The sequence below is a fragment of the Ovis aries genome, chromosome 1, assembly GCF_016772045.2.
Source record: "Ovis aries strain OAR_USU_Benz2616 breed Rambouillet chromosome 1, ARS-UI_Ramb_v3.0, whole genome shotgun sequence".
NCBI lineage: Eukaryota > Metazoa > Chordata > Mammalia > Artiodactyla > Bovidae > Ovis > Ovis aries.
This window is the reverse complement of record NC_056054.1, coordinates 44,094,208-44,162,384: the sequence shown is the minus strand read 5'-3', so window position 1 is coordinate 44,162,384 and position 68,177 is coordinate 44,094,208. Positions and strand designations below refer to the sequence as shown.

Genomic DNA, 68,177 nt, shown 5'->3' with positions numbered 1-68,177 from the left:
GGTGTTTAACAGCAGGAATTTAATATACTCCTTGAGAGCAGGAGTTTTGATTTCATTGCTACTCTATCTTGAATGGTACAGAATAACCATGCCAAAATATGTTTCTTTGAGCTAAAGGCCAGTAGAACCAAAATGCTGAGGAAAAGCTCTAAACCAGGGCACAGGATCCTTTTTAAAGGAAACTTACATTGATAAGGGCTTCCCTGTAGATCAATCAGAAAAGAATCTGCCTGCAGTGCAGGAGACCCAGGTTCAATCCCTGGGTTGGGAAGATCACCTGGAGAAGGAAATGGCAGCCCACTCCAGTATCCTTGCCTGGAAAATCTCATGGACAGAGGAGGCTGATGGGCTGCAGTCCATGGGGTCGCAAGGAGTTGGGCACAACTGAGTAATACTTACTTACATTGATAAAGGAAATTTTTGAAAAGATGTCTTCTTTTCCTATATCAGAAAGAGGACTCAACTCATCAATGGGGAAGGCACCCCAAAAAAAAAAAAAAAAAAGGTTAACAAACCTTATTAAACAACTCTTGCTTACCATATATTTTTTGGCTATCTTTGCATAACTAGTCTCCTCAGAAGCCTTTTATCCCTTTACCTTGTCTAAGATGGTATAAAAAACTCAAATTCTGAACACATTTTGGGTTGCTCATCTTTAGGTGCTCTCATATGTACATGCACAATGCACATGCTGATAAACTTCTCTTGTTTTTCATTTGTTAATCTGCCTCTGCCTTATACTATTAATGGAATGCTATCTGGCTTAAAACTCAACATTCAGAAAACTAAGATCATGGCATCTAGTCCCATCACCTCAGGCAAATAGAAGGGGAAAAAGTAGAAGGAGTGACAGATTTTATCTTCTTGGGCTCCAAAATCACTGCAGACAGTAACTACAACCATGAAATTAAAAGACACTTACTCCTTGGAAGGAAAGCTATGACAAACCTAGACAGTGTATTAAAAAGCAAAGACAGTGTCTGTTGTCCTGGGACCCTGCTTCAAACAGGAGGGGCGGTCCTAAGATGGCAGAGGAATAGGACGGGAGACCACTTTCTCCCCCACAAATCCATCGAAAGAACATTTGAACGCTGAGCAACTTCCACAAAACAACTTCTGAATGCTGGCAGACATCAGGCACCCAGAAAGGCAGCCCATTGTCTTCGAAAGGAGATAGGACAAAATATAAAAGATAAAAAGAGAGACAAAAGCGGTAGGGATGGAGATCCGTCCCAGGAAGGGAGTCTTAAAAAAGAGAGGTGTTTCCAAACACCGGGAAACACTCTAGCCTTGGAGCCTCAGAGGGCAATATAATCTGGACAAAAAATAAATTATTAAAACCCACAGATTCCATGCCTAATGGCAACTCCCAGCAGAGAAGCAGCCCAGACACACATCCACCTCTAGCAAGCAGGGGCTGGACAGGGAGGCTCAGGCTGCATTGCTTAGGGTAAGGACCAGGCCTGAATGCCCCAAGGGCAATCTGAGGGAACTAACTAGAGATAGCAACCCAGACTGGGGGATAGCTATCCCACGAAAAGCCTTAACTTAAAACGCCACCAGGCCCACTCACAGAACAAAGGACTGAGCAGAGCTAGCTGGCCGCAGACCAGCCCATCCCCCACCAGAGACAGGCAGGCGAGGGCAGCCAGAGCTGGAAGGAGGCAATCGTGGCCCCAGAGAGGCATCCTATACCAAACTGCAGGCAAGCTTCATTGCTAACCAAGACTTCTTGGGATTCTGGACTGTTAACATCCACCAGAGGGTCGCAGCCAGAGATCAACTCCCCAGAAGAGACACACGGCACACCTGAGAAGGTGCACAGATTGTACACCCAGAAAACCGAGCAGCAGGGACGGGGGAGGTGATAAGTCGCAGCCCCCACGTGGGGGCGACTGCGCTCGCCAACCACCTGGTCACCTGAGCTGTTCAGACCTGGGAAGGGCACAAAATGCAGGCCCAACCAAGTCTGCACCTTTGTGGAGTACCCAAGAACCTGAACCTGAGTGACTTAGACCTGGGGATTGCATGCAACCCAGGCCCACCTCAAACAGTTCCTGGCAGAGCAACCTAGAGCCTGAACAGTGTAGACTGGGAAAGCACACGTGCCATGAGCGAGGACCAACCGTGTGTGGTCAAGACACTGCAAGCACTCCCCACACACACCAGTGATGTATGTTTGCAGTGTTCCTACCTCCCCACAGCACGACTGAACAAGTAAGCCTAAAAAAGTGAACCAGCACCCCCACCCTTGTGTCAGGGTGGAAATTAGACACTAAAGAGGCCAGCAAACAGAAGAAACTAAAACAAACAGAGGGAATGAACCCTTTGGAAGTGACAGGTACAATAGACTAAACCCTGCAGTTAGCACCGACTACATAGGAAGGGGCCTATAGATCTTGAGAAGTGTAAGCCAGATCAAGGAACTATCTGAAAATGAACTGACCCCACACGGTCCACAACAACAACAGAGAAAGTCCTAGATATACTTTTATATTTATAATTTTTTAAATTTTTTTTATTTTTAAGTTCTCTATTACTCCTTTAATTGTCATTTTTATAACCTACTATTACTTTGCAAAAAAAAAAGACCCTATTTTTAAAGCAAACTTCATATATATATATATATATATATATAATTCTATAATTTTTGTGACTTTGTTTTTTTCCTTAATATTGTATTTTTGAGACTCTAACTTTGCTTTTCGGTATTTGTTATCAATTTTGTACCTTTAAGAACCCAATCTTCAGTACCCATTTTTACTTGAAAGCAAGATTACTGGCTGGATTGCTCTCTCCCCCTTTGGAATCTCCTTTTTCTCCACCAGGTCGCCTCTATCTCCTCCCTCTCCCTTCTCTTCTCTACCCAACTCTGAATCTCTTTGTGTGTTCCAGGCTGTAGAGAACACTTAGGGAACTGATTACTGGCTAGATCAGTCTCTCTCCTTTTGATTCCCCCTTTTATCCTCCTGGCCACCTCTGTCTCCTTCCTTCCTCTTCTCTTCTCTGTGTAACTCTGTGAATATCTCTGAGGGATCCAGACTGTGGAGAGCACATAGGGAAGTGATTACTGGCTAGCTCGCTCTCTCCACTTTTGATTCCCCCTCTTCTCCTCCTGGTCACTTCTATCTCCCTCTTCCCTCTTCTCTTTCCCATGTAACTTTGTGAACCTCTCTGGGTGTCCCTTACTGTGGAGAATCTTTTCACCATTAGCCTAGATGTTTTATTATCAGAGCTGTATGGATGGAGAAGTCTTGAGGCTACTGTAAGAATAAGACTGAAAATAGAGGCAGGAGGCTTAAGTCCAAAACCTGAGAACACCAGAGAACTCCTGACTCCAGGGAACATTAATCAATAGGAGCTCATCAAAAACCTCCATACCTAGACTGAAACCAAGCACCACCCAAGGGCCAACAAGTTCTAGAGAAAGACATACCACACAAATTCTCCAGCAACACAGGAACATAGCCCTGAGCTTCAATATACAGACTGCGAAAAGTCACACCAAACCCACTGACATCTCAAAACTCATTACTGGACACTTCATTGCATTCCAGAGAGAAGAAATCCAGCTCCACCCACCAGAACACTGACAAAAGCTTCCCTAACCAGGAAACCTTGACAAGCCACCCGTCCAACCCCACCCACAGCAAGGAACCTCCACAATAAAGGGGAACCACAACTGCGAGAATATAGAAAGGCCACCCCAAACACAGCAACATAAACAAAATGAAAAGGCAGAGAAATACCCAGCAGGTAAAGGAACAGGATAAATGCCCACCAAACCAAACCAAAGAGGAAGAGATAGGGAATCTACCTGATAAAGAATTCCAATTATAGTGAAAATGATCCAAAATCTTAAAAACAAAATATAGTTACAGATAAATAGCCTGGAGACAAGGATCGAGAAGGTGCAAGAAAGGTTTAACAAGGACCTAGAAGAAATAAAAAAGTCAATATATAATGAGTAATGCAATAAATGACATCAAAAACACTCTGGAGGGAACCAACAGTAGAATACCTGAGGCAGAAGATAGGATAAGTGAGGTAGAAGATAAAGTGGTAGAAATAAATGAAACAGAGAGGAAAAAAGAAAAAGGAATTAAATTAGGACAACCTCAGAGACCTCTGAGACAATGTTAAATGCCACAATGTTCGAATCATAGGTGTCCCAGAAGAAGAAGACAAAAAGAAAGACCATAAGAAAATATTTGAGGAGATAATACTTGAAAACTTCTGTAAAATGGGGAAGGAAATAATCACCCAAGTCCAAGAAACCCAGAGAGTCCCAACAAAATAAACCCAAGGTGGAACACCCCAAGAAACATATTAATCAAATTAACAAAGATCAAACACAAAGAACAAATATTAAAAGCAGCAAGGGAAAAACAACAAATGACACACAAGGGGATTCCCATAAGGATAACAGTTGATCTTTCAATGGAAACTCTTCAGGCCAGGAGGGAATGGCAAGACATACTTAAAATGATGACAGAAAATAACCTACAGCCCAGATTACTGTACCCAGCAAGGATCTCATTCAAATATGAAGGAGAAATCAAAAGCTTTACAGACAAGCAAAAGCTGAGAGAATTCAGTACCACCAAACCAGCTCTCCAACAAATGCTAAAGGATCTTTTCTAGACAGGAAACACAGAAAGGGTGTATAAACTCAAACCCAAAACAATAAAGTAAATGGCAACGGGGTCATACTTTTCAATAATTACCTTAAATGTAAATGGGTTGAATGCCCCAACCAAAAGACAAAGACTGGCTGAATGGATATAAAAACAAGACCCCTATATATGTTGTCTACAAGAGACCCACCTCAAAACAAGGGACATGTACAGACTGAAAGTGAAGGGCTGGAAAAAATATTCCATGCAAATAGAGACCAAAAGAAAGCAAGAGTAGCAATACTCATATCAGATAAAATAGACTTTAAAACAAAGGCTATGAAAAGAGACAGAGAAGGACACTACATAATGATCAAAGGATCATTCCAAGAAGAAGATATAACAATGATAAATATATATGCACCCAATATAGGAGCACTGCAATATGTAAGATAGATGCTAACAAGTATGAAAGGGGAAATTAACAATAACACAATAATAGTAGAAGACTTTAATACCCCACTCACACCTATGGATAGATCAACTAAACAGAAAATTAACATGGAAACACAAATTTTAAATGATACAATAGACCAGTTAGATCTAATTGATATCTATAGGACATTTCACCCCAAAACAATGAACTTCGCCTTTTTCTCAAGTGCACACAGAACCTTCTCCAGGATAGATCACATCCTGGGCCATAAATCTAGTCTTGGTAAATTCAAAAAAAATTGAAATCATTCCAGTAAGATTAGATCTCAATTACAGGAGAAAAACTATGAAAAATTCCAACATATGGAGGTTGAACAACACACTGCTGAATAACGAACAAATCACAGAAAAATCAAAAAAGAAATTAAAATATGCATAGAAATGAATGAAAATGAAAACACAACTCAAAACCTATGGGACACTGTAAAAGCAGTGCTCAGGGGAAGGTTCATAGCAATACAGGCTTACATCAAGAAACAAGAAAAAAGTCAAATAACCTACCTCTACACCTAAAGCAACTAGAAAAGGAAGAAATGAAGAACCCTAGGGTTAGTAGAAGGAAAGAAATCTTAAAAATTAGGGCAGAAATACATGCAAAAGAAACAAAAGAGACCATAGCAAAAATCAACAAAGCCAAAAGCTGGTTCTTTGAAAGGATAAATAAAATTGACAAACTATTAGCCAGACTCATCAAGAAACAAAGGGAGAAAAATCAAATCAACAAAATTAGAAATGAAAATGGAGAGATTACAACAGACAACACAGAAGGATCATAAGAGACTACTATCAGCAACTATATGCCAGTAAAATGGACAACGTGGAAGAAATGGAAAAATTTAAAGTACAACTTTCCAAAACTGAACTAGGAAGAAATAGAAAATCTTAACAGGCCCATCACAAGCACAGAAATTGAAACTGTAATTAGAAATCTTCCAGCAAACAAAAGCCCAGGACCAGACAGCTTCACGGCTGAATTCTACAAAAATTTAGAGAAGAGCTAACACCTATCCTACTCAAGCTCTTCCAGAAAATTGCAGAAGAAGGTAAACTTCCAAACTCATTCTATGAGGCCATCATCACCCTAATACCAAAACCTGACAAAGATGCCACAAAAATAGAAAACTATAGGCCAATATCACGGATGAACATAAATGCAAAAATCCTTAACAAAATTCGAGCAAACAGAATCCAACAAAATATTTTAAAAATCACACATCATGACCAAGTGGGCTTTATCCCAGGGGTGCAAGAATTCTTCAAATTCTGCAAATACACCACATTAACAAACTGAAAAATAAAAACTATATGATTATCTCAATAGATGCAGAGAAAGCCTTTGACAAAATTCAACATCCATTTATGATAAAAACCCTCCAGAAAGCAGGAATAGAAGGGACATACCTCAACATAATAAAAGCTATATATGACAAACCCACAGCAAACATTATCCTCAATGGTGAAAAATTGAAAGCATTTCCCCATAGTCAGGAACAAGACAAGGGTGCCCACTCTCACCCGTACTATTCAACATAGTTTTGGAAGTTTTGGCCACAGCAATCAGAGCAGAAAAAGAAATAAAAGGAATCCAGATTGGAAATGAAGTAAAACTCTCACTGTTTACAGATGACATGATCCTCTACATAGAAACCCCTAAAGACTTCACCAGAAAATTACTAGAGATAATCAATGAATATAGTAAAGTTGCAGGATATAAAATTAATACACAGAAATCCCTTGCATTCCTATACATTAACAATGAGAGAACAGAAAGAGAAATAAAGGAAACAATTCCATTCACCATTGCAATGAAAAGAATAAAATACTTAGGAATATATCTACCTAAAGAAATAAAAGACCTATATATAAAAAACTATAAAACACTGATGAAAGAAATCAAAGAGGACACTAATAGATGGAGAAATACACGGTGTTCATGGCTTAGAAGAATCAATATAGTGAAAATGAGTATACTACCCAAAGCAATCTACAGATTCAATGCAATCCCTATCAAGCTACCAATGGTATTTTTCACAGAGCTAGAACAAATAATTTCACAATTTGTATGGAAATACAAAAAACCTTGAATAGCCAAAGCAATCTTGAGAAAGAAGAATGGAACTGAAGGAATCAACCTGCCTGACTTCAGGCTCTACTATAAAGCCACAGTCATCAAGACAGTATGGTACTGACACAAACACAGAAATATAGATCAATGGAACAAAATAGCACAGAGATAAATCCACACACCTATGGACACCTTATCTTTGACAAAGGAGGGAAGAATATACAATGGAGTAAAGACAATCTCTTTAACAAGTGGTGCTGGGAAAACTGGTCAACCACTTGTAAAAGAATGAAACTAGAACACTTTCTAACACCATACACAAAAATTAACTCAAAATGGATTAAAGATCTAAGTGTAAGACCAGAAACTATAAAACCCCTAGAGGATAACATAGGCAAAACACTCTCTGACATAAATCACAGCAGGATCCTCTATGACCCATCTCCCAGAATATGGGAAATAAATGCAAAAATAAACAAATGGGACCTAATTAAAATTAACTTCTGCACAACAAAGGAAACTATAAGCAAGGTGAAAAGACAGCCTTCAGAATGGGAGAAAATAATAACAAATGAAGCAACTGACAAGGAAATAATCTCAAAAATATACAAGCAACTCCTGCAGCTCAATTCCAGAAAAGTAAATGACCCAATCAAAAAAATGGACCAAAAAACTAAACAGACATTTCTCCAAAGAAGACATACAGATGGTTAACAAACACATGAAAAGATGCTCAACATCACTCATTATCAGAGAAATGCAAATCAAAACCACAATGATGTACCATTTCACACCAGTCAGAATGGCTGCTATCCAAAAGTCTACAAAAAATAAATGCTGGATAGGGTGTGGAGAAAAGGGAACCCTCTTACAGTGTTGGTGGGGATGCAAACTAGTACAGCCACTATGGAGAACTGTGTGGAGATTCCTTTAAAAACTCAAAATAAGACTGCCTTATGACCCAGCAATCCCACTGCTGGGCATACACACCAAGGAAACCAGAATTGAAAGACACACATGTACCCCAATGTTCATGGCAGCACTGTTTATAATAGCCAGGACATGGAAGCAACCTAGATGTCCATCAGCAGATGAATGGATAAGAAAGCAGTGGTACATATACACAATGGAGTATTACTCAGCCATTAAAAAGAATACATTTGAATCAGTTCTAATGAGGTGGATGAAACTGAAGACTATTATACAGAGTGAAGTAAGCCAGAAAGAAAAACACCAATACAGTATACTAACACATATATATGGAATTTAGGAAGATGGCAATGACGACCCTGTATGCAAGACAGGAAAAAAGACACAGATGTGTATAATGGACTTTTGGACTCAGAGGGAGAGGGAGAGGGTGGGATGATTTGGGAGAATAGGAATTCTAACATGTATACTATCATGTAAGAATTGAATCGCCAGTCCATGTCTGACGTAGGGTGCAGCATGCTTGGGGCTGGTGCATGGGGATGACCCAGAGAGATGTTGTGGGGAGGGAGGTGGGAGGGGGATCATGTTTGGGAACGCATGTAAGCATTAAAGATTTTAAAATTAAAAAAATTTAAAAAAAAATCTATTAATAAAAAAAAAGAAAAAAAAAGAAAAACATCAATACAGTATACTAATGCATATATATGGAATTTAGAAAGATGGTAATGATAACCCTGTATGCGAGACAGCAAAAGAGACACAGATGTATAGAACAGGCTTTTGGACTCTGTGGGATAGGGTAAGGGTGGGATGGTTTGGGAGAATGGCATTGAAACGTAAAATATCATATGTGAAACAAATCACCAGTCCAGGTTTGATGCATGATACAGGGTGCTCAGGGCTGTTGCACTGGGATGAGCCAGAGGGATGGGATGGGGAGGGAGGTGGGGGGGGGGGGTTCAGGATGGGGAACACATGTACACCCGTAGCAGATTCATGTCAATGTATGGCAAAACCAATACAATATTGTAAAGTAATTAGCCTCCAATTAAAATAAATATTTTTTTAAAAAAAAACAGCAAAAACATCACTTTGCTGACAAAGGTCCTTATAGTCAAAGCTATGGTTTTTCCAGTAGTTATGCATAGATATGAGAGTTGGGCCATAAAAAAGACTGAGCACTGGACAATTGATGCCTTTGAATTGTGGTGCTAGAGAAGACTCTTGAGAGTTCCTTGAACTGCAAGGAGATCAAACCAGTCAGTCCTAAAGGAAATCAACTCTGAATATTCATTGAAAAGACTGATGCTGAAGTAAAAGCTCCAATGCTTCAACCACCTGATGCAAAGAGCTGACTCATCGGAAGAGAACCTGATGCTGGGAAAGATTGAAGGCAAAAGGAGAAAAGGCAGCAGAGGATAAGATGGTTGATGGCATCACCAATTCAATGGACAAGAATCTGAGCAAACTCCAGGAGATAGTGAAGGAAGGACAGGGAAGCCTGGCATGCTGCAGTTCATAATGTCGCAAAGAGTCAGACGTGACTTAGCAACTGAACAATAAAAACGACAATCTGCCTTTGGCCAGATTATCTGAGCCCCAGCTAAGGAACTTAAAATGGGTAGAGGAAAATACTTTTTTTCTCCTAGACTTCTGGCAATAATAGGCTAGCTAGGACATTCACTTGCTCTGGATGCTGCAACTGAAATCCAGGACCCCTGACAAAGGTGGCCTAAAGTAAAAATTCTTCCCAAAGTCAGCCTCTCGGACTTATATCTTCAGGGTGGTCAAAGTCTTTTTGTCTTATCTTTTCCAAATTTAGGTTAACAAGAGAAAAACATTTGTAAAAATTAGTTATTTGGATTGTTACTCATGTGAATTTGGTTTTGGAGACTGATTATTGATCCTTTCCCTCCAAGAGACTGCTATTGCTTTCTTGTTTGTCTGATTCTGTGTGCTGAAGGTTTGGCTTCCCTCCTACCAGGGCATACAGGTTGTCATACCTGCAACTGCAAGTGGCTAGCTGTTATCTTACCAACCACTGCCAGTTTTCACGGTTTGTTTAAGTCGTTCTTGCTTTTGACTACCTTTGAAAGTGAATCTGTGTCATTAGAGCTGCTTCTTCTGCACTTCCTGTTGGGATACCACTTGTATCTGTGGTTACACTATAAGAAAGCTATTGCTTTTGGTTTGAGTCACAATTGGAATAGTATATCTCTGCTTTAAAAAATCTTCAAGACCTTGAACAATATCTGGAACATATAAGGTGCTGAATAAATATGTATAGTGGGGGTAAAATAGAGAGGACTTACAATGAGGTACCCCAAATGAGATAATCAGAGGCCTTGTGAATTTTTACCCTGTTAGCAGCAGTGTATAGAATATGGTTTTTTTGCTTGACCACTTTAATTTAATGTGCTTCTCCAGCAGGATTCCAGGTTATGTTCAGGGCATAACTCAAAACTTAAGACAAATAGGATTCATTTTTCTTCAGAGTCAGTTTGTCATGAGATTTTGGAGATATAAAAATCCTTATTTATGTAAACAACTATACTATGTGATAGGGTACAAAAGCATTTTACAGACTTCGAGGAAATTTGATCCTCCGAGTCAGTAGCCTCTGGTTATGCCCACAAAACCCTTGAGGGTGAGTTCATTCTCATCCAATATTCAGACTATTTGGGTGACAAGATTTGAGAGACACATGTCTACTGGTAATGATGAAAAATATCTCAGTCATGCAGAACTTCTTTCCTAAGCTTTCCATGGTCACATTCTCTTCTCTTTCTAAAGAAGTTCATGAGCACTTTACTTTGCTTCCAAAATTGATATGCATTTGTCATCTATCTTTTTTATTATTCTCCTAGCATTCTTAAAATCTAGCACTGAAAGTGAAAAGTGAAAGTGAAGTTGCTCAGTCGTGTCCAACTCTTTGTGACCCCATGGACTGTAGCCCACCAGGCTCCTCCATCCATGGAATTTTCTAGGGAAGCGTACTGGAGTGGGTTGCCATAAAATCTAGCACTACAGTTACCTATATGACCTTTTACAAATCACGTAATCTCTTTGAATCTCAGTTTCTTCATTGGTAAACTAAAGACTTCTATCAAGATATCTTTAAAGTTTATATGATGTTTAAAATTCTTTGATAATATGTTTTATGGTATTAGCCAAATGCTAGTAGTTGGCTTAGAGTAGCAAATAAGCAAATATTCATCAATTGACATCTGTCCCTCATCTTTAGTTGCAAGATATCAAACAGCTACTTTTGTATTAAACAACCATCCCTCAAGATCTAAAAGCTTAAAACAATGACCATTTATTTAGCTCACAATTCTGCAATTCAGCAGTTTTAACTGGGTTCAGAAAGATAGTTTTTTCTGATCTTACCTTATTTAGAATGGGCCTCAGCTAAGATGGTTATCTCCATTTCATACCTCTCACTTTCCAACCGTCTAGCCTGGGCTTTTTCTCATGGCTGAGTAAAGGTCCAAGACACAGAGAAAAGTTTCACAATGCTTCTATCTAAGATAAATCCTAAGATAAATTAAAATTTAATTTCAGTGCAGTTGGAACCTTTCTAAATCCAATTGTTAAAAGAAATTCTTAATTAAGTAAAACATCTCTAACGAATACAAAAAAGCAATAAATTTTGCTGTGCTTAGTCACTCAGTGATATCCAAGCCAAGAATACTGGTGTGGGTTGCCATGCCCTCCTCCAGGGGATCTTCCTAACCCAGGGATCGAACCTAGGTCTCCCACATTGCATGTGGATTCTTTACTGTCTGAACCACCAGGGAAGCCCAAGAATACTGGAGTGGGTAGCCTATCCCTTCTCCAGGGGATCTTCCCACCCAGAAATTGAACCAGGGTCTCCTGCATTGCAGTTGAATTCTTTACCAGCTGAGCTACCAGGACACTCAAAAATGTGTCCTCATGCAAAAGAATAAAACAGGAATTTGACTCAACAGTAGATAATTCAGATAAAAGTTTCAAGTTGAAAGCATTCATTCAGAAATATTAATATTACAGATCAAAGTGATTTTTTTGAGACCAAGATTCTTTGAAAAATTTAATCAGTTGCAAACAACCCGAACAGACATGATTAACTTAGCTAAAGAAAGATTATGAGGATTTATGTGGAAAGAAATTACTAACAAATCTTACTGAATGTCAATTTTTGCATTTGCAATTAATACCAGGAAAAGACACTGTAGCAGTTTCATGGAATATCTCACAGTTCTAGTACACATTTTTGTGCTTTTATCAGCAGTTGCAAACTAATTGACAAAGCTTGCATGGTAAGCTATTAGAATCTACTAATCTGCTTTTTTTCCCACTCAGCTTTTTTTTTTTTTTTTTTTGTATGCAAGATAAGCAAAGTCTGGAAATAAATAATTCAACAAGTCTGATTTGGGCGTTTTCAGTGAATTCTTTTCTGATATTTCACCTTTTCATAATTATATTTGATATCTTAATAAATATTTGACCAAGTTTTTAATTATAAAATAGGCTTAAAGCCCTGTAGCTTATGCCCAACTTTGCCACATTCTGTTTGTGTGTGGCTTTTCTTTTCCTGTGTGCCCCTGTACTATTCTGCTGATTATATAAAAGGATCTTCTGAGAAGCAAGTTAAGAATGACTGAGGTTTTGCAATCCCTATCAAGCTACCAATGGTATTTTTCACAGAGCTAGAACAAATAATTTCACAATTTGTATGGAAATACAAAAACCTCAAATAGCCAAAGCAATCTTGAGAAAGAACTGCCGAACTTCATGCTCTGCTATGAAGCCACAGTCATCAAGACAGTATGGTACTGGCACAAAGACAAAAATATAGATCAATGGAACAAAATAGAAAGCACAGAGATAAATCCACACACCTATGGACACCTTATCTTTGACAAAAGAGGCAAGAATATACCATGGAGAAAAGATAATCTTTAACAAATGGTGCTGGGAAAACTGGTCAACCACTTGTAAAAGAATGAAACTAGAACACTTTCTAACACCATACACAAAAATTAACTCAAAAAGTATTAAAGATCTAAATGTAAGACCAGAAACTATAAAACCCCTAGAGGATAACGTAGGCAAAACACTCTCTGACATAAATCACAACAGGATCCTCTATGACCCATCTCCCAGAATATGGGAAATAAATGCAAAAATAAACAAATGGGACCTAATTAAAATTAAAAGCTCCTGCACAACAAAGGAAACTATAAGCAAGGTGAAAAGACAGCCTTCAGAATGGGAGAAAATAATAACAAATGAAGCAACTGACAAGGAAATAATCTCAAAAATATACAAGCAACTCCTGCAGCTCAATTCCAGAAAAGTAAATGACCCAATCAAAAAAATGGACCAAAAAGCTAAACAGACATTTCTCCAAAGAAGACATACAGATGGTTAACAAACACATGAAAAGATGCTCAACATCACTCATTATCAGAGAAATGCAAATCAAAACCACAATGAGGTACCATTTCACACCAGTCAGAATGGCTGCTATCCAAAAGTCTACAAAAAAGAAATGCTGGAGAGGGTGTGGAGAAAAGGAAACCCTCTTACAGTGTTGGTGGGGATGCAAACTAGTACAGCCACTATGGAGAACTGTGTGGAGATTCCTTTAAAAACTCAAAATAAGACTGCCTTATGACCCAGCAATCCCACTGCTAGGCATACACACCAAGGAAACCAGAATTGAAAGACACACATGTACCCCAATGTTCATGGCAGCACTGTTTATAATAGCCAGGACATGGAAGCAACCTAGATGTCCATCAGCAGATGAATGGATAAGAAAGCAGTGGTACATATACACAATGGAGTGTTACTCAGCCATTAAAAAGAATACATTTGAATCAGTTCTAATGAGGTGGATGAAACTGAAGACTATTATACAGAGTGAAGTAAGACAGAAAAACACCAATACAGTATACTAATGCATATATATGGAATTTAGAAAGATGGTAATGATAACCCTGTATGCAAGACAGCAAAAGAGACACAAATGTATAGAACAATCTTATGGACTCTGTGGGAGAGGGCGAGGGTGGGATGATTTGGGAGAATGGCATTTAAACATGTATAATATCATATATGATATTAATCGCCAGTCCAGGTTTGATGCAGAATACAGGATGCTTGGGGCTGGTGCACTGGGATGACCCAGAGGGATGGTACAGAGAGGGAGGTGGGAGGGGAGTTAAGGATGGGGATCACATGTACAACTGTGGTAGATTTATGTTGATGTATGGCAAAACCAATACAATATTGTAAAGTAATTAGCCTCCAATTAAAATAAATTTATATTAAAAAAAAAAAGAATGACCAAGGTTTTCAATCTGACATCTTATTTTACAAATCTGATTGGAATTCGGGATATTGAATCATGGCTTCAATAGTTCGGCTTAAGCTGAAGCCTTATATTCCACAGATATGCTAAAAAGCAATCTGTTCACCCATTTGATTAGAAAATATCTGCTTTTACAAAGAGGCAGCTTTAGAAGAAACCCTTTGATAAATTAGAATTATCTTCATAAACTATAATAATAGCATCCTCATCACAAATTAATACTATCAAAAATGAAGTCACTTTTTTTTTCAGCTATGCACTGAATCATTTTGCTGATGATGAATTAGCCTTGAGAAGGATGAGGTGGTGTTCCTCTCTTCATTTCTAGGCATTGTTCTAGATCCTAGAGACAAAAAGATCCTGCTGCTATGGACATGGGCCACAATTCTCTGTTGCCTCATTTTTTTTCTCTCTTACATAAAAGATTACAGAACTACCTTTGTCATATTGTGAAGTAAGTACTGAGTAACACTCAAGTAGATACATAATTAGCTTCTCACTTCTTTGAATTTAAGAATTACTGCTGCTCATTTAAATTTAAAGGCAAAAAGCTTGAAGTTGTCATAGAAGTTTAGTATTAAAACTTTAGAAAACATGTACTGAACACTTAACCTATGATTACACACCAACCTCAGTCATGCTTGAGAATAAATGTGTTAGCCATTTTGACTGATGGGTGATAGGACAGTGGGCAGAAGGCCTATTTATTCAAAACAACCCCCTTGACAATCAACTGTGGTACAGAAAAGTTGTACCATTCATTCTTCCATTCATCCATTCGTGTATTCACTCACTAATACCTGCTGTGTCCACTGCATTGTGCTAGACAATGGAGTTAAAAGACTAAATAAGAAACCCTAGTCCTGATATAGAGAAGTTCACAGGCTGGTTAGAGAAAGAGATGAATAAATTGTCAGCTGTAATGTAACAAGTGTTAAAGTATAAGGCTATGAGGTAACATGTATCACATGTTGTGTATTTTTGTATTACATCATCTACCTTAATTAAATAAAACCTCCATTGTTGAATACAAAAATAATAGGTACTCAAAACTTGATTTCATTCACACTGGGATGAAGTTTAATGAAAAAAGAGACTTGATCTTTTTATTCACTGTCATATATACATAGTGTTTGACACATTTGTATCTTATAAGTCTTAATAGAAAAGTCTTTCTTAAATTTCTTGCCTCTTGCATTGTCTTACTTCTAGTACCACTGTATAATACCTAATGCCCTCAGTCATGGAGCTCCTTAATCTCATCTTCCCACTTCTAAAAATGTACAACAGAAGCTCCTCACACTTTTCTATATGAAGCTCAGGCAATTCTCTGAAATTTATTTGACAAAAATATATACTTACCAATCAGTGAAATTTCCCAACCAAAAATTAAGTACTAAGGACCAGACTAATGAAATAATTTGTTTAAAAAACAATGCTATGCAAGATACTGGAAGCTATAATTTAAAAAAAACAAAGACCACTAGACAAGATGAGGCACCTAACTGTATCAGCTTAATGCCATGAAAGGATTCTAGGCTGTAATGCCCATACAGCCTAGAAAATTCCAAATTGAGATGGAGTTGAGAATTATGGGAAACAAAAGGTCTAGAGTTCACAGGAAAGAGTCATAAAAGGGGAAATCTGCAAAGAATTCTGAAGCTCTGTGAAGTGTTCCCCTTGAGTATTCAGCTGAAATACTTATTAGCACTACTATATTAGGAAATTACCCAAGGCCAAGAGAATCATCTGAGTGGTTTAGAGGTCACAGTGCTACTCACCCACACAGAATTGAGTATATAGTACCTGTTCCCACCACAGAAGACTAGAAAGCCTCGTGATTCATGAAGAATTTGGTAGAATTCTCAGAAGACTCTTGACTCAGTATTGGACAGTACTATTGTATAATACAGTATTAAGGAAAATTGGTCTTAGTGCTGCTTCAATCCAACCTAAAAATTCTTAAAAAACAAAGGCCAAACTGTTTCCGAAAACAGTGAGTTACAGAATAAAATTCAATAATATTTAAAAGAATACAAATAAACAACAACAAATGAAGTAAAATTTTAAATGTCTGGCATCCATAGAAGGGAGTGGAAAGATATGTTCAAAGTCCTGAAAAGGAAAACTCTTCAACTTAGTATGCTCTACCCAGGAAGATTATCATTTAGAACAGGAGAAAGAATTTCTCCGACAAGCAAAAGCTAAAAGATGATGGCAATACTAAATCTATCCTAAAGGAAATATTGAAAAGCCTTCTTTAAATAGAAAATAAATAAGACTGTATGCTGCTGCTAAGTCGCTTCAGTCGTGTCCGACTCTGTGCAACCCCATAAGTGGCAGCCCACCAGGCTCCCCCATCCCTGGGATTCTCCAGGCAAGAACACTGGACTGGGTTGCCATTTCCTTCTCCAATGCATGAAAGTGAAAAGTGAAAGTGAAGTCGCTCAGTCGTGTCCGACTCTTAGCGACCCCATGGACTGCAGCCTACCAGTCTTCTCCCCCCATTGGGTTTTTCCAGGCAAGAGTACTGGAGTGGGTTGCCATTGCCTTCTCCGAAAAGATTTAATACTTTCTCCTTAAGATAAGGACAATATGAGGCTGTCATTTCTCACGATTTCTATTCAGCATTGAATAGAAGTTCTAGCAGTGTGATAAGACAAGAAAATAAAAGAAGTAAAATGCATCTAGATTGGAAAGGAAGATGTAAGACAGTCTTTGTTCATAGCAACATGATCTTTACGTTGAAAACATGATTTATTTTTAAAAAACTACTAGGACTCTTAATGAGTTTAGAAGAATTTCAGGATACAAGATCAATATGCAGAAATCAAATTTATCTCTATACACTAGCATCAACAAGGAGACTAAATTCATATTAATAAAACAGTACCATTTACAATAGCATATAATGTTTAACAATTACTTATTAATGCTGAGGTTTACAACACAGTAACAAATAAATAAGGGCACAGTCCTCAAGACACTAAGTAGGTAAGTGAAGTGAAGTGAAGTGAAGTCGCTCAGTCGTGTCCGACTCTTTGCGACCCCTGCAGCCTATCAGGCTCCTCTGTCCATGGGATTTTCCAGGCAATAGAACTGGAGTGGATTACCATTTCCTTCTCCGGTGGATCTTCCCAACCCAGGGCTCGAACCTGGGTCTCCCGCATTGTAGACAGACGCGTTTCCATCTGAGCCACTAGGGAAGTCCTGTACTCAGTGGGTGAAGTGAAGTGAAGTCGCTCAGTCATGTCCAGCTGTTTGTGATCCCATGGACTGTAGTCTAACAGGCTTCTCTGTCCATGGGATTCTCCAGGCAAGAATACTGGAGTGGGTTGCCGTTTCCTTCTCCAGGGGATCTTCCTGACCCAGGGATCAAACCTAGGTCTCCTGCATTGCAGGCAGACGCTTTACCCTCTGAGCCACCAGGGCAAACATAAAAACATATAACATTCTGATAAGGAATACAATTAAGAGTGAACATAAGGTTAAATATACTAACAATTTCCTCTTGTTAAGAAACCTATTCTTCCATTGTCTGAGAATGACTCATAAGCAATCCAGTAATTCCATAAACTGAATCAGTGCAACCAGAATTCCTAATGCTATTAGAACAGCTCTTTTTCTGATGTTCATGTGCCTGAAGTAAAGAGGATAAGTTTTCCTAATCCACATGTAAGGTTCTTTTGTCTAATAAACCAGTTCTCTGGCCCAGAAGGTAGGGGGAGTCTGTTCTAAAAGATTCAGTAACCAACCAACCCCCCTTTTTTTACATTTGTACCAACTCGCAGAACCTGAGAACTTAAAAACGTACTGAGGTCTTCAATAGCTGAGGCATCATAATCCAATGAGTCTGGCCCAGAACTTTCTTTTACTGTGCCTTTTTTTCTGTGAATCAAGAGCTGATTAATTAAAATGAGTATAATCAAGATTTTAAGAAAAAGTAAAATATTTCAAATTCTTTCCAAAAAAAAAACCCCAAATCCTTAAGAACTCTTTTATAAATTCAATTTTTAAATGATTCTTGTGTTCATTTCATTAAGGCAGTTCTTCTAGTGGCCTCTATTAACTTGATTGAGCAGACAAGCTTTATTTCCTTCTTATACTGATGCACTGAGCATAACAGTGCATAAATGTTACTGTAGGCTGCTGCTGGGCTCTGTGTTTTCAAGATATCAGACATCAAAATACACCACACTCAAACCAGAAACCAAAAACTGTTAAAATTATTACTGAAACAGGCATGTACAAAGCAAGAGGGATTCCATGAGCAAGGATCCACCAGCAAGTAGGCACTCTTAACATCCCCAGGGGAAAGAGAGAGGCAGAGTGTGCATGATCATAAGGATATCTATACATATCCTTCTTTCCCGATTATCTTTTTAAATGGTGCCAGGGCAGACTAAGTTCTGGTGGTGGCGGGGGAGAGAAGAGGGGCAGGGTGGGTTGCCTTATATGTGATTTATGAAGGGAGAGGGGGGCAGCAGAAATAAGTGCAGAACTTTTGACTGTCTATTGGTTCTCACCCTGAGGGAACAGATGGGTGGCTGCCGGTTTCCATCCTGACAGATGTCGAATGACTTAGCCAAATGTCATTGTACTAGGGTGAGTTAATTCTCTCTCTACAATAAGCAAGGGCTTCCCAGGTGGCTCAGTGGGTAAAGAATTGGCCTGTGATGCAGGAGATGCCAGTTCAATCCCTAGCTCAAGAAGATCCCCTGAAGGAGGGCATGGCAACCCACTCCAGTATTCTTGCCTGGAGAATCCCATAGAGGAGTCTGGCAAGCTTTAGTCCATGGGGTCACAGAGTTGGAGGCAACTGAAGTGACTGAGCACACAATAAGCAAGACGCATACAATCAAAAGCGGAAGACAGACATGCTAACAAATGAACAGGATGGTGTGACATATACTAAATTTTTAAACTTACACATGAATTTACAAAAAAGTACAAAAGAGGATATCCTGTCTGAGGCAGCACAAGAAAGCAATGCTCTATCAGGGTTGTGGTGGAAACTGGGAATTTACCAGACAAAAGAAGGAAGGGAGCTCCAAGTAAAGGAGTTGGCCTGTGTGAAGAAAGGGAAGCGCGAAACAGTATGCAATTGACAGGAAACAGCTTGCGACTGCTAGAGCACAGATGAAAGGGGAGAGTGGCAGATGCTGACACAGAAGTAGGCAGGGGCAGGTGTGGGGGATCTTATTGCTGTACTAAAGTACTTGGACTTTATCCAGTGGTAATGCAGACCTCTTGAAAGGTCCTAAGTATAGAAGGGACATGATCTGATTTTCCTTTAAGAGGACTGACTCTGACAGTATCGTTAGGGAATGGTTGAAGACAAGTTAGCTGAGAAGCTTCCAGGACCATCTGTCTACACGGAGCACTAAAATATCATTGGGCATATAATGAAATCAAGAAAATAACATTTACCAGAACTTCCATTTGTGGATGAAAGTAATATTTATAAGAACATAGACCTTGGAATATGACTGCTTTGGTTGAAATTCTGTTTCTACTGAGCAAGTTCTTTCAGGGTAAGGAGGTGCTACAGGAGGGAAGGATAAACAACTAACCCCTATGGAGAAGATGAAGATCTTATAGCATCTCAGATTTCACTGTGAACTCTTGATATATCCATTCCTACTCAACTATTCCTCTTTTAGTCTTAAGGAAGAGTATAATATTCATTTAAATGCTCAAGCAAAAACCTAGAAATCCAATTTTGTTGTTTAGTCATTAAGTCATGTCCAATTCTGCAACCCCATGCACTGCAACACACCAGACTTCCCTGTCCTTCATTCCTAGGACTGCAAGGAGATCAAACCAGTCAATCTTAAAGGAAATCAACCCTGAATATTCATTGGAAGGACTGATGTTGAAGTTTCAATACTTTGGCCACCTGATCTGAAAAGTTGACTCATTGGAAAAGACCCTGATGCTGAAAAAGATTGAAGACAAAAGTAGAAGGGGGCAGAAGAGGATGAACTGGTTAAATAGCAGCATTTACTCAATGGACACAAATTTGAGCAAACTTTGGGAGAAAGGGGAGGACAGAGGAGGCTGGCATGCTGCAGTCCATGAGGTCACAAAGAGTAGGACACAACTTGGTGATTGAATGACAACACCACCACCAAAAATTATCACAATGAAACAGTTTCTTTGGAAACACAGAAATCAAACATAATGGTTTAATTTTACCAAATAACAAAAAAAAAAAAATTAGGGAGAGAATAAGAGGAGAGGATGAAAAAAAAAGTAACACTCCATTGGAGGTCCAGTGTATCACACTGAAATGACAGAAGGATACAGTTAGACCTAGAAGGGGGCTTCTCTGGTGGCTCAAACATAAAGCCTCTGCCCGGAAGATCCCCTGGAGAAGGGAATGGCAACCCTCCCCAGTATTCTTGCCTGGAGAATTCCATGGACAGAGGAGCCTGGTGGGCTACAGTCCATGGAGTTGCAAAGAGTCAGATACAACCGAGCTATTAATGCTTTCAGACCTGGAAGAGAAGTCTACATTTGGGGCTTTGGAAAGGATATAACCCAGCTGTTCTCTAACTTCACAGAGAGAGGACAGAGGAAATAAGTTACCTGAGGTAGAAGGTATTAGCTGAACAATTAGACATGAAATCAAACTCCTTGAGAATCAGTTTTGGTATTGCTTAATATTTATGCAGAGTACTTAGCTAAAAAAATACTAATACTTATTTTTCTTGCTTTATACCTGAAGAACTTAGAACCCAGTGAGGTTCCATACACAGTAATTAGTTTTCATTGTGACTTTAATCACATATGGTAACCTGACATTTCATACAATCCATGAGTCTGTAAGCCTTCCCAGAATTGCCATTATTTGTAATTTTCAGACAGTTATCCCTCAAGCAGCTAGCTGGCTTTTCATATTAAAACAGGCTGAAAAATAAAGGCTACCAAAGATGAAAAGCAAAATACAAAAATCACTAGAATCAGTTCTTGTTTTTAAATAACATGACTACACCTGCAGAATACCCAAAGCAGCACAGGAACACCTAAGAAAGGTGTTTGGTGCAGTTGAGGTCACCAGTAAGACTGGTTTTCCCTGGAAGTGATATTCAATATAAAATACAGTTTGTTAATGCCCCGTCACTCAGCCAATGTGTAGTAGTACAGTGTAGTGTAGTTTTCTGGCACCTGGCTGCTACAAAGCCTTCTTTTTTGGTTCCTTGTAATGAGAGGTGAACATGAAGAAGAGCATCTGGGTCCTGGTATTCCTGAGATTTCTCTTCAGTGGACTGCCAGTGTACAGGTATCACAACATGGCACATGGCTCTACTCAGGGAATTGAGATTCCTTCTGAGGAAATGAAACCTGGCAGAAATGGTGTAGGAGTCAGAAAATCCTTCTAACATGTGCCTCTCCTACTGCCTTCACTCTCTCCCTTCACCAGAAGTGACCTCTCCATCTTCTCTGCCTTCTCCATATCTAGGCTGTCATTCAGATTCCAACTCATTTCACTTCTCTATAAAGCTTTCGAACTATCACAACTCCCAGTAATGTCTTTCTTTTAATAAATATATTAAAATCAGGCTTTTCTCTGTCTGCATTGCTAAAATATCACACAGAGAGAAATATCAATAACCTCAGATATGCAGATGACACCACTCTTATGGCAGAAAGTGAAGAGGAGCTAAAAAGCCTCTTGATGAAAGTGAAAGAGGAGAGCGAAACAGTTGGCTTAAAGCTCAACATTCAGAAAACGAAGATCATGGCATCTGGTCCCATCACTTCATGGGAAATAGATGGGGAAACAGTAGAAACAGTATCAGACTTTATTTTGGGGGGCTCCAAAATCACTGCAGATGGTGAATGCAAGCATGAAATTAAATGACGCTTACTCCTTGGAAGAAAAGCTATGACCAACCTAGATAGCATATTCAAAAGCAGAGACATTACTTTGCTGACTAAGGTCCATATAGTCAAGGCTATGGTTTTTCCAGTGGTCATGTATGGATGTGAGAGTTGGACTGTGAAGAAGGCTGAGGGCCAAAGAATGGATGCTTTTGAACTGTGGTGTTGGAGAAGACTCTTGAGAGTCCCTTGGACTGCAAGGAGATCCAACCAGTCCATTCTGAAGGAGATCAGCCCTGGGATTTCTTTTGGAAGGAATGATGCTAAAGCTGAAGCTCCAGTACTTTGGCCACCTCATGCGAAGAGTTGACTCATTGGAAAAGACTCTGATGCTGGGAGGGATTGGGGGCAGGAGGAGAAGGGGACGACCGAGGATGAGATGGCTGGATGGCATCACGGACTCAATGGACGTGAGCCTGAGTGAACTCCGGGAGATGGTGGTGGACAGGGAGGCCTGGTGTGCTGCGATTCATGGGTCGCAAAGAGTTGGACACAACTGAGCGACTGAACTGAACTGATGAATTATCTCGTTGAACTGTGCCATATTTCAAGTTAGAAACCTTCTGGCAAACCTTGTTCTGCCTTCTATTTCTCCATACATTCACCAAGCACAGAGTTTTATCAGTCTTTCTCTGAAACAGTTCTTGAATCTGACCATTCACATCCTCCCACCGCACCCACCCCCATTCCCCTTCATTAACTACCTTCACTTATTTGGTCACTTTCTAGTTTAAATTGCCCAAGTCTCCCATTCCAACATATTGTCCACAATGTAATCAGAGTGGTCTTAATAAAAGGCAGATCAGATCATATCACTCTCCTGGGTAAAATATTTCAGTGACTTCCTCTGTTCTCATGATACGGGTATCAATTTATTTTCATAGTTCACAGGGCTCTGCAAAATCTGGCCTATGATTATCTCTAGTCTAACTTCATCTCTTGTCATTTTCCCAAATCTTGCTCACTTCCAGACTTTTGTAAATTCCTCCAGGCTGTTCCTAAACTCTTCTCCCTGCACTTTGACTGGCTAATGTTTATATATTCTTCCTATCTCATCTTAGATACATTCTCAAAAATCTTCCATATATCAATACAGATGTTCATTCTATGTGATACTATAGTATCCTATATTACCATCATTTTCTATATACAGAGTTCTTAGTTATAAATAGTAAAACTACCTCTAGTTAATCAAAGCTGCACACACAAATTTTAAATACTAGATAGCTAATAGCATCTCCGGGATAGCTAAAAAATGAGACTGGGAGACTACAAGGCCAGTGGTAATGCTCCAGGCCCCACTGTAGAATGGTTCCACACCACGATGCCTTGGATGAATAGAGATACCCCTGATCTTGGGCACTGTACCACTGAGACTTCTGCCCTTGCCTCTGATTGATGGAGTCCAGGTCACATGCCTGAATCTTCAGTGCAAAACATGCTGGGAAAGTAAGGTTTTGTCACCTATCTTGGAGAGTGCTCAGATATACTGCTTTATAGGTTTGTTGAAGATCTTGAGGATAAGTAGCCTAACCACTTATTAATATTGAAATGAGTTAAATAGTTTAATGAGTTTAACAGGTTAATAAGTTAATGAGTTTCTTAAAAATGTTAGTTATCAGCTGGTATAGCATATATCTTGTATGTTCTTGGGGAGCCCTTTGGATAGTACCACGTTTGTGCTGACAAACTATTGAGGCTTAGTAAAAAGTGTGTGGAAATATGAATGGAATATTGCTATTTACTTTCTGAGTGCAGCACATGTACCAAGGAATAGGAAGGTGACGTGGAGTTCAGGCAAGCTTTAGTGAAAAGCAAGGATATCATAAGGGGTTCATCTGCAGCACATCAAAAGAACACAGCTGAATTCCTCAGCCTGGTCAGAAATGGGCCCTGGAAGGGGTCAAAAATGTGACCCGAGAGGGTGAGAGGTACTGCAGTGTGCTTCTATAACACTCCATACTTCTCCAATCATAGCGCTGATAACATTTTACAGAATAGCTTGTTAGTTTCTTATCATTCTTGCAGAGATACAAGATCTGTGAAGACAGAGATAGCTTATCCACGCCTGCTCCATAGACAATGAGTAACAGATATTTTCAAAAATAAGTAAGTGAAAGAATAGTGAATGAGGGTAAAGATGAGGGCATAGAGGAAGAGAGAGGTAGGCACCAGAGAAGGATACCAGGTTCCTGTGGGGTGACACGGATCAGCTCAGGCCTGATGCTAGCCACTCCCACACAACTCCTTTCTTTCTAATCCACTTCTTGTTCTCTTTGGGAAGGATTGAGGTCTCTGGAAGATGGCCAAAAAACAATTAAGCGAGCAGCCAGCTCAAATTAATGCTCAAGTATCAGGAGTATCTGAGTCCTGAAAGCCACTTCTGTTTTCCCTCTCTCAGCTGAGGGGGTGGGAAGAGGTTCCCAAAGCCACCTCTCCTTTCAGGGAGATTTAGAAGGCATATAAAGGCCCCTGGCTGAGGACTTGCTTCCTCACTCCACAGTTGGTGCCAGAACTCTCAATCCTCTACCAAGAGAAAATGTCCATCCAGTAAGTATCTCTGGGAGATTTTTTTATTAATGCCTTAGTGCGTTGATGGTAAATGAGCTATTTCAAAAACTCCTGAAGACAACTGAGGATCCATTTAGGAAAAGCCTTGGGTCTCGGTGGGAGAGTTTGTTTCTTCCTATACACATATTGAAGCAAATATCTAGAAGTCAGGTCTAAGTTACAGTGGGATTTTATTGCTTGGAATGGGCCTTGGAAGCAGTAGTGAGCATGAAGATTCAATGAGGCAGACCTGGGTTCTACTTCTTGTCCAGTCATTTCCTAACTGTGTTATCTTAGGCAAGTTACTTTTTAAAGTCTAGGCTTTTCCATATGTAGGATAAGTAATACTTACCTCATTTTGGTGCTGTGATATTTAAATGAATGAAGGGCATATAAATTCCTTTTGATGGTATGTGGCACATAGTAAATGCTTAATAAAAAATAAGTGCCTAAATTAGGCAGTCTTGTCAGAGCTCTCACTCTAAGAAGTCATATAATGAGCCAAAGTGAGAAGGAAGAACATTAAAATATATATATGTATATATGACCTAAATATTCTTATCTGACTGCTTTTAAAATGTAGTGAAGCTCTTGGAGATTGGTGACGAAATAAGACAGTGGAAAGAGATGATGGTATAATATGCATGAATAGCAAAGGATGAGGTATTGACCCCAAAACCTGTGGTCTCCCAGTACATAAGAGGGAGAGGAATGAGACTGGGAGTCAAGGGAATAAATGATGCAGTAAGCTGAGGGTACTGACAGGGTAGGATAATTCTGTGGGAAGGACTTGGTCAGGAAGAGAAGTGACAATGATAATGGGATTTGTTGACTTGTCCTCAGAAATATGGGAAAGCTGCGGAAGGTAAGTCCACTGTAATGTTAAAAGGGAGGTCATTTTCCTTGTCATCAAAGGAGAAAAACCAACCTGGGCCTTTGCCAACATGAAACATTTCTGCCACCCTTCCCCAGTTTCTACCACCACCACCGTATCTCCTCCCAAAACACTGTACTCTCAGCTCCAGCTGGACTGGCAGTACACACCAGCATTGAGTAGAGGGCATCTTTTCTTGTGGAGCTCTGCCTCTGTCTCCATGGACTCCCTGAGATTCCACATGAACTTCTTCCTCATTATTCCACCATTTCAGAGTTGAACATCCAGCTGGTGGTTACAAGAAACTGTTTGAAACTGTGGAGGAACTATCCTCACCGCTCACAGCCCATGTTACAGGTTGGTCTCAGCTTTCTTGAAGCCATCTTCTTTTTTTTGTTGCGATCTCTCTTTGCTGTCTCCTTATTCATTGGCATCTCTCAGCATAGGTTCCCCTATGGGCTACAAAGAGAGAAATCTGGAGATTTGGGCTTTTTATACCAAGAACTCATTTCCTCTTTTCTTTACTTTTCTAAAATATATATTTTAAAAATGCTACCTAACTGGAATTCATTGACTACTGGGACTATACCTTTGTCATCTTTAAACTGTCTCCTCCCAATTGCCTCTTCTGGAAAATAGAAAAGATGAACCCAGTGCTCTTTCTCAACTAGATTCTGATGTTAACAGTCTAGATGCAAGCAATCAAATTAATGGTGTGTCTGTTAGGTAAGCCATGTCTTCTTTTCAAATTTTTATCAGAAATATAAATCTGTATAAAGTGGACTGCTGAAACTGAGCTGTATGAAATAATACATTTCAGGTTGGAGAGTTGACAAGGATTAAACAAATACTGCCATATGCTGTACATTCAAGGACCAAAGGGCACAACCTGTTTAGACTGAATGGCCTTAAAACCTTTATTGTGTGTCCCTCATTTTTCAGAGAAGGACACTGAGGCCCAGAGATAGCACACAGCAAATCCTGAAGCAGAATCCAGGTCTCTGACAGCCCTGTGTACTTTCTGCTACAGCAAGGTGACCTTTATCTGGACAATAGCCCATATTCTCAAAGGAATTTAGCTCTATATTTTAAAAAGCCAATTTCCTATTGTTTCACAGAAATGGTTCGTTCTATCAACACATCTTTTTTTTAGTATCTTGATCTCTACTTCTAATCCATCCCTCCTGTATCAAGAAATTTGAAATTTTTTCTTAAAAGTAAGATGGTAAAAATGCAAATGTATTGGTAGCTGGGAATATCTGTTAGATGGAGAATCCCATTCCATTCCAGATGTTCTTCCTTGTCTCCTTCCAACCTTTTGTTTGAACTCAGAGATGCTGCCACATTTCCCAACCTTGGTTCCCTAGAAAAAGCAGAGTCAGCCAGCAGGCATTTCCTGAGAGCTACTCCGCGTGAGAGCTGGGAATGGAAATCACTGCCAGCTTTAGAAGTAAAAGGCTGCCCATCCAGATGGCTTATATAATCACTGCTTCTTACCAGGGGTGAGAAGAGCAGGTATAAGAAATAAGATTCTGTGTCTCACTTTCCTCACAGGCAGGATCCCCCTCTGGTTGACAGGCAGTCTCCTTCGATGTGGACCAGGACTCTTTGAAGTTGGATCAGAACCATTTTACCACCTGTTTGATGGGCAAGCCCTCCTGCACAAGTTTGACTTTAAAGAAGGACATGTCACATACCACAGAAGGTAAAGAACACTAGGTTCCACTCCCCTTCCTAGGGTTGAGGCCTAGCTCAGCTCCTCCTTGCATGCTTTTTTTAACCTCCTGAACCCAATAGGAGACTTTATACTCATCTCCACTCAGAATCCTCCTGGGCCATGAGTCTGCATGGACACCTGGGAGCTATAGGACAGGATAAAGAAACAGCAAAGAACTAGGGCTTTGGAGTCTGACATGCCTGGCATTAAATCCTATACGCCCTAGATACCATTTGTCTAGGTGGGTGCCCTTTGGCAAGTTGTTAACTTCTACTTCTTTGTTTTGTCATCTATAAAAATGGGAGAAGTAAAAGAATTTACTTCAGAGTTTATTACAAGGATAAAATGAGAACACAGTGCTTAGTCCATCAGATGCATTTAATAATAATAATAGTCATTTTATTACTATTAGACCACGTATCGCTTGATTTCTTTCCTTTTTTGTAATCAGAAAGGCCAGTGGGAAGGAGGGAGGGGGTGTCACAGAGCAGGCAAGGACCAAATATGTCATAATAATACCAGGAATAAGTTTTCTAAAAACAGGAGATGGTTGCTAAAAGGCTTGAGGCCCTAAGCCATCACTCCAACTTCATTACAAAGACTCATTAGCACCACAATAAATACTTTGTTTCATGTTTTAATATTCAGGCCTGTTAGTGGCTTTGTTGATCACCACAGATTTCAGGCATTCTGAAGAGACATCAAAAGTAAGAATAAATGGAGTCTTGAAGTAGTTGGGATAACTTGGACTGTTTTAGAAGAGAAACAGATCAAGTCAAGCAAAAATTTAGCTATGAAAGCTTATTTTGGAGGTCAGAGAAAGCCTTCTAAAGACCTTGGTACTTTTTCCTCTTCACAAAAGTACAAAATCAAATTTTAATTGGCTCTCCACATGAGAAACCCTAGGCAACGTACGCTGTCTAGTCTGGGATATGGTTGAGGAGGTCTGCCTGTGTAAGAGACTGGATTCAAAAATATCTACTTTTAAAAGTAGCAAAATAAAATTTTAAATTAAAGAAAATCACTAGAGGAATAGAAGGAAGATTGAAGGAAATCTAATTCAGCATACCATGTTCTATACCTCCCTGCTCAGTGTAGGCTGGTGAGTCATAGGGTACAGGAAGTCAGAAGCCCAATTTGAACTATCCATGGGACTATGTAGTATGATATGGAAAAGTCTTATTTTCTGGCTCAGGCCATATATGCCGATCATTAGCTTCTCTGAGCCTTGATTTCTCAGCTGTCACTGTGAAGTTGATAATCGGAGCTCATGGCACATGGTCTCCTTCTCCTTCAGTCACCCCAAGAAAGTGACCTGACTCTTCATTCTCCATGTTGTGAATTTATGATTCTTGATAAGGGCACATGGAATGACCTTCTATGCTACCCAGGGACTACACTAATTCCCCTTCTCTGTGACATTTCCCATATCTCAATGTCCTTCAGGTTCATCCGCACTGATGCTTACGTACGGGCAATGACTGAGAAAAGGATCGTCATAACAGAATTTGGCACCTGTGCTTTCCCAGATCCCTGCAAGAATATATTTTCCAGGTTTCTGAAACCCAACTGCATGTTATTAAAGACATTTTACATTAGCCATTTTTCTCTCATGGCTTGAAAGTTACTGGACTAAAAAATCCATTTGCTTCTACAGGTTTTTTTCTTACTTCCGAGGAGTGGAGGTTACTGACAATGCCCTTGTTAATATCTACCCAGTGGGGGAAGATTACTATGCCTGCACAGAGACCAACTTCATTACAAAGATTAATCCTGAGACCTTGGAAACAATTAAGCAGGTAGGACACAGTGTTCAAAAGATATTGCTTAGGAATTTAGAATTTGTACCTTAGAATTAAGTCCACTGTACATTTTGTTTGGAAGAATATGAGAGCCAGATAGATTAAGTTTCAAATCCCTGCTTTGTCATCAACTACTAGCGATGTGACATAAAGCAGAATTTTCTTCTCATTTGTGAAATTTTAAATATTTATTGCATGAATTAGAGGAAAACTGTATAAAATGCCTAACATATTTAATTGTGACACAAGTATTAAGTCCCTTCCATGTACCAGAATGTATGCTAGATGCAAAAGATACATCAAAGAGTAAGATAAAATGGTCCCTGCTCTTTGTGGGTTTTATAGGCTAGCATGGAACTGGCACATTTAATATTGAAAAGATAAAATTCATGGTTCTAGGAAAGTGTGTTGCACCAATTTTACACCTTCTTATAGAACTTCTTGTTAGAAATAAAAGCCATACCTTAAATGAAAAAGTATAAAGAAACATGTGAGCAATATTAGAAAGTGATAAATTTTGCTGAGATATGAGGCAGTCTCAATGCAGCATTCAGTAAAACAAATCTACATTTTCAACCAATGTTTATTAAGTTGCAGCTGTTTTCTTTCTTTTTGCTTTGTGAATTTATTTTTTAAATTAATCTATTTTATTTTATTTTTTAAGATAAATTTATTTATTTTAATAGGAGGCTAATTACTTTACAATATTGTATTGGTTTTGCCATATATCAACATGAACCTGCCACAGTTGTACACGTGTTCCCCATCCCGAACCCCCCTCCCACCTCCCTCCCCATATCATCCCTCTGGGTCATCCCAGTGTTTTCAAGGCATCATTCTTACTTTCAGAACACTTAACATCTAAGTGGAGAAATCAATTAATATATTACTTAACTATAATAGAGTAGAGCACTTTCACAGCATCATCTTTCAGGATTTGAAATAGCTCAACTGGAATTCCATCACCTCCCCTAGCTTTGTTCATAGTGATGTTTTCTAAGGCCCACTTAACTTCACATTCCAGGATGTCTGGCTCTAGGTGAGTGATCACACCATCGTGATTATCTTGGTCATGAAGATCTTCTTGGTACAGTTCTTCTGTGTATTCTTGCTACCTCTTCTTAATATCTTCTGCTTCTGTTAGGTCCATACCTTTTCTGTCCTTTATCGAGCCTATCTTTGCATGAAATGTTCCCTTGGTATCTCTAATTTTCTTGAAGAGATCTCTAGTCTTTCCCATTCTGTTGTTTTCCTCTATTCCTTTGCATTGATCAATGAAGAAGGCTTTCTTATCTCTTCTTGCTATTCTTTGGAACTCTGCATTCAGATGCTTGTATCTTTCCTTTCCTCCTTTGCTTTTCACTTCTCCTTTTCACAGCTATTTGTAAGGCCTCCTCAGGCAGCCATTTTGCTTTTTTGCATTTCTTTTCCGTGGGGATGGTCTTGAACCCTGTCTCCTGTACAATGTCACGAACCTCTGTACATAGTTCATCAGGCACTCTATCTATCAGATCTAGTCCCTTAAATCTATTTTTCACTTCCTCTGTATAATCATAAGGGATTTGATTTACATCATACCTGACCTAAATCAGTATGCACTCAATATGCCACCAAATTTGGAAAACTCAGCAGTGGCCACAGGACTGGAAAAGGTCAGTTTCCATTCCAATCCCAAAGAAAGGCAATGCCAAAGAATGCTCAAACTACCACACAATTGCACTCATCTCACACGCTAGTAAAGTAATGCTCAAAATTCTCTAAGCCAGGCTTCAGCAATACATGAGCTGTGAACTTCCAGATGTTCAAGCTGGTTTTAGAAAAGGGAGAGGAACCGGAGATCAAATTGCCAACATCTGCTGGATCATGGAAAAAGCAAGAGAGTTCCAGAAAAAGATATATTTCTGCTTTATTGACTATGCCAAAGCCTTTGACTGTGTGGATCACAAGAAACTGTGAAAAATTCTGAAAGAGATGGGAATACTAGACCACCTGACCTGCCTCTTAAGAAACCTGTATGCAGCTCAGTTAGAACTGGACATGGAACAACAGACTGGTTCCAAATAGGAAAAGGAGTACATCAAGGCTGTATATTGTCACCCTGCTTATTTAACTTATATGCAGAGTACATCATGAGAAACGCTGGTCTGGAAGAAGCACAAGCTGGAATCAAGATTGCCAGGAGAAATATCAATAACCTCAGATATGCAGATGACACCACCCTTATGGCAGAAAGTGAAGAGGAACTCAAAAGCTTCTAGATGAAAGTGAAAGAGGAGAGTGAAAAAATTGGCTTAAAGCTCAACATTCAGAAAACGAAGATCATGGCATCTAGTCCCATCTCTTCATGGGAAATAGATGGGGAAACAGTGGAAACAGTGTCAGACTTTCTGTTTTGGGAACTCCAAAATCACTGCAGATGGTGACTGCAGCCAGGAAATTAAAAGACGCTTACTCCTTGGAAGAAAAGTTATGACCAACCTAGATAGCATATTGAAAAGCAAAGACATTACTTTGCCAACAAAGGTTCGTCTAGTCAAGGCTATGGTTTTTCCAGTGGTCGTGTATGGATGTGAGAGTTGGACTGTGAAGAAAGCTGAGCCCCAAAGAATTGATGCTTTTGAACTGTGGTGTTGGGGAAGACTCTTGAGAATCCCTTCGACTGCAAGGAGATCCAACCAGTCCATTCTAAAGGAGATCAGCCCTGGGATTTCTTTGGAGGGAATGATGCTGAAGCTGAAGCTCCAGTACTTTGGCCACCTCATGTGAAGAGTTGACTCATTGGAAAAGACTCTGATGCTGAGAGGGATTGAGGGCAGGAGGAGAAGGGGGGATGACCGAGGATGAGATGGCTGGATGGCATCACTGACTCGATGGACGTGAGTCTGAGTGAACTCCGGGAGTTGGTGATGGACAGGGAGGCCTGGTGTGCTGCGATTCATGGGGTCTCAAAGAGTCGGACACGACTGAGCGACTGAACTGAACTGAACTAACTATAATAGAACTAACTATAATAGAATATAGTAAGTCCTTTCACAAAAGGAGTCCTTCTATGGAAGTGCATATAAAGATTACTTCTAGCAGTGTTGAAGGGTGTGAAGTAGGGCAGATCAAGGAAGATTTAAAAGTACTGTATTTGAGTTCGAAATTAGAGGGAAGGCAAAACTTCATTGAATTTGGGAAAAGAACATTTCAGATACAGGAAGTACCATGACCAAACAAATAGAGGTGGGAAACTGGAGAATAAAGTTTTTGGTGGTTTTTTTTTTTTTTTTTTTTTTTTTTTTTGGTTAGAATTGCAGTATTTCTCAATGGAGGTGGCATTGGCATTGGGCAGGTGGCACTTCATCATTATGGGGACTGTTTCACCTATTGCAGAGGTTTGACATCCCTGGTCTCACCCACTAAACACCATACATGTCCTCAATCATTGCACAAAACCCAAATGCTCCCCAACATTTCCAACTTCCCCGCTAGGGGACAAAAGCATTCCTAGGTGCAAACTAGTGATCAGAGCATGCCATGTCAAGGGTAGAGTGAAACTATAAGTTTGAATAATGGACAAAAATTTGGAATAAGTTGTTTGGTTGATGGTAAACTACTGAAAGTTTTTGTTCAGAGAAGTGGTATAGCAATGCTTTAGGTTATTTAATCTGGAAGCTATGCATAAGCTGTATGGGAGGGCAAAAGAACTAGGAGACCAGCTAGTGGAACTGAAGACCAGAAGGAGAAACTGAGTGTAATAGGAATAGAAAGGAAAGTAGTCACAACACTGGGTCTCAATACTACCGGCTGATTTATAATCCCACGGACTGTTTACTAAGGTTTGACATATTCTCAACAGCTTTTTCTTGGTTTAGATGTATGTTTGTAACCGCATATGAGTGTGTGTGTAAATCATTTAGAGAAGTCCTGAAACTAAATTTCTAAACTACTCATTTGACTTTGACAGTATATCAGATTGCCATGGTAATTTAACTGGAAGTGTGAAGTTCATGGTATGGCTCCAGAATAGACTTTATTAGAAGTTAAGTTTCATTGTGAGCAGCACTATACCCTAACTTCATATAAAAATGTAATTTTAAAAACTTGAGGGTTTTTTGTTTGTTTATTTGTTTACCATGACTGAAATAGCCTGCTAACAAGTACCTTTGCCTCTAGACTGATTCCCTTAAATACAACTTCCTTAATTCAGTAGAAGTATTTTTTTTTCTAAAATGCAAGTATAAATGTGCTATTCCATCTAGTGCACCCACAGTTTCCAAGATATAGTTAAAACACAGACCTTTGTGGCTGGCCCACTTTTATTTCTCCTTCTCCATGTGTGCTCTTCACCACAGCCATGCTGAATGACTAGACTTCCCTAAGCAGCATTCACTATTTACACCTCTATGCCTTTACAGCAAGGTTCCTGCTTCCTAGAACACATCGTTATCATTCTGCATCTGACTGACTTTTACTCATCTTTCAACACGAGTTGGAGTCATCGCCCTTGGGAAGCCCTGCCTAATCTCCCAGTTTGGGTTAAATGGCTTTTCTTTATAGATATGGTTTTGCACTTACTACACTTATTCCAGCTCATTGTTCTAGTGTTGTTGTTCAGTCACCCAGTCATGTCGGACTCTTTACGACCCCACAGACTGCAGCATGCCAGGCCTCCCTGTCATCACCATCTCCCGGAGTTTGCCCGAGTTCATGTTCATTGCATCAGTGATGCTGTCCAGCCATCTCATCCTCTGACACCCTCTTCTTCTGCCCTCAGTCTTTCCCAGAATCAGGGACTTGTCCAATGAGTCATCTGTTCCTGTCAGATAAGCAAAATACTGGAGCTTCAGCTCCAGCATCAGTCCTTCCAGTGAGTATTCAGGGTTGATCTCCCTTAAGACTGACTGGTTTGATCTTGCTGTCCAAGGGGCTTTCAGGAGTCCTCTCCAGCACCACAGTTTGAAGGCATCAATTCTTTGGCATTCTGCCTTCTTTATGGTCCAGCTCTCACAACTGTATGTGACCACTGGGAAGACCATAGCCTTGACTATACGGACCTTTGTCAGCAGAATCACATTTCTGCTTTGCAACACACTGTCTAGGTCTGTCATCACTTTCCTACCATGAAGCAATTGTCTTCTGATTTCATGGCTGTAGTCATGGTCTGCAGTGATTTTGGAGCCCAAGAAGAGGAAATCCATCACTACTTCCACCTTTTCACCTTCTATTTGCCATGCAGTAATGGGGCCAGATGCCATGATCTTAGTTTTTTTAATATTTAGTCTTAAGTTGGCTCTTTCACTCTCCTCCTTCACCCTCATCAACAGGCTTTTTAGTCCCTCTTTGCTTTCTGCCATTATAGTGGCATCATCCGCATATCAGAGATTGTTGATGTTTCTCCCACCTATCTTAATTCCTGCCTTGTAACTTATCAGCCCGGTATTTCTCATGATATGCTCAGCATATAGGGTACCAGCAGACAGCCCTGATGTACTCCTTTCTCAGTCTTGAACCAATCAGTTGTCTAGTACAGTGCTGTCAATGGAACTTTCTACAACACTTCTATATCTACATCGTCCAAGTGCTGTTAAGTACATGGATGTGGCTAATGTGACTGAGGAACCGAATTTGAAGTTCTGTCCTAATTATGGTTGACTTACATTTAAATTGCAACATGTGGCTGCAGTATTGGATACTGCCAGTCAAGACTGAGATTTTGAAAAGCAAGGACTATCGCTGTTTTCCTAGACTCTGACGCAGCTTCTGGCATACAATAGAAGCCCAGTGAGTGCCTGACAAATGACTGAGTGAATGGATGTCTTGCCTAATATTTAAGTGAGAACGCCAAAAGCTCCCTAAGCTTTAAAACATTTTCTCTTAATCGAATAGAAAGCACTTTGGTTAGACAAATATATAACCATGGATTATTTATTCAATAAATCTTTACCGAGTAGGTCCCAAGCAGAAATTCTAGTGCTCTGCATCTTTTGACAAGTCACTTAACTTCTCTGACTCCTCAAGTTCTCCTTAGGTAAATTGAGAGGTTTGTGATAGATGATGGTTTTGAATTTTTTATAAGAATCCAAATTCAACTGAAGTACTGAATCCTGTCTTCAGAAGTTTCCATTAATTCCAGGCATTCATGGTTCCCCTGAAGTGTATTTAGGTTAAGACTTTCTATACTAGAATTCTGAGGTTTCTTTCAGTTCCAAATTCCTTTACATGTAAGACACTGGATTTGGTATTTAGGTTGTATCATACAAAATTTGTGTTTTTGTAAAATGAAAATTAATAACTATCAACATGCAGTTCAATGTAATTCAATAAGGAAAATGTAAAGATGTTTCAGGATTAAAATTTATCACTGTTTGAGGACAGCTTGTATATACAAAAGGAAAATAACCGAACAGAGAAATGCATGGTCTACATCAACAGAAGAACACAGTCAGAGAGAACTTAAAAATTTCAAAGGCATGAAGGGTCAACATGGGGGTCAGAGAAGAGCTCTACACTAAAGTTGGAACTTCCACAGGTTTGAAAGAAAGTAGGACCCCAGAGAGAGAGAAGGAAGGAGAAAGTGCACTTAGGGTAAAGGTGCAAATGGTCATGGTGAGGTCAGATTGCGGGACCAAAGATACAATACAGTTTTTCTCTTAACATGGGTGACATCTCTTTTCCTTCCATAGGTTGACCTTTGCAACTATGTCTCAGTTAATGGAGCCACTGCTCACCCCCACATTGAAAATGATGGGACTGTTTACAACATTGGTAATTGCTTTGGGAAAAATTTTTCAATTGCCTACAATATTGTAAAGATCCCACCACTACAAGCAGGTCAGTTTACCACTTTGATTCTTCTTAAAACAAGTATAGATAATGTGAGAAAATTACTGGAAATACAAGATATCAGATCAGAAATATGAGGACTGCACTATATGGACTGTTAAATTACTTTCAGATTTTCAGAAAAATATCCTCATCCTCACCCTACCAGGGAACAAATACCCAATAGCACCATAGTAGGAAATAACAAATTGAAAATACAAAAAGCATGTGGCCATGTTCTGTTCTACAGTGTTTCAAAGATGTAGTGTATATGTGACTTTGATCATGTAAAATTTAGATTCAAATCAAGCAAATAGTTATTAAGCACTTATCCATGTGCCAGACACAATTAAGATTTTAAACAAACATATGTGTACGTATATGAAAGTGTATTCAGTATTTTATATGTATTTAATTCCCAAAACTACAAACAAAACCTTTTAATCATATATAGACTATAGAGAAAGAATGCTAAAACAGAAGAGAGTACTCTTTAGAATTCTACATTCATCCTCCATTCGTTGCAAGAAATTTGATATTGATCTTATTAATAGAAGTATTTGAGTATATATGGATTTTTATTTAGTTTTTGCTTAGTATAATTTGTGAAGTTTACATCCTGGACCAGCAGCATCACCTGGAAACCTGTTAGAAATACAAATCTCAAGCCCCACCTGAGGTAGACTGAATGAGTAACTCTGAGGGTGGGCCCATGCTCAGTATTTTCAGAAGCTCTTTATGTATTTCTGGTGTACACTAAGGTTTAAAGACGCTGCCTTAGTAGCAAATAAACTTTAATGTGCTTAAGAATTATTTGTACCGGGCTATTGACACAGAAAGGGCTTCCCAGGTGGCACTAGTGGTATATGCCAATGCAGGAGACATAAGAGACAGGAGTTTGATCCCTGGCAACCCACTCCAGTATTCTTGCCTGGATAATCCCATGGACAGAGGAGATTTATGGGCTACAGTCCACAGGGCCTCACAGAATTGGACATGACTGAAGGGACTTAGCACCCACAAACAACAAAACCACATATTCTATAACTTTACAGCTAATTTAAGAGAGTGTAAAAGTCACTTTGACCATACTAAAGTTTTGCCTACTCCCTTGACTTAGAACCCTCCTTCAGTTAGTAAGATGTGACTCCACTATACTCTATCTACCACACACTGTTTGAGTGCACTTTCCAAATCTGCTGCTATTTGGATTTTCCTGGGTGATTGCAGCTCCACATGAAATTTCCCTCAGAAATGCCAGTGACTGAGAAAATGGAAATAAACTCTTTAAAAAATCAAGATCTGAAAATGTATTTCTTTGCTCGCATAAGCTGTTCTAAATGCTTTGTATTTAAAAAAAAGAGGCTGTTCCACAGCCTTTTAAAACCACTTTATTTCAGACAAGGAAGATCCAATAAGCAAGTCAGAGATCGTTGTACAATTCCCCTGCAGTGACCGATTCAAGCCATCTTACGTCCATAGGTAACTCGAAGGCCTGCTATGAATCTTCAGGAAAACTCAAGTTTAAAGATCTGCTTTGCCTACCTTTGATACCAGTCCTGATCATGACATTTTCTTGCAGAAACCTAAATTTAAATGTAATTAATTTCATGTAGGCACTGTTGATTCATATAAATGACCATACCTCATGTGTACATATTTCTCTGTGGTTTGAGCATCAACCCTTCCCACTCACAAGTTTATTTCTGTTTCTGAACAGTTTTGGTTTGACTCCCAACTATATTGTTTTTGTGGAGACACCAGTCAAAATTAATCTATTCAAGTTTCTTTCTTCATGGAGTCTTTGGGGAGCCAACTACATGGATTGTTTTGAGTCCAATGAAACCATGGGGGTAAGCCTTACATTTATTTGTCAGGTTTATGATTCCAAAGAATATGTGTTTCATAATGCAGACTTTTTTTCTTTTTAAATGCATCAAAATATTCTCACTTTTAGGTTTGGCTTCATATTGCTGACAAAAAAAGAAAAAAGTATATCAATAATAAATACAGGACCTCTCCTTTTAACCTCTTTCATCACATCAATACCTATGAAGACCATGAGTTTCTGATTGTGGATCTCTGTTGCTGGAAAGGGTAAGAGAGTACACTGAATGAATAAATGTTACATCTCCAGTTGCTCCTGGAAATCAGGTTTGTTTGTTTGTTTTCAGAGATACTGCTTTCAATATTTAATCTGAGTTATATCTTTTAAAAGTATGCTTAAGTCACAAAATATGACTTAAAAAGCTGTAGGGAGTTTAGGTAATCAGAAACACAAACTGAACCTAAAAACCATGGTTAATGATTGAAAACTGCTCAGGTCCATGAAACAGACCTGAAAATAAAAGATTCTATGACTTGATGAATGAACTTAAACTTAATTTCCCTCAAATTTAACAAGATTGTTTGAGGAGCCTTAAACTGCATCTGCTCTGGGTTTGATTTTTTTAGAAAAGACAGACATTCTTTCTTCAGAACAGCAAGTCACTAAAAGAGACAGTAGCCCCTGAAGACACAGACAGAATGGTGATAGAGAAACAGAGCAGAAAGTTTCAACGGCTGCTGTTTTTAAACATATCCATGAAGCAGGACTCTTTTCTCCACCCAGAGCGGGCAGAAGTGGCTGCAGTATACCTGAGTCTTTAGGAGTTTCTAGATTGGAGACTAAAGAAGAGACAGGCACTTGTGCTTTTAAAAGACATGCATCATGTCTCTAAAGTTTTTGTAATTGTCTGTCCTCATGTTTGACTTTTTATTTTTGCAGATTTGAATTTGTTTATAATTATTTATATTTAGCCAATTTACGTGAGAACTGGGAAGAGGTGAAAAAAAATGCCAGAAAGGCTCCTCAGCCTGAAGTTAGGAGATACGTACTTCCTTTGAATATTGACAAGGTAACCACCCTCTACATAGATTTCAGATATAACAAGAATGTTTCATCTTCCTCAGGATTTTTCCTCCTGCTGTGTGTTTATACATAAAGGCTCAAAATTTATGAACTGGAAGGGACCTTAAAAATTAGCAAATTCAATTCCCCTCATTTTATAAATGAAACTGAAGCTCATGAATTAGCAAAATCCAGTTGTGAAGAGTCAAAGTGAAACCAGTTTTCACTCTCAACCTGTTTTTCTTTTTTCTACAAAATCTTTTTAAAAACTGATTGCTAAAAAACAAACAACAAAAAACTGATTGCAATCCAACTGGTTAGAACATAAACAAAAACAGTGGGATAAGTGGGCAAAAATAACTTAAAACAATAGGTTGGTAATCTTTGAAGGCTTTTAGGTTAGGGTAAAAGGTTTGCATTTTATTTGACAGGTGGTAGGGAGTTAAGGATTTTGAATAGAAGAAAGCCATATTCAGAGTTGGTGAACTGGGTATAAATAAAGTGTACTGACTCTTCTAGTTGTCTCTTCTGCTAAATGTCCAGCTTCCCTGAGCAAGTCTCTCAATGAGCAAGTTACCCCAAAGTTCAGTTGCCCGTTCTGAAACCTAAATAAATTGGACTAAATAATAACTAAGTCATTTGCTGTTTTGATTTTCTAAAATAAGGCTATGTCATGTGTAAGTAGTATTGGAAGTGAAGGAGAAAGATAGGGATCTGTGATTGTAGACAATTTAAATTCTGTAGGTGCCAGAAAAATGTAGTGGTAGTAGCGACAGAAAGGCAAAAGTGAGCATTCCTACAGATAGAATTAAAAGGATCCTACATTTGACTGGATGGCAGAATGAATTGTCTTAGACATGCAAAACCCTATGTGTCTAAAGTGTTGATACCTTTGGAAATAGGAAATGCAACAGGCAGAGCAAATTTGGAGATAAACATGAACTGTAGAACTAGGAGGAAAGGGTAATAATGAGTAAAAGGGCTGACTTGAAGACAAAAACAGGTTAACCGGGGCTTCCAGCTTTCTAGTATGTGATTTGGGGCAAGACATTTAGTCTTTTCACGTCCCCTTTTCTTTATCTGCACTTTCCTGGTAGCTCAGACAGTAAAGAATCTTCCTGCAATGCAGGAGACCCAGGTTCAATCCCTGGATTGGGAAAATCCCCTGGAGAAGGAAATGGCTACCCACTCCATTATTCTCACCTGGAGAATCCCATGGACAGAGGAGCCCGATAGGCTACAGTTCATGAGGTCACAAAAGAGTTTTACACAACTGAGTAATTAGCACTTTCATTTCATTTTCTTTGTCTATATCCACCATACAGGATTTTTGTGATCAATAAATGAGGTGATATATGTCAATCTCTGAATATAGTCCCCCACATAAACTGTGTTAAATAATATTCATTATAATTCTCATCAACAACAAAGAAGTATGAACTTCTCTTGCTAGCAATGTTTATCCTCATATATTTGATCATCATTTCAATGCCAGTAACTATTAGCTCTTTTCTTCTAACCCTGCTTTGTGTCACAAGGACCTGCCCTTCCACATGAAAGCCTACCAGATATCTTCATCAAGATGTTGTTGATGCTGATCTTATTGTTGTTGATGAGAATTACAAGATCAGCATCAACAACATCTTGATGAAAATATCTGGTAGGCTTTCATGTGGAAGGGCAGGTCCTTGTGACACAAAGCAGGGTTAGAAGAAAAGAGCTAATAGTTATCAGCATTGAAATGATCAAATATATGAGGATAGACATTGCTAGCAGCAAAAGTTCATACTTCGGAGTAAGCATTCTAAAAGAAACTTACAAATTTGTTGATTTTTAAAAATGAAGAACTTGACAGCCAGAAAATGTTGAAAGAAAAGATAGCCAAGCACATAAGTTGGGGAAACACCCATGGGCAGAAAGTAGTAGGAAAAGAGGAGTCAGAAAAAGAAAGAAAAAAAAAAATCACTAACGGGTCCTAGTTACAACTAAGAGAGGAAAATGCCACATTGACAAAGCAAGAGAGGATTTCATTGATGTCCACTGCTATGTATAGGCAAGCTGAAAAACATGAAGCTGAAAATAGGAGCCAAAACCCAGATTTAGTGACCTCTAGGAGAATAGGGAGAGAGGCAGAAATCAGGTTTCAAGCCACAGTGACAATGTGGTGGCAATTACTATAGCCTGTGCTTTTAAAGTTTGGCAATGAAGAGAAAACTAGATCATAAATTAGAGAGAGAAGAGATTTAAAAAATGAAGGAAGGACTAAGGAAGGGAAAGAGTATAAGATGACTAAAGCTTCAGGTTTTGTGATTGAAATAATGGTGATATTTTTTAATATATCTTTCTTATTTTTGAATAGGCAGTGCATTTAATTGGTCAGAAAATCAAAATAATCTAAAAAGGTTTGCACTGAAAGTGTCACTCCAACCTCTTTCTGCATCCATTCCATACCATTCCTCTTCACTTCTATGTTTAACTTTTAATGTCTTTCCTTTGCATTTGTTTATGAAAATATTAAAAAATGCCAACATATAGAATTATTATTCCCACTTTTTACACAAAAAGTAACTTTCTCTATCCACATTTTTATTCCTTGCTTATTTTCATTTTAAAATATATATTGAAGATTTTACTTTCTGCAACCACACAGTGTACTTTTTTACCAATATGCTGCAGTCCCTCACTGCTGAGCAAGTCATTTCCATTTTTTGACTGTTACAGATAATTTCACAAGGAATAACTTTGTATGTATGTTCTTTTATGTATATGCAGATATAGCAATAGGATAGACTCTCAGAAGTGAGTTTGCAGTATCAGAGGATAAACACATCTGTTTTAAAAAGAAAAATAGTGAGAGGGAGAGTGAAAAGGAGGTGCTGGTTTGGAAAGCAAAGATGATGTTACAGATCTCTTACATTAAAAAGCCTGAATTTAATAATAGAAAAAATAAGATATAACAGAGTAAAATCATTAAAGTTACAGTCCCATAAGTAAAGTGTTCAACATCAACATTTGAACTAATTGTATTTTTCTTCTTAATTCATACAATGCTACAAATCATAAGGACTCACTGTGTTGGATCAATTGTTATTTCCAGGTCTTCTGCATGGAGAGAAAGAGAGACATATATAAAATTTTCTTTATTTTGCCACCTTTAGGTAGTCATGTATCAATATGTATATATGCATACATGCTGCTCTCTGCTTCCCAACATCACCACGAAGAGCCTTGAAGTCACACTTCATGGAATCTTACAAGATCCATTCCTCACCTCCTATCTCTTCCCAATTCTGAAAATCTTTCACTATTTCCTTTTAGTTCATTGTACATCACTAGAAAAATTCCATCTATCCTCTGCTCAGAAGGTTCCTTCCATCTTATCTCTTTTACCAAAAAATCTGACACTCTCTAGGACACTGGTCTCTTCAGCAGCAGTTTCCAGGGGTAGCAGTTTCTCCTCCAGCCCTTGTACCACTGGGCCTGGAGTTGGAACACTTGTTCCACTTTGCTGCTTCCAAACCATTGTTCCTTCTGACCATCCTTAAAATCTTTCAGTTTCAAATCTCATTTCAACTAATTATATACCCAAGTGGTATGTGTACATTTATATATATATATATATATATATATAGCCCTTCATTATTGTTTTCATGTACCAATCACCACTCCCTCTTCTTTTGGTTCAGTGTCACACTCCCCTCCATGATCTACTTCCAACTGTCAGTGATTTCAGTATACACATCATAGATGATTCTTCCAACAGCCTGGCCTCAGTTCCTTGACATCTTCCACTGATCCTGTCTTCCATTCTAACTCAGCCACTCACTTCCCAACTCATACAATTGACCTTGCTATTACCTTTGACTGTGCTTCTATCATAACCTTGGTTTATACAGGACACATTCTGACTTTCCTTTCAAGATTACCAACCCTATTACAATTCCCACCAGAACCTCCAATTTATTGAACCTGCTCACCATCTCCCACTCCCCTGAAGACTTATCTTCCCTCCTTATTCAGTTAAAATTTCATGATCATTGTAATCACCCCCTTGAGTAGATCCTCATTTCTCTTGCCACTTTCTTACTTTATAGAATTTATTTGTCAAAGTCATAAATCCTAGTTAAATTCAACTCTCCACCTACTCCATGCTTGTACCTCTAAGGCTCAAATCAAGTGCTAAAAATACACAATTGTGTTAATTGGCCCATTTTTAAATATATGACCACAAACCTTACTGCAACATTTCCCAACTTCATTTTCCTAGTTAAGTATTTCACAACCTCCTCTCTCAAACTTCCCACCTCCACACTCATACTCAATTAATGGCTCTGTTTCCTCTTTTACTAAACAAATGAAAGAAATCAGAAAAGAATGTAGACTCCTGCCACCACATCTACTCACCCACCAGCATCTGTACTCATACTGAATTATCCCTGGTCTTATTCAGAACTAGTCTTTCCCATCCTTCCTCACCCACTCCAGGACATTATTCTACAACACTCCCATTCTGTCATATATCTCACTCTCCTCCTGTTTTTATTAACTCGTGCATATCATGCTGTTATTTTGCCTTCTTATAAAATCCTTCTCTTGACTCTTCTTGCCCCTCCATTTATCCCTTCTTTCCTGTCTTGTGGCCCCTTTAATGTTGGAGGGCACCAGGACTCACCCGTTTGTCCTGCTTCTATTTGTACTTTCACTCCTCTTAAAGACTCATGCCTTAAATCAACCTGCATTTCCACTTCCAACTTCCTTTTAACTCAAGATTCTTGTATGTTATTGCCAATGCTAAGTCTTTATTTTGATGTTCAGTAAACATTTCAAGTTTAATAAGACAAAACTCAAACTTCTCCTCTTCCCCTACCAAAAACTTTATCCCACCACAGTGATTCCCATCTTTATTGTGACAACTCCAACTTTTAACTATTCGGCCCCAAACCTTGGAGCCATCCTTGACTTCTCACTTAATTTCATGCCTGTTCCCTATGCAGTATCTTACCTATTAGGAAATCCTCTCCTCTGCCTTCCATTCCTCACTAACATCAGTGCTACTAGCCCAGTCTGAACCATTGTTTTCCTTTGACTAGACTACTACAAGACAGACTGGTTTTCCTAATTTCACACCTGCATATCCCCTATTCTTAAAGGGATCTTGACAGAGCAGCCAGACTGATTCTTTTAAAAATAAATCATAGCCTTACAAACTCTTCTGCTCATCTCTTGCTCACAAGAAAAACCAAAGTCCTCACAATGACCCATCAGGCTCTAACCAGTCTGACCCCATTATACCCCTCTACCCTCCTTTCCTGTGTTCTCCCCCCAGCTCAGTCAGCACAGCCAACCTGGTCTCCTTAATGCTCTTCAAGCACCCTTGACAATACTCCTGCCTCACGCCTTTGCAATTTGTTTTCTCTGCTTAAATGCTCTTCCCCAGATATCTACATTGCTTCCTTCATCTCCTACAAGTTTTACCCCAAATATCACCTTATCAGTGAAGCCCACCCTGACTACCTACTAAAATTATAAATCACTTACCCTTCACACTTCTGATCCCCCATACTCTGCTCTGTTTTTCTCTCCACATTCATGGTGTACTAAACACTTTATCTATATTTATAGTTTTCCAAATTAGAATGTAAACTCCATAACAATAGGAACTCTGTTCTCTGAAATATCACAAATGCCTAGAATAGAGTCTAATACAAACCAGGTATTCAAGTATTTAATGCAAAACTAAATGCATATGTTCTTTGAAGAGCTCATGATATTCATTCCTTTCATAATATAATCTGAAAAATGATGTGGGGGCAATTTCGGTATCAAGAGATCTTAGAAAACATCAGGTCCAGAAGTTTTTTCATTTGTTTTCTTTTTTGACAACATAAGGATATGATATTTTTCCAATAAAATCAAAATATAGCGAACTTTAAAGGAGATAAACATTGTATGGATACCTAGAGGTTGAAGTCTTTGTTACTGTGAAGCAAAATACTTCTTTTCCCAGAACCATATCCTCAGGGCCTTATATGGGTCTATATGGCCCTGTATGTTCTTTGAGGTCAGTCTCATTTCACAGATGAGAAGACTATGAGGTTATATTTCTTTTATATATCTCTGACTTTCCCAGTGATACACACTCAGTGACTGACATGGACATGGGCAGCTTTCTCAGTCGTGTTCTTTGTCTCTCCCTTCTAGAGTTTTCTGTACTGACTCTTCTACATGTTGACTTAAGAAATGAAGAACTCAGGAAACTAAACTTGGAAGCTGTTCTCATGGCTGCTTGATTTTTATTCCTTGCTCACTGAGGTTTCTGTTATCCTCTTTCTTAGGCTGACACAGGCAAGAATTTAGTCACACTCCCCAATACAACTGCCACTGCAATTCTGTGCAGTGACGAGACCATCTGGCTGGAACCTGAGGTTCTCTTTTCAGGGCCTCGCCAAGGTGAGATGGTATAGGAAAAAACTTCACATGTGAGAGAACAAAATGTTCCACTCCGAGAGAGTAATTGAGTTTTCCTAAGCATGTTTTTTATTTTGTAGCATTTGAGTTTCCTCAGATCAATTACCAGAAGTATGGTGGGAAACCCTACACATATGCATATGGACTTGGCTTGAATCACTTTGTTCCAGACAGGGTAATTAATTCCTCTTCCTAATATTTGAACCGTACTTTGAATCATATGTAAGTCAAGTAAAGCATATTGACTGACTAATTTATTGACTAATTTTTCTTTCTTATAAGCAGCTCTGTAAGCTGAACGTCAAAACTAAAGAAACCTGGGTATGGCAAGAGCCTGATTCATACCCCTCAGAACCTATCTTTGTTTCTCACCCAGATGCCTTGGAGGAAGATGACGGTAATGAGAGTAATAGATGTGTCTGAACCCTCTCTTCTCATTGGAGTTCATATAGTTAATTCACTAGGAGAGCAGTTATGTTGATTATTTCCAAATGTTCAGAAATAATCCTTCCTGCTATTGAATAGGACAGCACTAAAGAATGTAAATATGTTTGAAAAATAGTTTTATCTTATGGCCAGGTTTCATTAGGTACTGTTGGAAAAATGCTTAGAGCACCATCGGGTGTCACGATGGAATATCAGTATCTGCTCTAGATGGAGGCGAGAAGGAAGAAGGAGCAGCATGCTATCTAGGTTTTGCCTTTCCTGACCTAGATACATTTCTGAAAAGAAACAGGGTTCTAAGGAGGGAAACTGAATATTCTAACTGATCCAAGAGAATGAGGCTTTGAGATTCTGGTTCTAGTTTTTGTTTTCAGTAAGCTGAGGCTAGAAGGGGATCCAGAGCAACAGTCTGTAAAACAGCAATTCAGATACACTCAACTACAAAGCTGGAGCAGCAGGGTAGGTGATACTCTCTGGGTTTAAAATATGGGAGACCACAGAGAAATGAATAGAATAAAGAGTTTTAGAGCCATTTTACACTAAGTAATTTTACATTTGCAGTGCATCCAGTTAAAACTGCAAAAAGTTTGTTCCTATTTAGTTTGATAAAAGTAAGCATCCAAGCTAGGTCTTGGAAATTGTAGAAATAATATACCTGACTGTTTTCAAAGTCTTTAATACATGTTTCATTTGATTGTCACAACATTTTTTGCAATAAGTAGAGCAGGTGTTAAGTCTTATGACACAAATAAAAACACAGAAACATTCATTAAATAAGAATTCAATGAATATTTACTGTGTTCTAACCATTGTGGTAGGCTATCAGGATACAATGGTGGGCAAGAAGGACACTGTCACTCCCTTCCTGGAGCTTATAGTCTAGGGGACTTGAAAATTTTAACATCCCTCTCATGGTTGCCATGGACTTTGCTGGTGACTCAGGCGGTAGAGAATCTGCCTGCGATGCAAGAGAGTACTCTTGCTAGGAGAATTCCATGGACAGAGGAATCTAGCAGCCTACAGTCCATGGGGTTGCAAAGAGTCAGACACGACTGAGCAACTAACACTTTCACTTGCATGGTTGCCACACAGCCAGGTGACAGAAGAGTCAGAACAAGCTATCATGTCATCTGGTTTTCTTTATTTGTGAGTGTAATGTCTCCTGTATTATTTCAATGATATTTAATCTATGGCTCTGGGCTTTTTTTTTTTTTTTTTAATTCAACACTGCCTTATTAACTTCTCATTAACAGGTGTAGTTCTGAGTGTGGTGGTGAGCCCTGGGGCAGGACAAAAGCCTGCTTATCTTCTGATTCTGAATGCCAAGGACTTGAGTGAAGTTGCCAGGGCTGAAGTGGAGATTAACATCCCTGTCACCTTTCATGGACTGTTCAAAAAATCCTGAGCACATTCTAGCATGACATGTTTCTGGTGACAAAACACAGAAAAACATAGTTAGGTCTGCAATCAAATTCTGTTTAGCTTTAGCCTGCTGTCTATAAGTGTTTTAACTTGCAGATGCACACCATTTTGCAGTATTTTACAGAAAGTACAGAGCTAAGTAAGGAATTCCTTTTAAAAAGTGCTTATTTAGATAATCATACTTAGTGAAACAGGCACATCATAACTAAAAACTCTTTATATATTTACAGTCAAACAGAAATTGAATGTGAATTTATTAAACTGTTTTTCATTCCTATTATAAAAGTGTATTTTAGGCACCTATCTGCTCCTATTACTTTTTAACATTTAAAAGCCAAAGTACTCTACAGCTGATATGTATATGGCTTTGCTGTGTCAAGGCAGCATCTTGGAAAAAAGGCTTAGTTACTAAATGTCAAATCAAACTTCTTCTCAAACCAGGGACTTTGATCTAAGACAATCATTGTATGCACATATGTATTATTTTCAAAGATTCTCATGGTTTAAACTTTAGTATTTCCATTTTATATAGGCAATTATTACTATTTCTGATTTCACAGTAAAAAAGCCTGTTTCTAATTCACTGAGGGCGCTCAACCAAATAACTTCTCAGAGATTACGTTATCTATTAGAAACATATAACATCAAAGCAATTACATATAGTAGTGACTATTTTTTTTAATAGCATAAAATACTTACAAACATAATTGCTGTTTAAAATCAGATTATGGGGATAATAATGTTGGGGATAATAATGTTGGGTTATACTTTGTTGCCTCTTCTGCTCAATTACATTTAAGCTCTGTGCACCTGACTGAAGAGAAAGTGAAAAAAGAGAAAATACTGTCATTAACATTCAGATATGAATATAGTTTAAGCACTTTTGTTTTTAAAATATTCTTTTCTGAGATTCATGTTGCAAAAAAAATGAAGATTGACAAAAATTTTTATTCTATATCTTAATCCTGTTTTACTAAGTAAAAACAGCTTGAAGGAACAGACTGACTTGGGTACTTGATGCATCCATTTGATTTCTTTATTTAGATAAAATGCAAACTCATTTTTTAAGATTATAAGTACTCATTAAAATATACTTTTCAAATAAAATCTAAAATTGCAAAAAAAGCAGAAATTATAAGGTAAAATCATACAGAGCTCATCTAAGCACAACTACTGGTCTTTTCCATCATTTCCCACGTGTGGCTTTTTAATGTAATCATTATTTCTTTGGGAGTAATTCCTAGGTAAACCTAGATATCTCAAAAAAATAAAAAGAAAAATGCCATAAAATAACATGGACTATGTGACTGTAGATAAACATCAATCTGCTGGATTTTGTCTCTAGACATGGCACATGAACTTAATTACACAAAGAAAGCTATTCATACATTTATTTTAAAAATGCAAAAAATAAATTACTGAATAATTACCAAGTTTTGTGCTTATTTAAGTCTCTAAATTTAAGAAAATTCCTAATACTGTCACTTCCCACACTTGCCAGTCAGCCCCTACCTTCTTCCCATTCCTTTTCGACAGGAAAGTCTGGCAGTTCTTTATGCCTGCTTCTCCAGTTGGAAGATCCCACTTTGAGCTCTGTGCTCTGTGGAGATAGCCATAGTGTTAAGAAGGGAGAGAGGCACATCTGACTAAAGGAACATTCTGTCAATACCTTTTCACCAATTGGATTGTCTATATAATCATTGCTGATATTATACCAAAAAGGCTTAGGAGCTGCTTTACAAGTGCAAAGATAGAACATGAGTTTTAAAAACTTAAATTAGGATAAGGGAGATTTAAGTCAAGCAGGAAGGATTAACTCAGAAATTCAGATTGAAAAAATTAAGTAACCTGATTTCTAAGAATCAAAGGTATTCATCTGGAGGAATCAAGAGAATCATGTCTCATCCAAAAACAAATAAATCTGTTTTAAGGGGAAAATTCAAATTGAATTAAGATAAATAAACCTATTAGTAAGTAGCTACTTTTGAAATAAGTTGTTCAGCACCCTATTTGTCATAGCAAAGGAGAAATAATAACATCTTTGAGAATATAAAAAAGTAATTAGTAGCTGATAATTTCCTCATGGCTATCTAGACAGAGTTCCTATCAGCCAGTTCAGTTCAGTCACTCACTCATGTCCAACTCTTTGGACCCCATGGACTGCAGCATGCTAGGCTTCCTTGTCCATCACCAACTCCAGGAGCTTTCTCAAACTCATGTCCATCGAGTCAGTGATGTTATCCGACCCTCTCATCCTCTGTCATCCCATTCTCTAGCCTTCAATCTTCCCCAGGATCAGGGTCTTTTCCAATGAGTCAGTTCTTTGCATCAGGTGGCCAAAGTATTGGAGTTTCAGCTTCAGCATCAGTCCTTCCAATGAATATTCAGAACTGATTTCCTTTAGGATTGACTGGCTTGATCTCCTTGTTTTCCTCAAGGAACTCTTAAGAGTCTTCTCCAACACCACAGTTCAAAGCATCACTTCTTTGGTGCTCAGCTTTCTCTATGGTCCAACTCTCATATCCATACATGACCACTGGAAAAACCATAGCTTTGACTATATGGACCTTTGTTGGTAAAGTAATGGCTCTGCTTTTTAGAGTTCCTATACTATATTCTAAACCAAAAAAGATCAACAGGCAGCAAAGCCAGCCTACCTTCCAAGAATTCTGTGGCAGTTTTATTCTATCATCTACAATCTGGCTGAAGAATAAAATGCAGTTCTTTCTTCTGTAAACACATAAGAGTGATCAATGATTAGGATTAAGAGAAAATGTCTCCTAAAGGATCCCTTAGGGAATACCAAATCAGTCTCAATGGGAAAACAATCTCTGAAAGACAGGAGAAAAGTAAACTTATACTCATTGAGTACCTTTTACTTTTACAGAAAGGTGGCAATTACTCCGAATATTATACCCACCATGATACTATCTTCACCATTTTAAAGATCAGGAAAGGGAAGTCAAGTAACTTTTCTAATAGTCACAAAACTTAAACTGAAATCTAAGCCTATCAGTCCTTCCATTAAAATTTTGGTTTATGATGCTTTCTAAAATATTTCTATTAACTTAAAATTTATTCCAAATACAACCACTATCATACTACTCAGTCATCAAAGTGAAGTGAGTGAAAGTGAAGTCGCTCAGTCGTGTTCCTCTGTCCGTGGGATTTCCCAGGCACGAATACTGGAGTGGGTTGCCATTTCCTTTTGCAGGGGAATTTCCCAACCCAAGGATCTCCCAACCTGGGTCTCCAGCATTGCGGGCACACGCTTTACTGTCAAATAAAATCTTTGACAATTTAGTAACCCCTACTATTGATAGTGGGTCAAATGCTCCTTGAATAATAGTAACCAAATAACAAGTATATATTATGCCAGGGATTCCACTAATTAGTCTTTAAATACATAGTTTTGATAATGCTATTTTTCAGGTGAAGAAAGTAAAGCTCAATAAAGTTAAATAACTTGGTCAACTTTCCACACAGGATGAAAATCTGATTCCAAATACCATCTGTATCTGTTGAGCACTACGAACTACTACCTTGAGGTAGTTCACAATTTCAGCATTAGATCACTACATTCCTTTTGATGACATTTTAAAAAACCACTTTCCATTGACTTCTGTGAAAATATATTACACGCAAAAATTAATGTGGAATACAAAGTGATAATGACCGTGTCCAATCTGATTCCAAAGTTTGAGAAGTAACAGTTACTAAGCTATTAGAACAAAGATGTCTATTGTGTCACTTGGACTTATCTATGTAATAAGCAAAGGTTTTATGTATTTCTTTTAGTGTGCCATAAAAAGCAATTCTGACAGTAAAGGTTTTGTGAAGCAAGAAAGTTAGAGAATCTCTGTTTGAGACTCTTGTTTTTAACTTAGTAGGTAAAGCTATAACCTCATAGGACCTAGTTTAGAGGGTTTTGATTTAAATGAGTTTATAAATTCATCCTAAAGCCATTTTATATCAGTTATTACATTAAATTTGCATTAAAGAGCTTTACTTATTTTGAAAAAAGAAAGATGAAAGAATAATATTCAATATTTATATGATTAGTCTGGATATTTCATATTCTAATATGTTGACAATATTATACTAGATTGATAAAATAAGTTTAAAAGGCTACCAACAATAATCTCAAAACTCACTGTTTCTCGAGTTTTTTTTAACTTGGATTCATCTCCATATCTATATATATACTCTCTCTCTCTCTCTCTCTCTCTCACACACACACACACACACACACACACACATATCTTAATCTCCTTCCAAAAAGTAAGCAAAAGGGTATCACCCCTTTATAAGAGCAACCCTTGCATTGAGACATAGGACTAAGAATTAAAGATTAAACAATCTACCACACTAAAAGAAGAAATATTGCTAAGTGTTAGGGAATTATATAATAGTACATTTGTAATAGAATTACTAATGAATAACTAATCCAAGAAGCAAAAAATATACATTATGGCTGAAGCTATTATAAAGAGAGTTGTAAAAGCCTTGATGTGATGACTAAGCTGATGTGAAATGTAAAAGAGACTTGAATATTCTTTATAAGATAAGTGGTTATGAGTTATTATTTCAGTGCTATGAAAGGAAGTAGTACTAAATAGTACTAGATCTGCCTTTGAATGGTTTGGGTGAGGTATTATGTACCTAACATAGTGCCTAACATGCAATGAAAGTGAAAGTCGCTCAGTCATGTCCAACTCTTTGTGACCCCATGGACTGTATAGTCCATGAAATTCTCCAGGCCAGAGTACTGGGGTGGATACCTTTCCCTTCTCCAAGGGATCTTCCCAACCCAGGGATCAAATCCAAGTCTCCCATATTGCAGGTGGATTCTTTACCAGATGAGCCACAAAGGAAGCCCAAGAATACTGGAGTGGGTAATCTATCCCTTCTCCAGTGGATCTTTCCAACCCAGGAGGAATCAAACCAGGGTCTCCTGCATTGCAGGTGGCTTCCTTCTTTTTTTTTTTTAATGAGAATTTAAAATTTTTTTAATTAATTTATTTTAATTGGAGGCTAATTACCTTACAATATTGTAGTGGTTTTAGCCATACATTGACATGAATCAGCCATGGATATACATGTGTTCCCCATCCTAAACTCCCCTTTCTCCTCCCTCCCCATCTTATCCCTCGGGGTCACCCCAGTGCACCAGCCCTGAGCACCCTGACTCATACCCTAAACGTGCACTGGTGATCTGTTTCACATATGATAATATATATGTTTCAATGCTATTCTCTCAAATCATTCCACCCTCGTCTTCTCCCACAGAGTGCAAAAGTCTGTTCTTTATATCTGTGTCTCTTTTGCTGTCTATTAAAAAGGGTCATTGTTACCATCTTTCTAATTTCCATCAGTTCAGTTCAGTTCAATCACTCAGTCGTGTCCGACTCTTTGCGACCCCATGAATCGCAGCACGCCAGGCCTCCCTGTCCATCACCATCTCCCGGAATCCACTCAAACTCATGTCCATCAAGTCGGTGATGCCATCCAGCCATCTCATCCTCTGTCATCCCCTTCTCCTCCTGCCCCCAATCCCTCCCAGCATCAGAGTCTTTTCCAATGAGTCAACTTCTCACATAAGGTGGCCAAAGTATTGGAGTTTCAGCTTTAGCACCATTCCTTCCAATGAACACCCAGGACTGATCTCCTTCAGAATGGACTGGTTGGATCTCCTTGCAGTCTAAGGGACTCTCAAAAGTCTTCTACAACACCACAGTTCAAAAGCATCAATTCTTCGGCACTCAGCTTTCTTCACAGTACAACTCTCACATCCATATATATGCGTTAATATACTGTATTGGTGTTTTTCTCTCTGACTTACTTCACTCTGTATAATAGGCTCCAGTTTCATCCACCTCATTAGAACTGATTCAAATGCATTCTTTTTAGTAGCTGAGTAATATTCCATTGTGTATATCTACCACAGCTTTCTTATCCATTTCTCTGCTGATGGACATCTAGGTTGCTTCCATGTCCTGGCTATTGTAAACAGTGCTTTGATGAACATTGGGAGACACATGTCTCTTTCAATTCTGGTTTCCTCAGTGTGTATGCCCAGCAGTGGCATTGCTGGGTCATATTGCAGTTCTATTTCGAGTTTTTTAAGGAATCTCCACACTGTTCTTCATAGTGGGCTATACTAGTTTGCATTCCCAGCAACAGTGTAAGAGGGTTCCCTTTTCTCCACACCCTCTCCAGCATTTATTGTTTGTAGACTTTTTGATAGCAGCCATTCTGACCAGTGTGAGATGGTACCTCATTGTGGTTTTGATTTCCATTTCTCTGATAATGAGTGATGTTGAGCAACTTTTCATGTGTTTATTAGCCATCTGTATGTCTTCTTTGGAGAAATGTCTGTTTAGTTCTTTGGGCCATTTTTTTACTGAGTCCTTTATTTTTCTGAAATTAAGCTGCAGGAGCTGCTTGTATGTTTTTGAGATTAATTCTTTGTCAGTTGCTTCATTTGCTACTATTTTCTCCCATTCTGAATGCTGTCTTTTTACCTAGCTTATAGTTTCCTTTGTTGTGCTAAAGCTTTTAATTTTAATTAGGTCACATTTGTTTATTTTTGCTTTTATTTCCATTACTCTGGGAGGTGGGTCATAGAGGATCCTGCTGTGACTTATATCAGAGAGTGTTTTACCTGTTTTCCCCTAAGAGTTTTATAGTTTCTGGTCTTAAATTCAGATCTTTAATCTATTTTGAGTTTATTTCTCTGTATAGTATTAGAAAATGTTCTAGCTCATTCTTTTACAAGTGGTTGACCAGTTTTCCCAGCACCACTTGTTAAAGAGATTGTCTTTTCTCCATTGTATATTCTTGCCTCCTTTGTCAAAGATAAGGTGCATGGATCCATAGGTGCATGGATTTATGTCTCAGCTTTCTATTTTCTTCCATTGATCTATATTTCTGTCTTTGTTGCCAGTACCATACTGTCTTGATAACTGTAGCTTTGTAGTATAGTCTGAAGTCAGGCAGATTGATTCCTCCAGTTCCATTCTTCTTCCTCAAGATTGCTTTGGCTATTCAAGGTTTTTTGTATTTCCATACAAATAGTGAAATTATTTGTTCTAGTTCTCTGAAAAATACCATTGGTAGCTTGAATGGGATTGCACTGAATCTATAGATTTCTTTGGGTAGTATACTCATTTGCACTATATTGATTCTTCTGATCCATGAACATGGTATATTTCTCCATCTATTTGTGTCATCTTTGATTTCTTTCATCAGTGTTCTATATATAGGTCTTTTGTTTCTTTAGGTAGATTTATTCCTAAGTATTTTATTCTTTTCATTGCAATGGTGAATGGAATTGTTTCCTTAATTTCCCTTTCTGTTCTCTCATTGTTGTATAGAAGATTGCAAGGGATTTCTGTGTATTAATTTTATATCTTGCAACATTACTATATTCATTGACTATCTCTAGCAATTTTCTGGTGGAGTCTTTAGGGTTTTCTATGTAGAGGATCATGTCATCTGCATCAGTGAAAATTTTACTTCTTCTTTTCTAATCTGGATTCCTTTTATTTCTTTTTCTTCTCTGATTGCTGTGGCTAAAACTTTCAAAACTATGTTGAATAGTAGGTGAGAGTGGGCACCCGTGTCTTGTTCCTGACTTTAGGGGAAATGCTTTCAATTCACCAGTGAGGATAATGTTTGTTGTGAGTTTATCATATATGGCTTTTATTATGTTGAGGTTTGTTCCTTCTATGCCTGCTTTCTGGAGGGTTTTTATCATAAATGGATGTTGAATTTTGTCAAAGGCTTTCTCTGCATCTACTGAGATAATCATATGGTTTTTATTTTTTAATTTGTTAATGTGGTGTATCACTGCATGTGGATTCTTTACCAAATGAGCTATCAGAAAAGCCCCTAAGCTACTCAAGAAAGGATAGCTAATATTTTTAACTTAGGTTTTCTTTACTACATGATTTGTCTTTAATATTTAAAGTATTTCATGATATACTACATGAGAGAGAGTATAAAACAATTCTCAATCTTATACAAGGGTAGCACGTTTTTTCTTGACACATATCATGAGACATATGTTTCAAAAACAAGCTGCTGCTGCTAAGTCACTTCAGTCGTGTCTGACTCTATGTGACCCCACAGACTGCAGCCTACCAGGCTCCTTCATCCATGGGATTTTCCAGGCAAGAGTACTGGAGTGGTTTGCCATTGCCTTCTCCAAAAACAAGCTAGAACCCTAATAAATATCCAGTGCTTTAAAATTTTAAAGGTGTTAATTGTAATCACCAGGGCAACCACTAAAATGCTAACTTTTAAAATGTGTTACATATTGAAATACGCGCTAGAAACATTTAACAAAAAAACACAAAAGTGGGAAAAGAACTGAAAGAAAACAAAAGATGTATAAAATAAATAGCAAAATGTTATGCAAAAGTCATATCAGCAATTAAATATAAATGGACTAAGCACTCCAATCGTAAGGCAGAGATTGGCAAGATGTGTTTTATTTTAATGATCTACTGATAGCCTGTGTACAAGCAACACACTTTAGATTCAAAGGCACAAATAGATTTTTCTTTTAAAGAATGGAAAAAGTAACCAAAAGAGAACTGAAATGGCTATACTAACATCAGATAAAATAGACTTTAATGACAAAAATTGTTACTAGAGACAAAGACAGTTTGTAATGATAGGGTAAATTTTAATAACACATAAGGGAATAGTATGAACAACTCTGTGCCAACAAATTAAGCAACCTAGATGGAATAGACAAATTTCTAGAAAAATGATAAAAATAAAAATTGACTGAAAAATAAATGGAAAATCTGAATATACCAATAAGAAAGAAAGAGACTAAATTAGCAATTTATAAATTTTCCCAAAGAAATATCCAGGTTCACATGGCTTCCCTCATGGATTGTACAAAACATTTAAGGATGAATTAATACCAATTACTTGCAGAGTTTTCCCAAAAGCGGACATAGAGGAAATACTTCCCAACTCATTCTATGAGGGAAAATTTACCTTGATAACAGTATCAGACAAAAACATCACAAGAAAAGAAAACCACAGACCAATATCACTTAAGAATTTACATAAAAAATCCTTAATGAAACAATAACAAACCAAATTCAGCAATGTATAAAAAAGACTACACCATGACCAAGTGGGATTTCTCCTAGAAATTCAAAGTTGGCTTAATATCCACAAATTAATCAGTATAATTCACCATATTAATAGAGCAGTAGACAAAGTCACATGATCATCTCAGTAGATGCAAATGCATTTGAAAATATTCAACATTCATTTTAAAAATTTTAAAAATCACATATAGAAGGGAACTTCTTCATCCTGATAAAAAGTATCTCTGAAAAACCCACAGTTAATATTCTACTTTTGGAGAAGGCAATGGCACCCCACTCCAGTCCTCTTGCCTGGAAAACACCATGGACGGGGGAGCCTGGTAGGCTACAGTCCATGGGGTTGCGAACAGTCAGACACGACTGAGCGACTTCACTTTCACTTTTCACTTTCATGCATTGGAGAGGAAATGGCAACCCACTCCAGTGTTCTTGCCTGGAGAATCCTCGGGACAGGGGAGCCTGGTGGGCTGCCATCTGTGGGGTCACACAGAGTCGGACACGACTGAAGTGACTTAGCAGCAGCAGCAACATTCTACTATATGATGAAAGATTGAATTGTCTCCCCAAGATCAGGAACAGGATGTACGCTCTTCCCACTACTATCCAACATTCTACTGGAAGTTTGCAATTAGGCAAAGAAAATAAAATGTATACAATTGGAAAAGAAGGAAAACTTTACAGATGGCATTAATGTATGTATAAAATTCTAAGGAATTATCTTTTAAAAAATGTACTGGAACTAGTAAGTTCAGCAAACTTGCAGGATACAAAACCAATACACAAAATTAATTTATTTCTATATACCAGAAATGAACAATCTGAAAATAAAATTAAGATAGCAAGTCCATTTATAGTAGTATCAAAGAATAAAATATTTAGAAATAAACTTAAGAAAAATGTTTCAAGACTTGTATCCTGAAACTGTAACACACAGTTGAAAGAAATTAAATAATTTTTAAATGGAAAGACATCCCAAGTTCTTGGATTGAAAGATTTAATATTGTTAAGCTAGCATTACTACAGATTCAGTGAAATTTACTGTCTTTAAACATGACACCACCCTTATGGCAGAAAGTGAAGAAGAACTAAAGAGCCACTTGATGAAAGTGAAAGAGGGGAGTGAAAAACTTGGCTTAAAGCTCAATATTCAGAAAACAAAGATCATGGCTTTTGGTCCCATCACTTCATGGCAAATAGATGGGGAAACAGTGGAAACAGTGTCAGACTTTATTTTTGGGGGCTCCAAAATCACTGCAGATGGTGATTGCAACCATGAAATTAAAAGACACTAACTCCTTGGAAGGAAAATTATGACCAACCTGGACAGCATATTGAAGAGCAGAGACATTACTTTGCAAAAAAAAGGTCCTCCTAGTCAAGGCTATGGTTTTTCCAGTGGTCGTGTATGGCTGTGAGAGTTGGACCGTGAAGAAGGCTGAGTGCCAAAGAATTGATGATTTTGAACTGCGGTATTAGAGAAGACTCTTGAGAGTGCCTTGGACCGCAAGGAGATCCAACCAGTCCATCCTAAAGGAAATCAGTCCTGAATGTTCATTGGAAGGACTGATGTTGAAGCTGAAACTCCAATACTTTGGCCACCTGATGTGAAGAGCTGATTCACTTGAAAAGACCCTGATGCTGGGAAAGATTGAAGGCAGGAGGAGAAGGGACGACAGAGGACGAGATGGTTGGATGGCATCATCAATTCAATGGACATGGGTTTGGGTGGACTCCAGGAGTTGGTAATGACAGGGAGGCCTGGCGTGCTGTGGTTCATAGGTTTCTAAAATTCATAGAACAACAGTCAGTTCAGTCACTCAGTCATGTCTGACTCTGTGACCCTATGGGCTGCAGCAGGCCAGGACTCCCTGTCTATCACCAACTCCCAGGGTTTACTCAAACTCATGTCCATTGAGTCGGTGATGCCCCTCCAACCATGTCATCCTCTGCCATCCCCTTCTCCTGCCCTCAATCTTTCCCAGAATCAGTCTTTTCAGATGAGTCAGTTCTTCACATCAGGTGGCCAGTGTATTGGAGTTTCAGCTTCAACATCAGTCCTTCCAATCAACACCCAGGACTGATTTCCTTTAGGATAGACTGGTTGGATCTCCTTGCAGTCCAAGGCACTCTCAAGAGTCTTCTCCAACACCACAGTTCAGAAGCATCAATTCTTTGGGATTCAGCTTTCTTTATAGTCCAACTCTTACATCCATACTTGACCACTGGAAAAACCATAGCCTTGACTAGACAGACCTTTGCTGACAAAGTAATGTCTTTGCTTTTCAATATGCTATCTAGGTTGGTCATAACTTTTCTTCCAAGGAGTAAGCGTCATTTAATTTCATGGCTGCAATCACCATCTGCAGTGATTTTGGAGCCCCCAAAAATAAAGTCTGACACCATTTCCATTGTTTCTCCATCTATTTGCCATGAAATGCTGGGCCTGGATGCCATATCTTTGTCTTCTGAATGTTGAGCCTTAAGCTAATTTTTCACTCTCCTCTTTCACTTTCATCAAGAGGCTGTTTATTTCTTCCTCGCTTTCTGCCATAAGTGTGGTATCATCTGCATATCCGAGGTTACTGATATTTCTCCTGGCAATCTTGATTCCAGCTTGTGCTTCTTCCAGCCCAGCTTTTCTCATTATGTACTCTGCATATAAGTTAAATAATCAAGGTGACAATATACCACCTTGGCATACTCTTTTTCCCATTTGGAACCAGTATTTTGTTCCATGTTTAGTTCTAACTGTTGCTTCCTGACCTGCATATAGGTTTCTCAAGAGGCAGGTCAGGTGGTCTGGTATTCCCATCTCTTGAAGAATTTTCCATAGTTTATTGTGATCCACACAGTCAAAGGTTTTGGCATAGTCAAGAAAGCAGAAATAGATGTTTTCCTGGAACTCTCTTGCTTTTTCCATGATCCAGCGGATGATGGCAATTTGATCCCTGGTTCCTCTGCCTTTTCTAAAACCAGCTTGAACATCTGGAAGTTCACAGTTCACGTATTGCTGAAGCCTGGCTTGGAGAATTTTGAGCATTACTTTGCTAGTCTGTGAGATGAGTGCAATTGTGTGGTAACTTGAGCATTCTTTGGCATTGCCTTTCTTAGGGATTGGAATGAAAACTGACCTTTTCCAGTCATATGGGCACTGCTGAGTTTTCCAAATTTGCTGGCATATTGAGGTCAGCACTGTTACAACATCATCTTTCAGGATTGAACTAGCTCAACTGGAAGTCCATCACCTCCATTAGCTTTGTTCGTAGTGACTTCACATTCCAGGATGTCTAGCTCTAGGTGAGTGATACACCATTGTGATTTTCTGGGTCATGACTATCTTTTTTGTACAGTTCTTCTGTATATTCTTGCCACCTCTTCTTAATATCTTCTGCTTCTGTTAGGTCCCTACCATTTCTGTCCTTTATTGAGCCCATCTTTGCATGAAATGTTCCCTTGGTATCTGTAATTTTCATAGAACATGGAAGAGACCAAAAATAGCCCAAATGATCTTCAAAGAACAGAATTGAAGGATTCATACCTTTCCACTTCAAAACTGTTGTAATCAAGACAGTATGGTATCACTATAAGGATAGAGACATAGATCAAATTAACAGGATTGAGAGTCCAGAAATTATCCCTTACATTTAGTCAAATCATTTTCAACAAAGGCACCAAGATATTCAATAGGGAAAGAATAGTATTTTCAACAAATGATGCCTGAAAAAAAACTGGATATACTCATGCCATAGAATGAAGTTAGACCTTTATCTCACATAATATATATAAATTATCTCAAAATTGATTACAGAATTAAATGTAACTGCTAAAACTCCAGAATTTCTAAGGGTAAATTTCCAAAACCCTGGTTTCTTAGACGTGATATCAAAAGAATAAATAACAAAATAAAAAGACAAATAAATTAGACTTGATGGGGAAAAAATAATTTGCCACACAGGGAGGCATGTAAGGTCTTAGTTCCCTGACCAAGGATTGAACCCACACCCTCCTGCTGTGAAACATGGAGTCTTAAACCACTGTATCAACAGGGAAGTCCGCTATGGAAATTTCTGAAATCTGTGCTTCAAAGAACATCATCAAAAAAGTGAAAAAACAACTTATAGAAAAGGAGAAAACATTTCCAAAAACAGCTGAGAATAAACTTATCAGTTTATGTGTATATAATATACACATGTGTAATATATAATATACATGTAATTATACATAATGTAATATACATAATATACATGTAATATACATACATAATATATATGTGATATATGATATAATATATAATATACACATGTATATATTGCATATGTATAATATATGTATGCATATGTATAATATACATAATATATGTAATATATAATATACACATGTGTATATGAATATACATATAATATTCCTAGAAATATTTATTAATAGTTGTTACTGGTATTTCAAAACTTGCTTTTCACAAAGCTTGCAGATTCATTTAAAAATTGTATAATATGTGTACTTGTGTGTACTTCCCACCATATATTTTATAAAATAGAAATTGCATAATACCTGACACCCATTTGGAATAAGAGAATCTTGAAATTGAAAGGTCATCCAGGCCAGCCTATATCTGATATAAATCTCTTTCACATTTTACGGAAGGTATTATCTAATCTTTTCTTCAATTCCCTGGTGATAGGAACCCATTATTTCTGAGACAGTGAGTACACTAATTTACAGCTCTATTTGTGAGAAAGCTAATCTTTACTGAGATAAAACTTACTTATATTAGGATTATAAACAATAACTCTCTTACCAAGAAAAACAACAGAAAAATCTTGGTTTGTTCTAAGAAAGTGGTGCTTGTGAATATTTTTTATGTTAGCCTTAGATAATAAGTATACTCAAAGTATACAAATCATAATATTACAAACAGTACAATAATAATCACTAAGATATTAAAATTTTGTGATCCTAAAAATTAAGTTGTATAACCATAATCCCTCAAACTAGAAATGTGTTTAGCGTAAGGTAAGTGAAATGTGTCACATGGCTTTTTCTGACTTCAGGGGAGTTCACTTGCAACTAATAAACTTAAGAAAATATTAGTAAACTAAGATTATGGCATAAGTAGCTAGTTTGGCCACCTGAAGTGAAGAGCTGACTGTTTGGAAAAGACCCTGATGCTGGGAAAGATCGTGGGCAAGGGGAAAAGGTGCTGGCAGAGGATGAGATGGTTAGATAACATCATTGATTCAATGGACATGAGTTTGAGCAAACTCTGGGAGACAGTGAAGGACAGGGAAGCCTGGTGTACTACAGTCTGTGGTTTTGCAAAGAGTCCGACATGACTTAGTGACTGAAAAATAAACAGCTAGTTTTACATGAAGTTATAAGTAAGCCCTGACAATGTAAATGTTGAAGATGAAGGTTACTATAAGACATGTAATAAAAGAGCTTTGGCAGGGCTCTATTGTTATGCATAGGATTGTGAATGTCTTCTTATCTCTCTGTTCTCCAGTGTCCTCAAAATGAGAGGTATTGGACCATATTATCTTTATGGCTCCTTCTAGCTTTGAGAGTTCTGTATAGGATGCATACATTAAGAGAGCATAGGGGTTATTAGTTCTATGTTGATTTACAATTAAATAATATCTTCAGTACCAACTAATAATCAACTGTGTGCCAGGCTCTCTGTTCCAAGCACAAGGTGAAACAAAATAGGCAAATATCCCTGACTTCATGGAGCTTGTATTCTAGTGAGTTGAGCAGAAATGAACACTGTAAGTAAAAATACATGTGTTCAATAGTGGTTAGTGTTAAATGAAGGAGGACATATATGAAATATTGGGAGGGGATGAAAATTTTAAGAGAGATGGCTAGTCTTAATTAGGTGAAATTTTAGTTATTCCTGATGGAAGAATCTACAATGAAATAAACTAGCAAAGTATGTAGGCAGACAGGTCTTTGGAAGCGGGAGGTTGGTGAGATCTCATGGGCTTTCAGATTGCAAGCCACTGGAGAGGTAAACAGGTTTAAGGTCATCTGGTTTAAACAGGTTTAAGGCATCTTTGGAGTAGCTAGTCAGAGGCTAGACTACAATGGAACAAGCCAGAGATAAGGAGGCTTTTTAAGAAGCTATTGCAATAATCCAAGTGAGAGAGAATGAAAGTCTGGACTGAAAAAGTGGTGACGAAAGTGATGAGAAGGAGAATTCTGGATATATTGTGAGGATAGAGCCAAAAAGATTTGCTGACAAATTATGTTGAGGGGAGACAGTAAAGAGTAAATAGTAAAACTAGAATTTTTGTCCTGAGCATCTGGAAAGATAGAATTACCATTAATGGAAATGTCAGTGGGAGGAGCTGGTTTAGTGACAAATATCAGGAACTGTTTTTGACATGCTAACTTTGAGATGTCTATAGCAATCCACATGACATATTAAGTAAGCCACTGGTTATAAGTTTCTGGAGTTGAGGAGAAATCAGGTCTGCAGACATATATTTGGGAGTTGTTACCACATGCATGGTACTTAAAGCCATGAAATTAAATAAAATCAACAAAAGAAAAGATAGCAAAAGGGAAATAAATAGATTCAAAGATGAGCTCTGGGACACTCCAACATTTAGAAGCCAGGGAGATGAGAAGGAATTAATTGAAAATTTTTAAAGGGTAGACAGAAATATACAAGAAATAAAGAAAATGGATGTTATGGAAGCAAAGTGTTTTAAGAAAAGGTGGGTGGTCATCAATAGGTCAAGTTAGAGAGGGATTGAGAATTAACCTCACCTGCTCATTTAGCTTACTAATGTGGAAGTCATTGACTGGCTTTGTTAAGAGTAGTTTCTGCAGAGTGCTGGGGAACGATACTTGACTGATACAGGTGCAAGAGAAATGAAAGGGGGAAACAGAAATATAAAGCATAGCAAACACCTTCAACAGGCCTTTCCATAAAGGGAAGGAGGGCAGTGAAATGATAGTGGGGGTAACTGGGAGAAATTGGGATCCAAAAAGCTTTTTTTTCATTGATGATGGCTAATTTTTATGCTATTAAGAATGATCTAGTAAAGAGGAGAACATGATGAGTTGGTAGAAACAGAAGAAAATTTATAGGGCAATGTCCTTGAAAAGACAAGAAAAAAATGGAATCTGAGGCATGTATATTTTGGATGGGTTGAGGTGGCATCATGCAAAAAAGTTATAATGAATAGACATGGAATTTAAGCAGAGAGAGAAACAGGAAGATAAAAGATTATGAGGATAGGGTCACTGGTCCAGCCAAACCATTTTGTAATAGGAAAAAATAGTAATGGTTGCAGAATAGAGTATGTGAAACTGAGACTGTAGAGAATTCGCAGTAAGGCATATGACAAGATTAAGAATAGGACATGGGAGGGACTTCCCTCATGGTCCAGCGGTTAAGATTTCATCTTATGTGTAAGGCTACATCTTACCATTTTTCAGTATTTGTTGAAAATCCCATGGACGGAGGAGCCTGGTAGGCTGCAGTCCATGGGGTCTCTAAGAGTCGGACACGACTGAACGACTTCACTTTAACTTTTCACTTTCATGCATTGGGGAAGGAAATGGCAACCCAGTCCAGTGTTCTTGCCTGGAGAATCCCAGGGACGGGGGAGCCTGGTGGGCTGCCGTCTCTGGGTCGCACAGAGTCGGACACGACTGAAGCGACTTAGCAGCAGCAGCAGCAGTAGATACTTAAATAAGTGGTAGGCCTTTTGAGAACACATGGACTGCCTAACCTTTATCTGAGATCTGTCGCTGACAGTTCTAAAAGGGGGAGAATGCTGTATTTATAAAAAGCTTACTCAGTCATAGTATACTTGTAAGTAAGCTGATGTTCCTGATTTGCTAATTTGTTTGTTTGTTTTTTAATGAGTAAACCAAAGTTCAGAAAATGTAAGAAACTTGTCCAAATGTATTCATCTAGTTAGTTGTGGGGGAGACATCAGAATTCAAACCTGTCTGACTTAAAAATCTATTCTATCCTACCATTCTTCATTGTATCTAAGTTAAGCAAAGATAAAAGAATTGCAAAACACAACCCAGTTTAAAGGATATTAGAGAAAACTGAAATAGGCTCAAGTTAGTATCTATAATACTACCTACCTCTGGGTTCCTCCCCCTTCAAAGTAAATTAGGCTGCAGAGTGTAAAGGAGTAAGTATCAGAAGCCCTGGATTTTAGCCCTATTTTGCTTTTCATAAGCTACATAACCTGAAGCAAAACACTCAAAATGCTGTTTGCCACAATAATTATATCTGTCCAACCATCCTCTGAAACCATTCTAAGACAAGTGAGATGACATATAAACATTTTAATAAACCTGAGGAGACAGATTTAAGTATAAGACACTGATTCAAATAATGTAACTTCATTCTGAGAGTAATAAATAGATCAATTAGCAAGGAAATTTTAAAAACATAATAAATTAAAACCAGAGCACAAAGAAGTCAAATCACTTTTACTCCTGTTATTGAAAGCAGCTTTTTTTGTCATCTAGAGAGGTTGCTTGGGAAACCACTGCAAGTGGATTGCAAACCTCTTCACTGCCAGCTCTGCTCACAACCACCACCACCACCACCACCACCGCCGCCACACACACACACACATTTTTTTCCCCTTAGGCTACTTCACCAAATGTTCCTAGGAGCAATCCCAAAGGGGTTTTTAACAAAATCAAATGGTTAAAGAGAAAAACAGAAGAACAAACGACGTCACACCGTTATGTCAAGTTTACCCTGTTCCCCATAATCAAAAGGGAAGATTTGTTTAACTGCAGGAACACAAGGAAACACCATTCGTACAAAGGTAGGAGCTCACACTCTAGAGCACATGCTCTCCCAACAGGACGTGGTCGGGGCTTCTTTACCTCAGCAGAGCCTGGGCGGAGTTCTTCCGAGTCTCCTAAGCTGTGCTGCTCAGGGCACTCGCCCCAGATCTCAGTGCCCGGTGCAGCGTCTCTGCAGACGGCCTTCTGCCACCATGTTGGATTTCAGTGAACTACCTCCGAAGTGTCTCTTTACACAACGTTAGAGCTGAAGTGTTATTGGCACAACCATTTAGCACTAAGAATGCTGGTCTGACGTACCAGGGAGAAGACTTAAGCCTGTGAGTAATTTAAAACTAGATGAAACACAAAGGAAAAAAAGGTTAGACTTTTTATTACCATAATTCTATTTTTAATTCTTGGGCATTGTTAGTGGGGTTTGCTGGTGATAGCATGATTGAGGAACTTGCCCGGGTCCAGCCCCGGTGGATCTAGGGTGATTCGAAGGTGGGGACAGAGTCGGCGTCCTTGGAAAAATACATATTTAATTACAGATATATAGAGAGATTAGAAACGGATAGTGTAGTAGGAAGATTAGTGGAGAAAAAGAGGCTGAATAACTAGGTCTATGTGTAATAGCATCCATGTTCCAGATGGGAATTCAGCCAGAAAAACAGGGAGCAAGAAAGAAACAACATGGGAGAATCAGTCTTTCCAGAAACTGATCTGATTTCTTTATTTTGGGGTTTGCTTATATACCTTTTGTTACACATAGGGATGAATACAGAGTCACGCGGGGGTCAGCAGTCCTGACCTTTATCAAAATCAGGTGCTTCATATAAATGTATAAAAAAAAAAGGTCTTAGGGATATTACATCATCTTTTGGCCATGAGACCCGCTGACATTTTAAGATCCTTTCTTTCTGATAACCAAAAACTTATTTCTTCCAAGGGTGTTTTTCCTTAAACCAGGCACCACCCTCCAAATAAAGTTACATTCCTATAGAGTGAGGGTGTAGTGAGTTACAATCAAGAAAGGAATTTGTTTAACCCAGGTTAACATGATTCATCTTAAAGGTTAATACTTATTTCTCCTATATGCTTAAAGGTTAATGCTTATTTCTCCTATATGCTAGTTATATTCATTATAAGGGCAGGGAATATGGAGATTTAGCAGCAAACATCAGCCCAACAAATAAAAATCCTTTCACCAATGTTCCCCTTAAGATCTATTTAGTCTTAAGATAGTGATAAAGTTACATTTTCACATAGCAAGGACACAGTGATTTATAACAAAGTACAGTGATCTATTACAAAAGAGAAAATCCATTAACTCAAAAAGTCTAGTATTGCTAACATCAAAAACTACTATATTTCCTTTTCTATATTCCAAATACATTGATTAATATATTCCCAGGTGCCTAAGGATATGGAGGCCTGGCGGCAATCATTGACTCAACAAGAAGAAAAAGCTCTATGCTAATTAAGACTCTCAAAATACTCCAAAACTCTCTGTGCTGTTTATGGTTAAGAGGTAGTAAACAATCATGTGCGTAGTGGCAGAAGTATGGATAATCCTGTCACACAAGCTAGTCTGTCAGCAGAGAGGTCTGACCTGAGACGTCCGTGTCCCACCCAGGGCAGGGAATTAGCAGCAATTATTGACACAACAAATGAAAAACCCTTCACCAATATAATTCCTAACCAACCCACTATACTAATAATTTCCAACTCCCCAAAAGAATTTGCCTTTAGTAAGTCTAAAACATCTCATGCCTCTCAGGTTGGGAGACTGTAAACAATCACATGTGGCCGGACGAACCTATACAGGTGGGCTAGATAACCTTCAGAGGAGTCCGTAAGCTGAAACACTCTTGTCACGCCCAGGAATTTTTATTGCCTTGGAGCTGCACGTTTACTCCTTCTCCGAGAGAAACGGTTATGGGGGAGAGCCCCTCGTAAAGTCAGAGGTGTAGGTGAGAGCATAAAACAGACTCTGGTTTTGGGGTTAGATGCTCGGGAACAGGGGGTTTCCTGAGGCTCGATCACGCCTTTGCGTATGCCAAGTCTCCTTCCTCATGACCTTTGCCATGGGCGGAGTTCCTCATGCTGGCCCCCAGCAGGAGCTGACTTTTTTTTTTTTAATGAAACTGCGTTTTTTTCACTGGTGTTTTTATAAGCAAAGAAACCCAGTCTCAACAAGTGAATTAGTTGCTTTCCCAATATCTCTCCTCTTTCTACCTCCACTCTTTTCTTCTCACGTTAAAGCACAACCCCAAAGTCACTCTCTTTGCCTGAACCTTGCCCTGATTTTCATAACTGTCCACATGAATGACCAGCTAGTTCTAGCCAGTTGAGGAAACATCCCTTTCATACCCCAAGGTGGATCTGCTTGCCCCCTCACCTGCGCCAACTTGCTGCAGTCTTGTCTGACTCTTTGTGACCCTATGGACTAGCCTGCCAGGTTCATCTTGTCCATGGGATTTCCCAGGCAAGATACTGGAGTGGGTTGCCCTTTCCTTCTCCAAGATATCTTCCCAATCCAAACCTGAGTCTTTTAAGTCTCCTGCATTGGAAGATAGGTTCCTTACCAATAGCACTACCTGGAAAGCCCATTTTAAGGGCATTTGTCTCAGTTATTTCCTAGAATGCTTGATCAAGGAAGACTAACAATTCCTGATCTCAGCACTCTCTAGTGTCACTCAAAAATTATAAAACCAATAAAACATTTAGACAGTAAAACTGGAAGTATGAAACGAGTTGTTTTCACACTTCTCTAGAAACTTAAAATTCTCATAATGTGCCCAGCACTGTTAAACATATCCAATAAATATTCATTAAGTATCTGTGATGATGATACATGATCTATATAATTTGCTTCTTAACTACCATGAAAATTTTAACTCAAGCAGTAAACAGTGAGCTTCCTTGGAGAAAATGAATTTG

At 38.4% G+C, this 68,177-nt stretch overlaps 1 protein-coding gene across 1 annotated transcript; it reads left to right on the top strand.

Annotated features, from left to right (window-relative positions):
* Window positions 1-24,896: 24,896 nt before the first annotated feature.
* On the top strand, window positions 24,897-48,760 carry RPE65 (retinoid isomerohydrolase RPE65). Its single transcript, XM_060400261.1, has 14 exons — window positions 24,897-24,907; window positions 26,056-26,138; window positions 27,336-27,486; window positions 28,945-29,052; window positions 29,156-29,297; window positions 35,969-36,116; window positions 37,508-37,589; window positions 37,828-37,960; window positions 38,065-38,204; window positions 38,875-39,004; window positions 45,333-45,447; window positions 45,546-45,640; window positions 45,751-45,862; window positions 47,163-48,760. The coding sequence occupies exons 1-14, from the start codon at window positions 24,897-24,899 to the stop codon at window positions 47,312-47,314; spliced, it is 1,602 nt and encodes a 533-aa protein (XP_060256244.1). The 3' UTR covers window positions 47,315-48,760.
* Window positions 48,761-68,177: the final 19,417 nt, after the last annotated feature.

What these genes read in the sequence shown, in the direction of transcription:
- RPE65 (XM_060400261.1), top strand. An exon ending in CATGTCACATACCACAGAAG is followed by an intron (nt 27,487 to 28,944) that starts GTAAAGAACACT and finishes AATGTCCTTCAG; the next exon opens with GTTCATCCGCACTGATGCTT. An exon ending in ATCACTTTGTTCCAGACAGG is followed by an intron (nt 45,641 to 45,750) that starts GTAATTAATTCC and finishes TCTTATAAGCAG; the next exon opens with CTCTGTAAGCTGAACGTCAA.